The 72,089-nt window shown below is 37.6% G+C and overlaps 1 protein-coding gene and 2 pseudogenes across 1 annotated transcript; 2 read left to right on the forward strand and 1 right to left on the reverse strand.

Annotated features, from left to right (window-relative positions):
• Positions 1 to 17,598: 17,598 nt before the first annotated feature.
• Positions 17,599 to 33,626, reverse strand: LOC140518718 (serine protease inhibitor Kazal-type 2-like). The gene is made up of 4 exons (XM_072631070.1): positions 33,499 to 33,626; positions 32,433 to 32,470; positions 21,488 to 21,603; positions 17,599 to 18,149 (listed from the first exon to the last, which is right to left on the reverse strand). The coding sequence occupies exons 1-4, from the start codon at positions 33,566 to 33,568 to the stop codon at positions 18,089 to 18,091; spliced, it is 285 nt and encodes a 94-aa protein (XP_072487171.1). The 5' UTR covers positions 33,569 to 33,626; the 3' UTR covers positions 17,599 to 18,088.
• LOC140529604 (glucosamine 6-phosphate N-acetyltransferase pseudogene) lies at positions 22,506 to 27,921 on the forward strand (annotated as a pseudogene).
• A 4,651-nt stretch (positions 33,627 to 38,277) lies between the features above and the next one.
• On the forward strand, positions 38,278 to 39,459 carry LOC140526346 (acidic leucine-rich nuclear phosphoprotein 32 family member B-like; annotated as a pseudogene).
• Positions 39,460 to 72,089: the final 32,630 nt, after the last annotated feature.

The raw sequence follows: 72,089 nt of genomic DNA on the forward strand, positions 1-72,089 counted from the left end.
TTGAAAATTGAAACTTAAAATTTAAATGAAAATAAACACTTTAGAAATTTAAAATTTAAAAATTAACTTGTTGCCTTTTGCTCGTATCTGATCAGTAGTCTTGTTGATTCTATTTCATTGATGTCTCAAGTTCCTTCTCCTTCACTCCACTCATAGTATCCCCACCATAGTTCAGACTCACCATTCACTAACTTCTTTCCTTCTCCCAATTTGAACTCAAGTCTTCCTGACTTCAACCTTAGTGCTAGATTCGCTCTGTCATATAACTGCTCCTCTAAGTTTCCTTGTTAATGGGAGAGATTTGAACCTTTGCTCTGCTACCTACTTTCTTTTATTAAATTTTTTTCCCTTTCAAAAGATCTATTTATTTAACTTTCTGTTAATGACAGAATTCATTCTTAATAACCCAGGAGTGTAGGGGGGGTGGAGCCAAGAGTGTAGGGGGAGTGGAGCCAAGATGACAGACTAGAAAGACACACATATGCAGGGTCTCCCCACACAGCCCATAAAATACCTGTAGAGAGGGACTCTCAGAAAATTCTGGAGCAGCAGAAGTGGAGAACAACAGAGTGGAGGAGATTTCCAGTCCAGGGTGACAGGAAAGGCCCACGGGAAACGTCGGTTGCCCAGATCAGCCTTGGCTGCCTGGTCAGCACGACGAGACCCTGGGAAGACACCTCAAGGGCAGAATCTCCAGTCGCAGCAGTGGGTCCTCAGATCCCTCAACCCACAGATGCAAAGGTCAGTGACAGGGTTTTTATAGCTGGCCAGGAAGGGAGAAGCGCCTCCCATAGCTCCAGCCTCAGGCAGCAGCCACAGAGGGCACAGCAGGTGGCAACAGTTTTCAAGGCAGCCCAAGACTGTTGTTGGATTGCAAAAACCCCTGGGGGCACTGAGGAACTGATTCTTGTCTCCATCCTGTGTAGAGGACCTGAGGGAGAATTGTGGCCCTGCCCCCCAGAGCTTGATGAATCCCAGCACTACCTAGTGCTGGAACTGGAGGCCAAGTGGCTGTGGAGAGGAAACTCTGCTAAGATTCTAGGCACAAAAATCCCTCCCTGCACACAGAACAGTATACGCTTGATTGTCTCACCTTGGAGGAACTGAGATTTTATAGATTCCCAGAGTATACTCTGCTCTTGACAAAGGAACCAAAAGTCAAGTAACTAGTTGGGAAAATGCCCAAAAAGGGGAAAAAAAAAATAAGACCATAGAAGGTTACTTTCTTGGTGAACAGATATCTCCTTCCATCTTTTCAGATGAGGAAGAACAATGCTTACCATCAGGGAAAGTCAAGGTTTCTGTATTCCAAACATCCAAAATAAATGTTCAATGGTCTCAGGCCATGGAAGGATTTTGAAAATCAAGTAAGAGAGGTGGAGGGAAAACTGGGAAGAGAAATCAGAGAGATGCAAGAAAAGCATGAAAAGCAGGTCAACACCTTGCTAAAGGAGACCCAAAAAGATGCTGAAGAAAATAACACATTTAAAAATAGGCTAACTCAATTGGGAAAAGAGGTTCAAAAAGCCAATGAGGAGAAGAATGCTTTCAAAAGCAGAATTAGCCAAATGGAAAAGGAGGTTCAAAAGTTCACTGAAGAAAATAGTTCTTTCAAAATTAGAATGGAACAAATGGAGGCTAATGACATTATGAGAAACCAAGAAATCACAAAACAAAACCAAAAGAACAAAAAAATGGACGATAATGTGAAATATCTCATTGGAAAAACAACTGACCTGGAAAATAGATCCAGGAAAGACAATTTAAAAATTATGCGACTACCTGAAAGCCTTGATCAAAAAAAAAGAGCCTAGACCTCATCTTTCATGAAATCATCAAGGAAAACTGCCCTGATATTCTAGAACCAGCAGGTAAAACAAATATTGAAAGAATCCACAGATCACCTCCTGAAAGAGATCCAAAAAGAGAAACTCCTAGGAACACTGTGGCCAAATTTCAGAGATCCCAGGTCAAGGAGAAAATATTACAAGCAGCTAGAAAGAAACAATTCAAGTATTGTGAAAATACAATCAGGATAACACAAGATGTAGCAGCTTCTGCATTAAGGGATCAAAGGGAGTGGAATATGATATTCCAGAAGTCAAAAGAACTAGAACTAAAACCAAGAATCACCTACGCAGCAAAACTGAGTATAACAGTACAGGGGAAAAAATGGTCATTCGATGAAATAGAAGATTTTCAAGGATTCTTGATGAAAATCCCAGAGCTGAAAAGAAAATTTGACTTTCAAACACAAGAATCAAGAGAAGCATGAAAAGGTAAACAGCAAAAAGAAGTCATAACTTTAGTCATGCTAAAGTTGAACTGTTTACATTCCTACATGGAAAGACAATATTTGTAACTCTTGAAACTTTTTTCAGTATCTGGGTAGTTGGTGGGATTACATAGACACACATACACACACACACACACACACACACACACAGAGCACAGAGTAAATTGAATAGGATGGGATCATATTTTAAATAAATGAAATTAAGCAGTGGGAGAGAAATATATTGGGAGGAGAAAGGGCGAAATGGAATGGGGCAAATTATCTCTCATAAAAGAGGCAAGTAAAAGACTTCTCAGTGGAGGGAAAAAGAGGGGAGGTGAGAGAAAAAACATGAAGCTTACCCTCATCACATTTGACTAAAGGAAGGAATAAAATGCACACTCATTTTGGTATGAAAAAGAAATAACCCAGGAGTGTAGCCTTGATATAATCTTTAAGTCTTACCTCCTGTAGAGTTGCTCAGTCTCAGTACTACTACCTGAATGACCTCTCTTACATGACTGTTCCTATTTTCTTTTTTTAAATTTATTTATTTATGTTAAGTTTTCAACATTCATTTCCACAAAATTTTGAGTTCCAAATTTTCTCCCTATCTCTCCCCTCCTCCACCCCATAATGCCAAGCATTCAGATTACCCCTTCCACCAATCTGTCCTCCCTTCTAACACCCCTTCCTTCCCTTTTCCCCATCTTCTCTTTTGTCTTGTAGGACAAGATTAATTTCTATACCCTATTACCTGTATTTCTGAGTTCCCAGGTGTATGCAAAAACAGTTCTCAACGTTTGTTCCTAAAACTTTTGAGTTCCAACTTCTCTTCCTTCCTCCTTCCCCAACCATCCCCACTGACAAGGCAAATAATTCAAGACAGGCTATATATGTGTAGTTTTGCAAATGACTTCCATAATAGCCATGTTGTGTAAGACTAGCTACATTTCCCTGCATTTTATCCTGCCCCCCATTTCCTCTATTCTCTCTCTTGATCTTGTCCCTCCTCAAGAGTGTTTACTTCTAATTGCTTCCTCCTCCCATTTGCCCTCCCTTTTGTCATCTCCCCCATGCTTATCCTGTTCTCCCCTACTTTCCTGCAGTGTAAGATAGGTTTTCATACCAAATTGAATGTGCATGTTATCCTTCCTTGAGCCAAATGTGATAAAAGTAAGCTTCACCTTTTTCCTCTCACCTCCCCCCTTTTCCCTTCCATTGAAAAAGCTTTCTCTTGCCTCTTTTGTGAGAGATAATTTGTCCCATTCCATTTCTCCCTTTTTCCTCCCAATATATTCCTCTCTCACCCCTTAATTTTATTTTTTTAGATACAATCCCTTCCTATTCAACTCACTCTGTGCTCTCTGTCTCTCTGTCTCCATATGTGTGTGTGTGTGTGTGTGTGTATGCATGTGTGTGTGTGTGTGTGTGTGTGTATAATCCCACCAGCTTCCAAGATACTGAGAAAAGTTTCAAGAGTTACAAATATTATCTTTCCATGTAGGAATGTAAACAGTTCAACTTTAGTAAATCCCTTATGATTTCTTTTTCTTGTTTACCATTTCATGCTTCTCTTGATTCTTGTGTTTCAAAATCATATTTTCTTTTCAGCTCTGGGATTTTCATCAAGAATCCTTGAAAATCTTCTATTTCATCGAACGACCATTTTTTCCCCTGTAGTGTTATACTTAGTTTTGCTGAATAGGTGATTCCTGGTTTTAATCCTAGTTCCTTTGACTTCTGGAATATCATATTCCATGCCCTTTGATCCCTTAATGCAGAAGCTGCTAGATCTTGTGTTATCCTGATTGTATTTCCACAATACTTGAATTGTTTCTTTCTAGCTGCTTGCAATATTTTCTCCTTGACCTGGGAACTTGATAATTTGGCTACAATATTCTTAGGAGTTTCTCTTCTTGGATCTCTTTCAGGAGGTGATCTGTGGATTCTTTCAATATTTGTTTTACCTGCTGGTTCTAGAATATCAGGGCAGTTTTCCTTGATAATTTCATGAAAGATGAGGTCTAGGATCTTTTTTTGATCATGGTTTTCAGATAGTCTCTCAGCTGCTGCTGAGGATTCTGCCCCCGAAGCCTGCTCCATTCCTGCTCCTCCTGGTGCTGCGCCACCAAGGTTGGGCTCTATTCCTTGTCTAGTGTGACAGACCTTTCCTGTCAGCCTTCCAGGTCACCCTGGGCTGGAAATCTCCTCCTCTATATTGTTCTGTGGCTTTTACTGCTCTAGAATTTGTTGAGAGTCACTCTTTACAGGCATTTTATGGGCTGTGGGAGAAGAGTTAAAGTATGTGCGTCTTTCTACTCCTCCATCTTGGCTCTACCGCTGCTACTTACTTTTTATGCAACTTTCTACACAAAGTTAAAAAAAAGTTACTGTAATTATTTGATTTTATGTCCACCAATGGTTTCTTTATATTAATGAAATCACACATCCAGTCCCTATCTGTTTTCCCATTTTATCCTATGTCACTTTCATTTCCAAATAGATCCTTCCTCATCTCCTACTTAATATGTCATCTCTTGTGACAATGAATTAAAAAAAGAGGAGAAAAGAAGTTCACAAAAATTAATTAATACATTAACTGAACGTGACCATACATGCAATGCTCTACACCCATAGGCTTCACCTCTGCAAAGAAGTTACATGTGTTCATCTTTTCTTCAGTACCAAGCTTAGCAATTGCATAGTATTCCATTTTGTTTTGTTGTTATTCTTTCCACATTCATATTATTGTAGAAATTTTATATTTTGTTTTTCCAGTTCTGTTTATTTTACATTGCACCTGTTCTAATAAGTCTTCCTATGCTTCTCTTAATTCTTCAAATTCATTGTTTTGCTTGTCATTTTAACCCATGACCTGGAATGAAGAATTCTGTATGTAGCTGGATCATACGTATGTACTTAATATCAGAGCAAGAGGAGACCTCAATGACTATCTAGTCCAGGGGTGGGGAATCTACAGCCTTGAGGTCACATGTGACACTAGGTCTTGAAGTGCAGCCCTCTAGGACCTAGAGGGGAACACATGGCCTCCAGGCCACAGGATCCCCACTCCTGGAGTAGTCCAACCCCTTAATTTTAAACATGGGGAAACTGAAGTTCAGGGAAGTAAATGATTTGGCCAAGGTCACATAGGTGGTAATCATCAGAGTTAGGATCAGAATCCAATTCCTCCTACTACAGAGCCAGATCTCTTCCATCCCTATCATATTGCCCTTCCCTGACATCTTCTGCGCCAGGGCAGATGCATATGTCATCACTTCTGAATCTCAGTTCTTCAAAATAGACTTCTTCCTCTCCTTCTCACTGTCAAAGACAGTGCATCTAGTTAGTAGTTTAGGTAGTGCTAGGTCCCGGAGCAAAGCACTTTGGAGACATTGCCTACCATGGAGAAGAAAAAGTACATGTTGGGTTTAATTAATCAGGAGTAGAGAACTTATAGCCTCAAAGTTTCATGTGGCCCTCTAGGTCCTCAAGTGAAGCCCTTTCAATCCAAACTTCACAGAACAAATCTTTTTTTCTTTTTTTCCTGGCTGATGAGGCACAAAAAAGTAATAGCAGGTTTTATGAGTTCTTTTCCCTTTTTCTATTTTGGGGGAAGTAGAGGGAAATATCTATGTGATCAGAGAGTCAATAGACATGTAGGTATACAACCTGAAATGTATTAACAATCAGTAGGTTTCTTGATTGGCTGAGAATATGTTGAGGGAATGTAGAAAGGCCTAGTAAAACTCCATCCAGAACACTCAGTTGGATGAATTCCAAATTATTGTATGAATATTTGCAGTTGCCAGATTTGGGGAACTTCATCTCTATATTAATATAGTACCCTCTGGTCTATTTGGGATGAAACCATTTACATACATTTAAAATGTTTTGAACTCCCAATCTTGATTCTCACATTATTATATATCCCTTACTGATATATCTGAGTGTTCCTATTTTCCCTTGGGAATAAACCCTAAAAAATTCTCATTCTTATTTTCTGAGGAAAGTAGTGCAGGAATAGGGAGCAAGGAGAGTGGGTGCTAATTAATAAATCAACAAACATTTTTGAATACCTACTATGTTCCAAACATAGTGCCAGGGATGTAGATAAAATTGAAATAGAGGCAGGCAATGGGATGCAGTAGCAGTGTGGAGAAAGGGGAAAAGATAATTAATTAAGAAAAAGAAAAGTGACTTGGATATCTGAACTCAGAAAGCCAGGAATACACAGGAATTTAGCAAGGAACCAACATAATTCTTTAAAATTTGTAAATATTACCTTATTTTATGCTTATGTGTGAGTTGCTATCAGCATTTTTCAGAAGAAGAAACTGAGGCAGGCGGCAGTTAAGAAGTTTACTCAGGGTCATACGTTTTATAAATATCTTATGTTTGATCTCGGTGTCTTCTTTCAGATTCAGGTCATTCACCTTATCCACTGTGCCACCTACCTGTCCTACTTTTAGAAGGTGTCAGAACTCCTGTTGTGAAAATTCCTTCCACCACAGCTAAGTTATGACACCTTATGCCTTATATCATTGACCAGCTACTTGAAGATAAAAGACTTTAAATGTTTGTCCTTGGTCATATAGGTAGTTAATGTCAGAGATAGGATTTGAAGCCAGGTCTTCCTAACTTAAAGTTTAGTACCCTCTCCATTATGCCAGACCTCTCTCTACCTCTACTGACCTCTTTAACTTCTAGATCTTTAAAGAAGTATCTCCCACATCTACATATCCAGCAGTAGGGTCTCTCCTAAGCTCTAGCCCCACATCACAAAATGTCTACTTAAAATTGCTAACACATACACACACGCATGCATGCACAAACGTGTGAGTGTGTATGTGTGTGTGTTTATAACACCTATATGGACAGCCAGGAAGCACAGCAGATAAAGTGCTTGGCTTGGAGTCAGGAAAATCCTAGGTTCAAATCTGGCCAAATCTGGTCACATTTACAGGTGTGTGACCCTGGGCAAGTTTCTTAATTCTGTTTGCCTCAGTTCTCTCTTAAATTAATCCAGTATCTTTGCCAAAGAAAACCCCAAAACAGTGTCATGAAAAGTTGGACATGACTGAAAATAATTGAACATCTACATATCTCCCTTTGTCTCTCACTCATATAGCTGCCGTTTTTGAGAGATAGAAGACTCTGAAGACTGAAATTCTGAGAACACAAGGGAAAACAATTCTGATCAGTAGTATAAATTGGAATTGTCTGAAGAACTAATGCTGTTCGATAGGGAACTCAATTAAGATTTCAAATACACACACATATATGTATGTATGTATGCATACCCACATATGTATATGTGTATATATACACATATGCTTATATGTACACGCATATGTGGATATATGTCTATATTATGTAAAAAAGTCAAGCAGCGAAAGATCCCTGTAAGAGTTCAGTATAGCCTTGTAAAAAAAGAATGTTAATAATGCTAAAGCTTAGAATGGAAACTAAGGACAACAAACCTCCCAAAGATGTTGATTTTTAAAAGCTATATTAGGAGAAAGAGAAAGCTCAAAGAGGAGATAGAACTAATGAATAAGGTAGATATGATGTTGATAACTGAAAACAGGTAGAGGACAGAGACTCTCAATTTTTATTTTGTTCCTTTTTTTCTCCTTCCCAGGATCATGACCTTTGCTCTACAAATGGTAGAATTAAATGATAGAACAGGTACTTGCTGCAGTGTACTTGATGTCCATGATAAGTAAGGAGATGGTAAATACCTGTTCTTGAGGAATTCAAATCACCTGCCTCAGGTGAGTTAAGCCTTCAGATTTTTTTCTTTTAAGTTTTTTCCAATTACACAAGAACAAAATTTTCAACTTTGTTTTTTACAATTTTGAACTCCAAATTCTCTCTCATTCTCCCTCCTACCCCTCCCCACATTGAGAAGGAAAGCAATTTGAAAAATGTTATTAAATTCCTAGATACTAGAAAAAAACAACTGGCAACTGAACAATGGTCAATAGTACTTAAAGGGATATTATTTGGAGAATTATAGAGATACTACAAGATTGTAGAAGGGATAAATGTCATCACAATTTTCAAAAAAGGAATGAGAAAAAAACAAGTCTGCACAACCTGTGACCCACCAAAGGATTTTAGGTGGCCCGCAAAAAATGTTAACATCCTCTACATTTTTTTGCAAGCTTGGAATAGTATATGCAAACTATAGGCCAATGAGCAATGTCATTGATTCCTGGGGAAATTCTATAATGGATCACTAAAGATAAGTGAAATCACCCTCTAGAAAAGGAAGTAGTGATTACAAGCAGCCAACATGGCTTCATCACGAGCAGGTCATGCCAATTTCTTTTTTGGTAGGGTTACCAAACTGGGTATATCAGAGGAATGTTGTGAATAAGTTTTACTTGGACTTTTAGCAAAGTATTTAATACAGTGTCTCATGTTACTCTTTAGAAAAGGTGACAACGTGGACTAGTGAGAGTAATTATCTGGACTTAGAACTAGGTGAATGATCAAATTAGAAGAGGAATCACTAGTAGATGAATGTCAACTGGGCAAGAGGTCACAAGGTGAGTGTCCAGGGATTTGTGTTAGGTCCTGTGAAGCTTCACATTGTCATCTGCTACTTGGATAAAATTCTCAATGTCATGCTTACTAAAAATGAGAAGGATACAACTTGATGGGGAAGCATATAGAGATGAGACAAAGGCACCAAGAAAGTAACTTTGGGGAATGCCTAGTGTCATGGGACAAAGCTGTCTTCCTCCTAAGGGATAAGAGATAGGAGCTCCCTGGGATTAAGAGGCTAAGACCTCAGCTCAGGGATAGAAACCAGAGCATAATGATATGTAAGGTTCCTCGAGTTATACCTTAATCTCCTCTCCCCTCCCCCCCATCTATTCCCAAGGACCCCTTCCAGGCACTGGATGTTCTTTGGCATTATTTCTTAAGCAGCAGAAACTTCCCTTTATTGCTTGTGAGAGCAATGAGTTCTCAGGATAGCAATACCCTGAGGCCACACTTGTGAGGGCATTCACAGGGGCATGGCTACACATTTTTAGATAATAAGTTTCAAGGACATCAACCATCTCTTGGTTATCCATGATAGGAGGCTGGAGAGAGACAATGTGCACCGAGTCCCAAATTCAGAAAGATATTTAGAGTTTAGAGATCTGAATTCAGATAATTCCTGGTCGTGGATCTTTTGCCAGCTTCCCTGAGAGATCTGCCTTCTTTTTCTGTGTTTAATCTATTTCCCTTCTCACTCCAGTGCGTATTACTCTATACTGTCTAACCAAGTAGCAAATACCTTCCTTTACATGTCTCCCATTCTATCTATTCTAGCACCACAAAAAGTCTTTCCCCTTCTTTCTAATACTAATTCTCTTCTGAAGACATAGATGTCAAGAATCTTGAAGTTCTACAAATGGATACCCTACAGGGCTGTCCTCAGCCCAGAAAGAACTGCCTCAGTGGTCCCTGGGGAAGGTAGAAAGCGATCATCAGCAACTGGAAAACCAGTTTTCAGTTCATGCAAAGAGATTCAAAGGTAGATCCAGAAAGATTTTAGAATGAAGGCAAATTTTATTACACTTGATTTCAATTTTTGCCTCAGACACTTAAACTGTATGACTCATCCTTTCTCAGCCTGAGTTTATTCATCTTTAAAATAGGGATAATAGTAACACCTACCTCAGAGGGTTGGTGTGAAAACAAAAAGACATAATCTGTGTAAAGTGTTTTGCAAAACTTAAAACTGTTCTATAAATGTTTGCTATTATTGTCATCATCATCATCAATATTAGCAGCAGCATCTTCATCATCTATATGCTTAGTAACTCTGTGAAGGCCAAACCAAATCTATGGCCATGGTGGTAACTAGAGAAATCAAGTCATAGGATCATAGATATGGAAGTAGAAGCATTCAATCCAATATCCTTATGTTAGAAATGGGGAAACTGAGACCCAGTGAGGATAAATGGCTTGCTGAAGAATATGCATGCAGTGTCAGAAGTAGAGGTGAAATTCAGGTCATTGGTAGAACTAGAAGGAATGTTGGAAACCATCTAGTCCAAAGTTCTCATTTTGTAGGTGAGGAAATGGTCAAGGGAAGTTTAGTGATTTGCTGAAGGTCATATAAGCAATAAGCATTAAAGGTAAGATTTGAATCCAAGTTTTGACTTCAAAATCCATATTATTTTTTCACTGCCTTCTTCATTTCAGAGTTAAGTTGGCACCATTGGAGAGTCATGGTTTCATGACAGCCTCAAAGATCATGTATTTTCTGAATATCAGGATTTCCAGAGACAGTAATAGAATGTATATTTTTGTTGCTTGAGTTTTGTTTTCAACCAAGCTCCACATATGCTGTAGGCAGTACATGATGTGTGTGAAGTGAACCATTCATGATGCAAAGACAGTACTTTCCTCAGACTTAGACCCATAGAAAGATATATCGATTTTGAAGGATAGTTCATAAGCCCTTATTAATATGTTGCCTTTTACTTGGTCAAACATAGAAGACAATTCAAAATAAAAGACATTAAGTTAAATGTCATAGTAAAATAAATGAGAAGAAAGAATTCTTTAATGAATACAGGATTACATTTCTCCCAAGTGTTATAACATATAGGAACACATGAGAATACCTGAGATATTTTGCTTGCTTTTGGACACCATATTTCAGTATAAATTCAATAATTGTCTGGACTCAGAATTAGGTGAATGATTTGGATAAAAATTCAGTAAAGACATTGACAAGATGGTGAGGGGTCTTAGTATTTGTACTTGTATCCCACACAAGTGTTACAGAGTTGTTTCTACTCTCTTCTCCTTTGTCCACAACACACTATCACATACATACACATCCACACCTCAGTTTATGTTGGCACTGAAAAGCCAAAATATAATCACAAGGTATTGATGAAGTTATACTAAAGATAAAACCCTGTGTCCTGATCCATTATAGAAATATAATCTCTTTCTTTTTGAGACAAGAAGAAAACAACCAGAGTGGATAAGACAAAATATATTAACTTTTATATTTTATATAAATATAACTGCACCTATAACTAAGCCTTAATTAACTCGAGGTGATTGAAGTTAAATTGAATCAACTTACTGGTTGATTGCTAAGGGGAAGTGCACAGGGAGGGAGAGACATTGAGTTATAATGTTATGAGTTGGGACCAAACCTGTAAATCTTCAAATAGGAATTGGAATTGTACAGAAGGGGTGCTACACCATTTGTATAGAATATTTGTTTTTCCCTCATTCCCTCTAGCATTCATCATTTCTGAGAGGTCTAAGGTGGTACCTTAGAATTGTTTTAATTTGCATTTGTCTAATCAATAGCAATTTAGAGCATTTTTTTTCATATGACCATAGATAATTTTGATTTCTTCTTCTGGAAACTGCTTGCTTATATCCTTTGACCATTTATCAATTAAAGAATCCTCTTATTTTTATTTTTTAAAGAAATTTGTTTATGGTGATACTCTTTATGTCTAAATCATATACCCATTTTGACCTTATTTTGGTACATGATTTGAGATGTTGGTCTATATCTAGTTTCGTCACACTGTATCCTAGCAGTTTTTGTCAGTGAGTTCTTATCTCAGAAGCTTGGGTCTTTGAGTTTATCAAACCTAGATTAGTGTGGTCACTTATTACTGTGAATTGTGTACCTAATCTGTTGCAATGATTTGTCACTTTTTCTGAGCCAGTACCAGATTGTTTTGATGATTATCATTTTATAATACAGTTTGAAATTTGATATGGCTACGCCACCTTTCTTCACATTTTCTTTTCACTTATTCCCTTGATTTTCTTCACGTTTTGTTCTTCCAGATGACTTTGGTAGATATTTATTCTAGCTCTATAAAATAATTTTTTAAAGTAATTTGATTAGTATGGACCTGAATAATTTCATTAATTTAGGTAGAAGTATAATTTTTATTTTATTGACTTGGCTCACCTATGAACAATTAATAGTTTTCCAGATGTTTAGATCTGACTTTATTTGTGTAAGGTATTTTAAAATTGTGTTCAGAGAGTTTCTGGTTTTGTCTCGGTAGGTACACTTGCAAATGTTTTATATTGTATACAGTTATTTCCAGTGGATTTCTTTTTTCTATGTCTTGCTGCTGGACTTTCTTGGTAAGATATGGAAATGCTGGTGATTTATATGGGTTTATTTAGCAACTTTGCTAAAGTTAATTGTTTCTACTTTTTTTTAGTTGATTCTCTAAGTATACCATCATATCTTCTGCACAGAGTAATAGTTTTGTTTCCTCATGCCTATTCTAATTCCTTTCATTTTTTTTTCCTTCTCATTAGTATGGCTAACATTTCTAGTACAATAATGAATAATAATGATGATAAGGGGCATCCTAGCTTCACCCCTGATCTTACTGGGAAAACCTTTAGCTTATCCTTGTTATAGAGAATATTTGTTGATGGTTTTAGATAGACACCACTTATCATTTTAAGTAAAGTTCCATATGTGCTTTCTAGCATTTTTAATAGAAATGAGTGTAGCATTTTGTAAAAAGAAATTCTGCATCTATTGAGATAATCACATGATTTTGCTGGCTTTCTTAGTGACGTGGTCAATTAAGCTGACAGTTTTACTAATGTCAAACCAGTGCTGAATTCCTCTTAAAAATTAAACCTAATAATATGGTATGATATTTGTGATATTGCTGTAATCTCATTAGAAGTATTTTATTTAGAGTTTTTCTTTTGCATCAGCATTCATTAGGGAAATTGGTCTGTAGTTGTATTTCTTTGTTCTTGGTTTGGTTTAGTTACGTGAACATTCTCCTGAAATTAACATTTTTATTTTCCATGAGTAATCTAACTATACATATATAGGAGACATAGAATAAACCTATTTGCTAAATGGAGCCAATGAAAAGCCTGAACCAAGGTCCTACTCACTCCTAGAAACCTTTGTTGGTGTTCACTGGCTGACTTTTCTGAGCTGTGTACCTCAAACTGGCTAAAATCAGCTTTGTGGTCATCAATTCCTGTAAAATATCCTGCTTCTGTGTCCCACCAGCTGCTGTGAAATATTATTCATTCTCCACCATAAGTCCTTCTCTTTGTGGTTTTTGAGTAAAAATTGCCCCTTCCCCTCCTAGTCTGTAGAATCCATTGTAACTTTTGATGTGAAGTTCCAATATGCATGCCTAACTTTCCCTTTTGTTCTGAATCAAACAGAATTCTTTTATATTTGAGGGGTGTTTTGTGGTTTGTTTGTTTGGTTGGTTTTTTTGCATTGATATGTATCAATACCATATTTGTGTTGTAAAAGAAATTTGGTAGTATTCCTTCTTTGTCTACTTTTTGAAATGGTTTATATGGTATTAGAATTGTTCTTTAAATGTTTAGTTGATTCACTTATGAATCTATTTGTTTGTGGGAATTTTTTCTTAGGTGCTCAAATTTTTGTTTGCTCAATTTCTTTTTCTAAGACAAGGTTATCTATAAATTCTATATCTTCTCTTAATCTAGGCAATTTATACTTTAATAAATATTCATCTATTTCACTTAGATTGTTAGATTCATTGGCATGTAATACAGCAAAACAGCTTCTAATAATTACTTTAATTTCATTTTCATTGCTGGTGAATTCACACTTTCATTTTTAATGTTGGCAATTTGGTTTTCTTCTTTCTATTTTTTTTTTAAAAATCACATTAACCAATGGCTTATCAATTTTTTTGTTAAACCAGTTCCTATTTTTATTTATTAGTTCAATATTTTTCTTACTTTCAATTTTGTTAATTTCTCCTTTGATTTTCAGGATTTCCAGTTTGGTGTTTAATTTGGGATTTTTAAATTTTTTGGAAGATTTTTACTTATTTGTACAATTCATTGATCTGCTTTTCTCCATTTTATTGATGTGTTTAGAAATAGAAAATTTCCCCTAACTACTACTTTGGCTGCATCCTATGAATTTTAGTATGTTGTCTCATTGTTGTCATTCTGCTCCATGAAATTACTGTTTGCTTCCATAATATGTTCTTTGGTCCACTCGTTCTTTAGCATTAGATTATTCAGTTTCCAATTAATTTTTAATCTATGTTTTCACAATCCTTTATTGAATGTAATTTTATTGCATTAATATCTGGAAATGATGTATTTACTATATTTGGTTTTCTGAATTTTGTTGAGAGATTTTTATGCTCCAGTACATGGTCCATTTTTATGTAGGTGCCCTATCACTGAGAAAAAAGTGTATTTCTTTTGCATTTTAAACAATTTTCTCTAGATATTTATCATATTAAACTTTTCTAAAATCCTATTCATATCCTTAATTTCTGTCTTGGTTTTTGTTAGATCTATCTAGTTCTGAGAGGGGAAAGTTGAGGTCCCCCACTAGTATAAATTTACTATTTTCTCTTAGAACTCATTGGACTTTTTCCTTAAGAAGTTAGGTTCTATTCCATTTCATCTACATATGTTAATATGGACATTGCTTCATTTCCTGGAGAACCTTTTATCAAAATGTAGTTTTCCTGTTTATCTTCTTTAATCAGAACTATTTTTACTTTTGCTTTATCTGAAATCATAATGGCCACCCCTGTTTTTTGTGTTTTTTTTTTAACTTCAGGTGAAGCATAACAGATTTTATTCCAGCTCTTTACCTTTACTCTGTTGCTCTTTGTTTCAAGTGTGTTTCTTGTAAACAATGTATTTCTGGATTCTGGTTTCTAATCCATTGTACTATCCTCTTCCATTTTATGAATGAGTTCATTCCATTCACATTCACAGTTATGATTATTAACTGTGTATTTCCCTTCATTCTATTTTTCCTATTAATAGTTATAAGAATCTTCTTCCCATGTAGAAATGTAAACGGTTTAAACTTATTGAATCCCTTATGATTTCTATTTCATATTTACCTTTTATACTTCTTTTATTTGAAAGTCAAAGTTTCAATTTGGCTCTAATCTTTTCATCAGGAATGCTTGAATTGTCCCCTATTTCACTAATACCCATTTTTCCCCCTTAAGGATTATACTCAGTTTTGTTGCATAGGTGATTGTTGGTTGTAGTCCTAACTCCTTTGCCTTCTGGATAACATATTCCATGCCCATCACTCCTTTATTGTGGAAGTCAATAAATTTTGTGTGATCTTGACTATAGTTTCACACCACAGTTCTTGAATTGCTTTGGAGGAGAATTTGGGTTAGGGTAGTTGCTTATAATAAAAATAAAGTTTCACTTGCAAACTTTAAAGTTCTACCTAACAGCTAGCATTTAGGTAGAACTTTAAAGTTTGCAAGTGAAACTTTTACACAAAGTTATTTACATTGGGTAATGGAGCTGCCAATCTGCCAGCAAAGAGTCCCCTGAAATCTCTTTCCAAACAATTGTCTGACCTCCTTACCTTCTCTGGGATGAGATTTCCCAAAACTGCTGCTGTTGTTCCCCAACAGTTGCCCACTATTGTTGCTGCTGCCACACACGTGGCAGCTCTTGACTGGGCTCCACCCTCTTGCCACAGACTTCTCCTCCTGACCTCTTGGGTCAGAAAAATGTCTCCCTTCAAATTTATGTTGGCTCTGCTGCTCCAAATTTTGATTTGAGGCATTCTTTTAAAGTTTATTAGAGGGGATTGTTAGGAGAGTTCAGTTGGGTAGCTACCCCTAATTCTCTATCTTGTTTAAGCCCTATGTATAACTTCCTTTCCTCTTGATGAGTAAATAGATTAAGCACTGATTAAGTGCTTACTGAATGCTAGTACTTTTATAATGACATCAATGTTTCCTCCAGATTCTGTAAATAAATTACTAAATGTGTATGTGTACCACATTTGGTAAATAACTACTAATCCCAGATTTGATAAAAAGCTGATAAATATTTGGTAATGATGTTAATTTTAATTGGTACTTTCATTTTCTCACAAGTTTAGACCACCAATCAGAACTTATATAGAATTTGTAAATGCCTTAGCAAGAACCCCAAAATCCACCAGCAATCTTAGCTATCAGCCTTCTCCAAGTTTATGACAAGGACAAACTCCTGTGTTCCCTTCTCTTTAAAATTCAAGTATCTTGTATTTATTTGAGGGCTGTGCTATTTGACGAAGAAGGCCTATTAGAACTCAGAAGGAGACATAACTGGGCAGATAGGGAATTTCATTGTGAGAGTTAATATGAGACACTCGTATACTACCAGGAATGGGGAACCTGCAGCCTGAAGGCCACATGTGGTATTCTAGGTCCTTGTTTTGACTGAGTCCAAGTTTTACAGAATAAACCTTTTTCTTAAGCAGATTTGCTCTGTGAAGTTTGGATTCAGTCAAAGGGCTACACTTAAGAGTTTAAAAGGATAGATGTATCTTTGAGGTTGCAGGTTCCCCACCCTTGATGCTTAGACCTTTAAGAATTAGGAACTATTTTTAGAAGGGTTGTTGGTATGATTTTAATAGCTAATGCAGTTTGATTGTATGCATTGATTGCTGTCAAATTATTAGAATACCTTTAGCCCTAATAAGCCTATGTAATGATAAATCAGCTTTAAACATGCATAGTGCATTACAGTATTTTTGTCTTGGAAAAGAGAAGACCTAAGAGAAATAAGATTTCTGTCTTCAAGATATGAAAGGCTATCATGCTAATGAAGGATAAATCTTGTCTTTGATTATGCCAAATGGTCAGAATTAGGAGCAATCATTGATATACAGAAAAAAACTTCTTAACAGTTCAAGGAGTGGGCTACCTCAGGGGCAGTATTCTTCCTCTGTCCCATTTCTTTAAGTCTTTAAAATGAAGGCTAAAATGAGCTTGCCATGCATATTGGAGACAGAATACCTGTCTAGGTATGGATTGGACTAGATGAGGATTTTTCCACATCTAATATTGTCCAACATTCCCATTATAGAGAATAAAAAATGGGTATCTATTGAACTCCTTTCAAATCATCGTGAATCATTATCAAAGAACATCAGAGCTAGAACAGTCTTGGAAGATTAGGTAGCTTAATGTCTTAGAGATAATGAAATAGGCTTAGAAGGGTGAGGTATTCCCCTAAAGTCATGCAATGAGGGAGTGAAAAAGTCAGAACTTGATCCCAACTATATTGGCTCTAAGATCTTGACTATTTATGCTACACCAAGTCAGTATATATAATCGACTCAGGATTTAGCAGAGTATTATACAATGGGATATTGAAGTATAATGTGATAGGAAGTAAGATGATATCTACACACATATATAGAAAACTGGAGAACTGAGAACATTATGTGAATACTTCAGGTTCTAAGATTTGCTTTCACTAGAGACATCTGTAAAAATGAGGATCTAATCTTTCAGGATATATTTTTCATTCAACAAGATGATGAAACCGTGTTTATACTGCTATTCCTTTAGGAAATGACTTTTCTTAGGTTACACAATGATTTAATTACAGAGACAAAATTAGGTCTTAGTTCCTCTAACTCACAGGATAGCCCTCTTTCTCTCTGGTACTGCTATTCTCTCCCAAATCTCAGTAAAATCACATATGTTCCATTGTCATTTTTGCACAAGTTTATCTTCATATCCCTGGGTAGAAAATTTGATCTCCTATCAAGTCATGCTTTAGTGCAAAACTAGCATTTTAAATAAGTATATCTGGGTAGGAAGGGGAATAAACATAGATTTGGTATCTTATGGTTTAAAACACAGGAAAAATCAGAAAAAAGATTTCTTTTGAATAAAACTTAAAATAATTTGCTCAGCATGCAATCATTGATGAACAGGCAAGACCAGCTGAGGAGAAGGTATTTGTCTGCAATCAGTTCAAGAGTCGTTTCAAAACTATTTGTCTTCATTGCTTTTTAGGGCAGGGACCAAACTTCTGAAAGCGTACTCTTCCTGGATATGCATGGCTGAAGAAAGAAAAAAAAAATCCATGTAGAAGCAAAAATTCAACACTGTCTGTGGGAGCCAGGGGGAAACTTCTCAGATAGACTTACCCATATAGGAAGAGTGAACACTAAGTGAACATTAGGGACATTTCAAGAAGTTCACTTGGTCCAATATGGGCATCATGTCCCCATACAATGGAACATGGACCATGGACCATGGATATGTTTGTTAGTTACAGGAAGATTGGAAACAACTATTAGTCCAAGGGTCTTATTGTCTTGTTTTTCCCAGTTTCCAATGAACACCAGGAACCACAGTCAGCAATGTCTTTAGAAGTAGCTGTGACTCATTTGAAGCCTGGCCTTTTACCTGAAGGGTACTTCAATCATTCCCCACTATGCACACCCCTACTGAAGGTCTAGGAAGGCTGAGTGATTACATTTGAAATGTTATTAAGTAGATAATAAGACTTCAGTTTGGAATTCACATGTGAGTTCAAAGGGGAGAATTCTACTTCTTTGTGATTCATGAGTAAATGTTATGACATTGCCTAGAAATTAAGTGGGGGTGTGTATTGATAATTTATTTTTGCTTATTGTTAATATAATTTTGTTTCTTAATGGGAAGATCTTCCCCAACCATTAATGGGCCCTGTCTATTAAGGGGAGTTTGATTAGGGAAGATTTGTAGGAAGGCCCACAACTTTTTAATTTTCTAATGAGGCACTGTTTATCAAGAGCCCTCTGGCTCTGAAAAATGTATAAGTACTTTGAGGTGAGATTTTGCTCTGGGGCTTAGTTTTTGGAAGAAGCTTTGTGTGCCAGATGAGGCTCTGGGAAGCCATGAAGCAGCTCCAACCCCGCCCCCCCTCCACGCCCTCAGCTTTGAAAACCCAAATGTTGGTGCTTCTCTCTCTGGTAACTATGTATGTATGTATGTAATGGTCAGACAGTTGGATCTGTCTGTTGATCTATGATGTATGTATTGCTCATGTCAGAGAGTTGGAAGCCATGTCTGCTGATTTTGATTTCTCTCTATTTTCTCTGAACTAAATGAATGATACCTGTGCTTGATTAAAGTGATTTTTGACCCCTCAAAAGTTGCATTCTTTTTAGAAATGCAGATCTAAGAACCTGTGATAGCAGGCCCTCCTTACTTTCTTGTACAGGGTTTCTTTTCTACTTAAACAATCATGGGGGTGGGGGGGGGGGGTGGAGCTAGGTGGTGCAGTAGATAGAGTACTGGCCCTAGAGTCAGTAATTCCTGATATATCAAGTCTGACCTCAGACAACACTCACTAGACATGTGACACTGGGCAAGTCACATAACCCCAATTGCCCCACTTAAAAAAAAGACAGTCATGGAATTAGAAGATTTTGAGCTTGGATGGACTGAGAGATTGTCTACTCCATATACTATATTCAGAAGAGATTAAGTGATTTGTCCAGGGTGGCAGAGCTGGGATTTGAATACAATTTCTAAAATGCCAAACATGGAATTTTATACATGATACTAACAAGTAATTGGGGATCATTAGAGTTTATTGAGTAGATAGTGACTTAGACTTGTAATTAAGAAAATCACTTGTAATTAAGAGACCATTTAATGGGTAGACTGTAGAAGTGATATAGGCTTGCATAGACCATGGATTCATAGGTATGCTGCCAAGTACTAGGGGAATATTCTTATTGATACATCTATCTCATGATTTATTCATGCCTATATTTGAGGAATTAGTTGAGGCAGGAAGACCAAATAGTATGCTATTGCAATTGTTCATATGAAAAGTGATAAAGGCCCATATGATAGTAATGGTTGTGTAAGTGGAGAGGAGTGGACAGGTCTGAGAGATGTGGGGGAAGAGGAATCAAGATTTTCCAAATGATTAGTTATGTGGGTGAGAATGGGAAATTAAGGAGAACTGACACAGGTTTTGAACCTTGGTAAGTAGAAGGATGATATTTCATAATAGGAAAACTTGGAAGAGAAATAGATTTTGGGTAAGAAGATAAGTTCTGTTTTTGACATTTTGACTTTGAGAAGCCTATAAGAATTCAACTTTAAAGATCTCCCAGGTAGCTAATTATGTGGGACTGGAAATTGGGAGAAATATTAGAACTGGACATAGAGACCTGGAAATCATCTGCATAAAGATGATAATTGAAGCCATGGGAGTTGATAAGATCACAAAGTAAAAGGGTATAAAGTCCTCTCAGAAAGAGAGGGCTCATTACATAAGTAAAGGGGACTAAGACAATTCAGTTGGGCAGGTGAGAAGGCAATAAGAGGGTCTCCCAGAGTGTGAAATGTTACAGAGATGTCAGGAAGAATCAGTACTGAGAAAAGGCCACTAGAGTTGGTCATTAAGAAATCACTGATAACTTGAAAGGAGCAATTTCAGTTGAGTAATGAGGAGAAGAGAGGAAAGCAAGTGGAGTGAATGAGTATAGACAGCTTTCCAAGGATTTTGACTCTGAAATATCAGAGAAATATAGAATAAAAAGATTATGGGGCTGGGAGGATACAGTGGGGATTTTTTAAGCTTGGGAAAGTTTGGTGATATTAAATAGGTAGCAAAGCAGCAATCAGAAAACAAGGAAAAAGCAAAGGCTTTAGAGAGATTGATAGTGGGGGCATCTTCAAATGGAGAAGACGGAAGAGGGGTAGAATTAAAGGAACATGTGAAGGATTAGGAATTAATTAGCAAGGGTCATCCCTTTGCCAGATACTGAAGTAAAAGTGATAGTGGGGGACTGTATCAAAAAGTTGTGAGATTAGGAGAAGGGTAAAACGAGATCATAGTCTCAAGTTTTCCTGATAAAATATGAGATGAGGCACTCATCTGAGAAAGTGAAGAGAGAGAGAAAGATGATGGGACTCATCCTGGTCTGAGGCTTGGCTGGGGCTGAGTAATGATAGAACAAGGTAGTAAAGGATATGAAAATAGAGGTGAATGTAGAGTTAAATCGGCTAACTAGGCGAGTGTACTTGTATACTGTATACCTTGCAGAATTATTAAGAGAATAGCTTACCAAGAGACACTTGGTAAACCATAAAGAGCTATATAGACAGAGCTACAGTTATTGTAACTGGCAAGACCACCCTAGGGAGTTAATAACACAACACCAAATATCAGACTGGATCCAGGACTGGGAGAGTTCTGTGTACAGAAAGCATCTAGGCCCTCTAGTTATTTCAGAGGAAGCTTAATTATAATTTTAACTGTCGTTACTATAGTATTTTAAGGTTTCCAAATGAATTTTGTGATGGGGCAGCAAATGTCTGTGGATGATTCCAGGATCCTGCTAATCACCTGGCAAGTCAGAGGGAGAACCATCTTGAAACTTTCTGCACTTACCCAAATGTCTGGCAAAAATAGCAGAGATTGAGATAGGTCACAAAATCTTTACTACAAACTGGATCAAATCCGTTTGTGCAAGGTCCAGACTTCATTGTGTACTTCTCACAAAGTTTCTGTAAGAATAACAAAGACATGGTAACGTGAAATTCAAAACCAGCATCTGTAGAGTATCCTGTGCCTGGGACACCAACTTACAGCAGGACCTGATTTGTGCCAGAGCTGTGAGAGGACCCAATCTAAAGCTATATTTTGTATATAAAATTGTGCCTCTAAACCAAAATGTCTCCCTTAATGGGAATAATTTCAATTCCTTCCCCATTTCCATTCTCTCCACTTAACAAGCACAAATTAGTTTAAAGTGTCCCAGACCCTAAGGTTACTTCTAGAAGAGAAGTTACTGTTTCTGGCTTCACATTCTTCCCCATCAACGAAGGACTAATTCTGTGAAGCCTCCTCAGAAAGCACTCCAGCCACTCAGCCCCTACTGATCTTCCCTATTCTGAATATCTATAGCTCTCTGTTACAGTAACCAATAGTGTTAAAAATAACAACTGGCAAATGATAGGAAGGAGAGGGTAGGGAGTAGCTGAGCAATACTCTACCAGAAGTCAAACCCATATTTTTTCACTTAACTTTAGTTAGTGTGGCTCATTTTTTAGAACTGTCTAGACTTATTATTACCCTACTCCCATCCTAATCCTAGCCTAAAAAAAAGGCAACATGTGTAGCATATATACTACACATAGAATACTGGACTTAAGAGTCAGGAAGATCTGGCTTTGAATCCTGCCTGAAACATTTACTAATTGTATCATCACTTAATTCTCAGTTTCCTCATCTATGAAATGAAAGTATTAGGCTTAATGACTTAGAAGGTCCCTTCTAGTTTTAAATCAATGATCCCATGAATGCTAGTCTTAGTGACAGAAATTCCTGGGTTCAAGTTCCATATGTAGCATTTGTGTAATTCGGGGCAAGTCACTTAGCTTTAATGTGCCTTAGGAAATATCCTAAGATGTATCTATTAAGTCAGAAGCGGATTGTGGACCATATTGATGGAAGAAGATTCAGCATCATGACTTTCACATTTTTATGCAAAGAAAATACAGGTGTTGACAAGAAATAATCCTTGTAATCAAAACCTAGACAAGCTTTGCTAGACATCAGAAAATAGCCGGGGGTGGATTAGGGTGGGAAGGTATCCCTGCACAAGAATGCCAACTATCAAGGACTTAACAGGATAACCTGATGACCTCTGACTCACGAGTGCAGCCTGATAATTGCTAGGATGCCAGAGGCATCTCCTCAATAAAGGTAAGATTGGGCATGTGAGGGATGATGCCAGTGTATGGCAATGATTACAAAGTAAAGGTGAGAAACAACCAAGATAGGACATCTGGGACCCTTATTTCAATGGCACTTTTTTGAGCTTTATGAACTAATTTATTTTTAGTTTTTAAGATTCACTTCCACAAGGTTTTGAGTTCAAAATTTTCTCCCCATCTCTCGCCTCCCCCACCTGAAGACAACATGCATTTTGATTACCACTTCCTGCAATTTGCCCTCCTTCCTATCATCCCATCCCCTTCTCTTATCACCTTACCTCTTATTTTCCTGTAGAGCAAGATAGATTTCTATACTCCCTTGCCTGTATACCTTACTCCCCAGCTGCATGTAAACTCTCCCCTCTTCTCTCCCCACTTACCCTCATTGAGAAGGCAATTCCATATTGGTTATACATGTGTAGTCATACAAAATATTTCCATAATAGTCATGTTGTGAAAAACTAAATCCAGTTCCCTCCATCCTATGCTCCCACTGCCATTTATTCTTTTCTCTCCTTTGATCCTCTCCTTCCTCAAAAGTGTTTGCTTTTGGTTACCCACTCCCCCAATCTTCCCTCTGAGCATTCCCCATCTTTTTTATCTCCCTCCTCCCCACTTTCCTGTGGGGTAAGATAGATTTTCATACCCAACTGAGTCTGTGTTATTGCCTCCTTGAGCCAAATCTGATGAGAGTAAGGTTCACTCATTCCCTCTCACTTGTTTCTTCCCCATTACTGTAAAGCTTTATCTTGCCTCTTTTATTTTTTAATATTTATTTATTTTTAGTTTTCAACACTCATTTCTACAAAATTTTGAGTTCTAAATTTTCTCCCCCATATCTCCTGTCCCCCCACCCCAAAATGCCTTGCATTCTGATTGCCCCTTCCACAAATGTGCCCTCCCTTCTAACATCCCTCCCTTTCCTTTTCCCCATCTTCTCTCTGTCCTGTAGGGCAAAATAAATTTCTATACCCCATTACCTGTACTTCTTATTTCCCAGTTGTACACAAAAACAATTCTCAACATTTGTTCCTAAAACATTGAGTTCCAACTTCTCTTCCTTCCTCCCTCCCCACCCATCCCCACTGAGAAGACAAGCAATTCAATATAGGCTATAGATGTGTAGTTTGGCAAATGACTTTCATAATAGGCACATTGTGTAAGACTAACTACATTTCGCTCCATGCTATCCTGCCCCTCATTTCTTCTATTCACTCTTCTGACCTTGTGCCTCCCCAAGAGTGTTTACTTCTAATTGCTCCTTCCTCCATTTGCCCTCCCTTCCATCATCCCCACCCCCTACTATCTCCTTCTCCTCTACTTTCCTGTAGTGTAAGATAGATTTTCATATCAAATTGAGTGTGCATGTTATTCCTTCCTTGAGCCAAATGTGATGAGAATAAGCTTCACTTTTCCCCTCTCACCTCCCCCCTTTTCCTCCCCACTGAAAAAGCTTTCTCTTGCCTCATCTATGAGAGATAATTTGTCCCATTCCATTTCTCCCTTTCTCCTCCCAATATATTCCTCTCTTACCCCTTAATTTTATTTTTTTAGATATGATCACTTCCTATGCAACGCACCCTGTGCTTTCTGTCTCTGTCTCTCTCTCTCCCTGTCTCTCTCTCTGTCTCTATCTCTGTCTTTGTCTCTATCTGTCTGTCTGTCTCTCTCTATATATATATGTATGTATGTATGTATGTATGTATGTATGTACGTATATGTATGTATATGTGTGTGTGTATAATCCCTCCAACCACCCAGATTCTGAGAAAAGTTTCAAGAGTTACAAATATTATCTTTCCATGAAGGAATATAAACAGTTCAACTTTAGTAAGTCCCTTGTGATTTCTCTTTCCTGTTTACCTTTTCATGCTTCTCTTGAGTCTTGTGTTTGAAAGTCAGATTTTCTTTTCAGCTCTGGGATTTTCATCAAGAATGCTTGCAAGTCCTCTATTTCATTGAAAAATCTTTTTTTCCCCCTGAAGTATTATACTCAGTTTTACTGGGTAGGAGATTCTTGATTTTAATCCTAGTTTCTATGACTTTTGGAACATCATATTTCAAGTCCTTCAGTCCCTTAATGTAGAAGCTGCTATATCTTGTGTTATCCTGATTGTATTTCCACAATACTCAAATTATTTCTTTCTAGATGCTTGCAATATTTTCTCCTTGAAATGGGAACTCTGAAATTTGGCTACAATATTCTTGGAGTTTTTCTTTTTGGATCTCTTTCAGGAGGTGATTGGTGGATTCTTTCAATATTTATTTTGCCCTCTGGTTCTAGAATATCAAGGCCATTTTCCTTGATAATTTCATTAAAGATGATGTCTCTGCTCTTCTTTTGGTCATGGCTTTCAGGTAGTCCCATAATTTTTAAATGTCTCTCCTGGATCTATTTTCCAGGTCAGTTGTTTTTCCAATGAGATATTTCACATTATCTTCCATTTTTTCAATTCTTTAGGTTTTGTTTTGTAATTTCTTGGTTTCTCATAAAGTCATTAGCTTCCATCTGCTCCATTCTAATTTTGAAAGAACTGTTTTCTTCAGTGAGCTTTTGAACCTCCTTTTTCATTTAGCTTATTCTGCTTTTTAAAGTATTCTTCTCTTCATTGATTTTTTGGACTTCTTTTGCCAATTCAGTTAGCCTATTTTTAAAGGTGTTATTTTCTTCAGCATTTTTCGGGTCTCCTTTAGCAAGCTGTTAACTTGCTTTTCATGATTTTGTTGCATCACTCTCATTTCTTTTCCCAATTTTTCCTCTACCTCTCTTACTTGATTTTCAAAGTCCTTTTTGAGCTCTCATATGGCCTAGAACTGTTGCATATTTATTTTGGAGCTTTTGAATGCAGAAGTCTTGACTGTTATGTCTTCCCCTGATGTTAAACCATGTTCTTCCTCATTTGAAAGGATTGGGAAAGAATACATGTTCACCAAGAAAGTACCCTTCTATAGTCTTATTTTTTTCCCTTTTTTTGGGCATTTTCTGAACCAGTTACTTGGCTTTTGGGTCCTTTGTCAAGAGTAGGGTATACTCTGGGGACCTGTAAGTTTTCAGTTCCTCCCAGGTGGCACAATCAAGGGAGAGAAATGTACTCCTCAGGGGCCTCCAGCTCCACCATGTCCCAGGACTATGCTTAGGCCTGAGATTCAGATCAGCTGCTCAATTCCCCCAGGGGCTTAAGCTGAGGCTACAACAATGGAAGGCAGCCTCTGTCTTCTGAGGCCACTGTAGCCACTGCCTGCTGCTGCTCCTGCTACTGCTGCCTCTGCCATCTCCTGGGGCTGGGGCTAGGGGAGGACCCTGCTCTCTTCCTGCCAAGTTGGAAAAGCCCTCTCACTGACCTTTGAAGCTGCCTTTGGAGCCTCTGGGTTGAGGGATCTGTGAATCTCACTGTTGCTGCTGGGGCCATGCTGCCCAGACTGGGCTGCACTCTGCTCTGCCTTCAGCATGACAGACCTTTCCTGTCAGCCATCCAGGTCACCCTGGGCTGGAAATCTTCTCTACTTTGTTGTTCTGTGACTTCTGCTGCTCTAGAATTTGTTGAGAGTCTTTCTTTACAGGTATTTTATGGGATGTAGGCGAAGAGCTAGAGTATGTGCATCTTTCTACTCTGTCATCTTGGCTCCACCCCCTCTTGCCCCTTTTAGGTGAGATAATTTAACCTATTCTACCTCTTCCTTTCTCCTTCTCCCAATACATTCCTCTCTCATCCATTAATTTTATCTTTTAGATGTTATCCCTTCATATTCAACTCCCTCTGTGCCCTTTGTCTCTGTCTTTCTCTCTGTCTGTCTCTCTGTGTCTCTGTTTCTGTCTCTCTCACTCTCTCTCCATATATATATATATATATATATATATATATATATTCCATCTAACCCCCCTAATACTGAGAAAGGTCTCATTAGTTACAAATATCAAATTTCGATGTAGAAATGTAAATAGCTCAACTTTAATAAGTCCCTGAAGATTTCTATTTCTTGTTTACCTTTCCATGCTTCTCTTGAATCTTGTATTTGAAGGTCATATTTCCTATTCAGCTCTGGTCTTTTCATCAAGAATGCTTGAAAGTCCTCTATTGCATTGAATTTCCATTTTTTCTCCTGAAGAACTATTCTCAGTTTTGCTGGGTAGTTGATTCTTCCTTATAATCCTTGCTCCTTTGACCTCCAAAATAACATCATCCAAGCCCTTTGATCCCTTAATGCAGAAGATGCTAAATCTTGTGTTATTCTGATTGTGTTTCCATAATACTTGAATTGTTTCTTTCTTGTTACTTATACTATTTTCTTCCTGACCAGGGAACTCTAGAATTTTTCTACAGCATTCCTAAGAGATGTCCTTTTGGGGTCTCTTTCAGGAGGTGATTGGTGGATTCTTTCAATTTCTATTTTACCCTTTGGTACTAGACTATCAGGGAAGTTTTCTCTGATAATTTCTTGAAAGGTGATGTCTAGTGTTTTGATTCCTTGCAGCCAATCCTTATTGCAGTCATGAACCTGATGAAATACCTATGTTTGACCCAAGTCTGTTGAAAGAGGTGGACTGGAGCCAGAATACTGCACCATTTTCGCCAGCCATTTCCCAACTTACCCAGGAGATGATTTGGTTTTGAGGTCTCTTTGTACTGCATATCTCAGCAGGTTTTTTAAGGTACTTGGTCAGTTGACAAAAACTGGAATGATCAGCCCTGAGCAATTTATGAGATCATTAGAACACATGAGGAAATCAGGGGATTATTATGTTGCAGTTGTAGAAGATGTCACTATAGGGCAGACTGTTGCTACAGCTACTCTGGTAATAGAACATAAATTCATCCATTCATGTGCAAAGAGAGGAAGAATAGAAGATGTTGCTGTGAGTGATGAATGCAGAGGAAAACAACTGGGAAAACTGTTATTGTCAGCTCTTACTCTGCTAAGTAAAAGCTGAACTGTTACAAAATTACCCCTGAATGTCTTCCATGAAAAGCTCCTTTCCATAAAAAGTTTGGATATTCTGTGTCTGAGGAAAACTATGTCTCACAGGTTTCAAAAGTAATGATAGCAAGAATCATTTTTAGAACAAAAGCAAATAAATTGCAACTAGGCTATTCTTTTAGAAAATAAAAGTATTTTTTTTTGCTAAAAAACCAGTGACAACTCCTTTTCCACTCATAAAATATTGGACAAATTTTTTTATTCTACAGCTTTGGCATATAATTAGAAGATTAAATTAGATTGGTGGAGCATGCTGTGATAACAGACTATAAATGAATGACTTTTAACCAGAGGAATATATGTTTAACTTGAATTTTTTCCTACATTTTTTGAAATTTTGGTTTTATTTCTTACTAGTCAAAGTACAGTATATCTGTTTACTATCTTATTTACTATCTTACTTCTTATTTTAAAAAAACAGATTGTGTAAAAGAATATCCTGTAGTGTACAAAAATTAGATAATTTATTTATTTATAATAAGAAATTTACTTCTGTTTAATTGCAAACTGACTTCTTAATAAACTAGCCATTGTAACTCATTGAACACAAATATATTTGGGGGAGGTCATTATAATGTTAGCAAATATCACACGATAGCTTTATAACAAATTTAAAAGCTTCTATTTGAAATATTGTAATTTGATGAAAACCTATTGAATATATGGAGAGAGGAGAATGATGAGGTTCAAAGTAAGAAGTAGCTGTTTTATCTGTGAAATTTAATGTAGCTCATTTTATCCAACCATATCCATAATATTTGATTTCTGCTGAATCTAGATATCTGTGTTTATCTGATAGAAGTACTATGCATTGTGACAATCTCAGTGTCCTCCAATTCTGAAAAACAGATTTGTCTCATAGCTTTTCATTGATGCATACAACATCAAGTTTCAGCCACTTTTTTGCTGAATATTTTGAGGGAAAATCACATTGCTTTTGTTGCATTAAAAAATTTGATGGGGATTTTCTCAGTGATAATATGTGTTTTTAAGTGTTTGCCTTTTTATTTTTAGTACCAAACAAAAATATAAAACTACTATTCACAAAAATTGTACTCTGAAACTTCTAGGTCCTCAGATAATGATCAGTGTAATTTTCAGCTGTTTGCAAAATAAAGATCATCTGTTTTCATAAAAATAGGAAAAATGATGTCTAGCCTTTTTTTTTTCTATCATGTAGTTCAGGTAGTCCAATAATTGTTAAGTTCTCTTTCCTGGATCTATTTTCCCATTCAGTTTTTTCTTGGATGAAATATTTCACACTGTCTTCTATTTTTTCAACATACATACATATATAGATAAATATAGATAGATATATCTATATAGATAGATAATCTAGACATAGATATATACATATATGTATATAATATATACATATATATGCACATATATACATATATATACATATATATGTGTATATATATATATATATATATACATATATATATATATATATATATATATATATATATATATATATATATATATATATATATATACGTATGTATGTTTCTCATCAAGTCATTGGCTTCCATTTCCTCCACTCTAATTTTTAAGGGATTATTTTCATTAGTGAGCTTTTGGACCTCCTTTTCCATGTGGTCAATTCTGTTTTTTAAGACATTCTCCTTATTTACTTTTTGGACCTCTTTAGCCATTTATGTTAGTCTATTTTTTTAAGTTGTCATTTTCTTCACTATTTTGGGGGGGGGGGCTCTCCTTTAGCAAGCTGTTAACATGTTTTTCATGATTTTATTACATCACTCTCCTTTCTCTTACCATTTTTTCCTCTCCTTCTCTTACTTGATTTTCAAAATCCTTTTTGAGCTCTTTCATGGCCTAAAACAAATTCATATTTCTTTGAAGTCTTTGGATATAGAAGCTTTGACTTCATTGTCTTCTTCTGGGTGTATTTGATCTTCTTTGTTACCAAAGTAAGATTCTGTAGTCTGATTTTTTTTCCACTGTTTCCTAATTTCTCCAGTCAATTACTTGATATTTCAACTTTTGTTAAGGTAGGACTCTGCTTCTAGTGTGGAGGGTGTAATATCCCAAGCTTCATGAGCTTTTTGCAGCTGTTTCAGAGATGCTTCTAGGGACCTGTAAGTTTTTTATTCTTCCAAGATGGTATGGTCAAAGGAGAGGTATTTACTTTTCTTGTGGCCTGTACACTGGTCTGTGAATGAGCACAAGCACTTTTTCCTGCCTTGGAACTGTGACAAAGATTCTCTCTTCATGCTGTTACAAACTCTGCCATGCCAGCACTCTTCTTTGTCCCAGGATCTCCACTCAGGACTGTAACCCAGATACAATCATGGGTAGAGTAAGAGAATCCTGCCTCAGTGCTAGCAGAGATCCATACAACCTCCCTCTGATTAGCCACTGGATTCCTCCACAGTCTGTGAGCCAAGAGTTCTGAAAGCAGCCACTGAGGCTACCACTGCTGCCACCTTGGGGCTGTGACTGGACTGTGCTCCTCTCTCATCCAGGTCCAACCAACTTTTTCTAAGCTTCTGAGTTATCCTTGGCATTCATGGCTTGAGAAGTCTGGAAATTGCCAGAGCTGCCAGTGATTCATTCTCAGAGGTCTCTTCCAGGTTTGCCAGGGTCATGTCTGTGCTGGTATAGACAGTGTTTGTCTGCACTCCTCTTCCAGTACAGTTCAACAGCTTTCTTGTTGACCCTCTAGGCAGTCCTGGGCTTGACATCTGTTGCATGTTGTCATTTTGTGGCCTCTGTTGCTCCAGAATTTGTCTAGAGCCATTTTCTACTGGTATTTGGAGGGACTTGGGGGAGAGCTCAAGTAAGTCCCTGCTTTTATTCTGCCCTCTTCACTCTGCCCCCATCAAGGGCATTTATGGAGGGAGATAGATGAATGATGAGTAGAATATTACTTTGTAAAAATGAAGTCTGCATTATTTAGAAGTGAGATTTTTCACTCTTCTGTAAATTGTAAACTTGTCTTTTATAGCTCCTAACTGGGGAAAGTTTGGACTAATAAAACTGAAATAAGTCCAAGTCTACTCTATGTGCCTTTTCAGCCATTTTATTGTAATCATTGATTTTTTTTATCACTTAAATTTCCAAATATTCCAAATATGTTTCTCCTCACTTACTTCCCCAGAGAGCTATCCCTTTAATGACAACAATTTGGTCTTCATCTTCCACCTAAACTCAGTTTTCATTTCAGGAATTACTAAATGGGCTTACCTCTATCAGTTTGAGCAATTCACTCCCATTTTCTGGGGCCTTAGTTTCTTTTGTAAAACTCATACCACTCACTCTAAGCTCTCACTTGATACTTTGAGGAGTGTGTGTGTGTGTGTGTGTGTGTGTGTGTGTGTGTGTGTGTGTGTGTGTGTGTGTGTGAATACAGGTAATAATCATCTCTCCAGAAAAAAAAAAGTATGAATGATACGCAGATAAGTTTAATTTGTATTATTGATATTTTATCCATTACTTTCTTAAGTCTTGGCAACAACAATGTAAAAACAAACAAACAAGCAAGCAAGCCCAACTTACAGCATTTGTGATTTCTAAGGTATTAATGCTCCTGCTGAAAAATTAACAACTGGCTCTCAGGAGTGCTCCACTCATACCCCTGCTTCAAGTCATCTTTCAGCCACCTCTCCTAAAGAACCATTTGCTCTAAAGGTTACTAACTTCCTCCCTTCTCTCTACCTCCTAGCAGATGTCAGGATGACAAATGTGAGGAATCAAATAACTATTACCCAGTTATTAATAACAGTGAGTTAGACAAGAAACCACCAAATGACCCTGTGGAGTGGGGTAGTAGAAAGGAGTGACAATCATCTGTTTATCAACAGCTTTATGATAGCTTTGGGGTCTTTGTATTCCCCACAGGGTGCTACCTACCCTGCCCCTCCACATAACATACAGTTTAGGGTGCTTTTCATACCACTTGCCAAGGACATGGTTTGCAGTGCTTTTCCAAGGTGCAAAAACTCTTAGTTAGGCATTTCTCTATATCCTTAACTCATGTATAAATACTACTTCTTATTATATTGGAGCATATAATTTGTGTATGTATGTATGTATGTAGTTTGTCCTCACTAAATGCATGTAATAGATAAAGGTAACATGTGCATATAAACATGTATCCTTCAATAAATTGCAAATTCTATTCAAATCTTCATACGTACTGAATATATGAATATCTTCATACACACATTGCATATTAAATATATAAACATATATGCATATATGCACATATGTGTATTTTGTTTATTGACCAGACCTGCTATCCCATGGGTGTAGGGAGCTCCCAGTGAGAAACTTCCTCTGAGAACGAAGATTGATATTTTTCCCCCATAACTTATCGTTTCAGAGAGTTGCTTGGGAACCTGAGATCTGAAAAGACTTGCCTCCAGGGTCCCACAAGCACTATGAATCAGATGTGGGACTTGATCCCAGGTTTTCTTGACTCCAATGCTAGTTCTCTATCCCCTGAGTCACATAGCTTCTGGCTTATGCCTAGAACCAGAGCTACTTTTTTTTCTCACTAACATCTCAGTATTATTTATTTTAGTTTGAAACCCACACCATGAGGATATAAGCTCTGGATCACGAATGAAAATTAGAACTAAAGTCTGATGTACATAATAGAAAGGTAATCTTACTTTTTCATAAGAGAATCTTTCAAATTTGCTGAAAACACCTACAACCAAGATATAGAAAACTGAAGTTAATAAGTTAATCCATCATTTCAAATCAACAGACATTTATCAAGCACTTATGATGTGGAAAAATGTTTTCTAGCCTCAAGGAGCTTATATTCTTTTGGGGGAATCTATCATGTACACAGATAAGTACCTAGGAAGTAATTTCAAAAGGGAGAACTAAGGCCTTCAAAAGAAAGCTTCACATAAAAAAAAATAAAGGCTTCACAAAATTTAGATTTCATCTAATCTAAACTTTGAAGGCATGATTGTGAGCAGTAAAAAGAGGAAGAAATACATTCCAAGTATAAGGGACACTCTAAGAAAGCATAGAAACAGGGGAGGTAGCATGCTGAGTTTAGTTCACAAATGGATCTCATGTATGTAAGTCTGCTTGAAACTAGTCATTCTCATTCCCTATGGAGGTTGTCCTAGAGACTTAATTCTCTAGAACTGTGGACAAGAGAACTTCATGTTTTCAGTGGTCTAAAGGGGAACAACATGAAATGTCTGGAAAGATAGGTTGTAGTCAGACTGTATAGGTCTTCAAATGCCTGGTTGAAGACTTCATATTTTATCCTACAAACAATAGGCAGCCACTTAAAATTTTTGAATTGGACAGGGAGATCTGGATTGTCCAAGACTGAATAAAAGAATGCCTTTTCATTTTCCATGATCCTAGTAGGAATTGGAGGAGTATTTCTGATAGTGGGGGAAGGGGAAGAATGGGACCTAGGAAGGACTAAGAAGGATGCAAATTCAAAGTAGGTGTTCAGAGAACACTGCAGTTTCCCTCTAGTATGTATAGGAAACTTGAAGGTTCTTGGTTATAAACAAACTCCTCCTTCACTAGCTCATTCCACATAATGTTGAACAAAGGGCACTTTCCTTCTACAAAATTAATGGCTGCTAATCCATACAGCACTTTAGTAAGATAATTCACTATTTTATAATAAATTCAGAGCACCATATTTTAAAAAATTTCTGTTTTGAAACCCAAGATCAGAGACCCCAGAACATTGTTCACCTGAGAAAACATAAAGAATCAAGATGAAGAGCACCAAGAGAGTCTTAGTTGTTGGTGATAAAAATGCCATTTAATCTCTTCAGATTGCTCCCAATTCTCTGTAGGAAAAACAAACATTAACTCACAAATAGAAAACTTCATGTTGGTCATTTTTCTTTGATAGATTCAGTTTCTTCAAGGAAGAATGGGCTAGCATCTTAGTTTCTCCAACAACTTTCTGCTTATCTTCATCCTCTTGACCACCAAAAGTTAGTGACCTAATCCTTTAACATCTAGCACCATCTGGGAGATTGCCCCTCCCCCACCTTTCTCAGGAAAGAAGGGATCTTGTTTATGAGCTAAGCATCTGCTTTTCCCTAAGAGCCCAAACTAAGAGGGGTCATTGGGCCTGCAACTTGACGTATAGAACTGACCTTAGCCCATTTATCCCAAGTGCAGCAACAAGTAGCATAATTTGCAGATGGGTGCCCATGTCTTCCTTTCACCTTTCAAAGCCCAGATTCAAGGATCTTAGTTCATTCTTGGTGAAAATATAGCTCAGACTAGGAAGAAGGCTGTAGCTCTAAGCTGTGATTGAAGGATAGCACCTTGACTTCAAGGAACCAATGGAAAGGACCTTACAGATCCTGGTATGATGAGCAAATTGAGGTCTTGATTGATTATATGACTTGCTCAAGTTCACATAAGTAACAGAGCTGGAATTCAAACCCACATCTTCTAACGTCAAATCCAGGGTTCTTTCTAGTGTACTGTCCTGAGGCTCCTTCATTTTAGAAGTCCGACCCTGCTGCTGGGACATACTAAACAGACACTCTTCACTAAAGTATACATCATTTACTTATGTGCTGAGAAGTTGTCAGGTTGATGATTCAGTTGTTTACTTTACACCATCTAAGAATGTCAGATTCCCCCTGAAATCCTGTTTGCCCTAAGGATCTATCCTGACATCTCTTTCTAAGACTAATAACCAAATCCCACTCCCACCTTCCTGATAACAGATATCTAGAAGTTCTAGATGTATGGAGAGCCTAGAGCAGGAGACAGCCTAGCACATCACTCTTCATCCCCAGGTCCAAAGTGACTCATCTGGGATGAAAGAAGAGATAAAAGAGCTCTCATACCCCAGCAAGTGGTAACTCCTGCCTCCTCATACCCAGTCATAACTTCCCCTTTTGATTGAAGTGGGATGGGCAAGGATGTAGATTAGACTGATGACAGGTAGGGAAGAAGGCATTGAGATAACATGCTGGTCTAAAGGCTCTGGCTGGGCCTTTGGACAATGCCTCATGATTCTTCAAAGTTTCAAGAAACAAAGAGCATTGGATTTGGAGGCAGGTCACCTGTGTTCAAATCCTTATTCTAGTGGTTACTGCCTTGGACAAGTCACTTATCCCCTTTGGGCTTTGCTTCTCATCTGAAAAACTGAACCAGTTATATAACTAACAGTAGGATCTCAGGTCAAAGGGTATGGATATTTTAATAATTATTTTAACACAATTCCAAATTGTTTTACAGAATAATACCTCTATTATTCAGCAACAGTCCACCAGAATACTCATTTTTCCACCACCCCTCTAGGGTTGACTATTTGGATTCTTTTGTCAGTGATTCCAAATTTGCTGGTTGTAAGGTAAAATCTCAGAGTTGTTTTGACTTGCATTTCTCTTATTTATGATTTAGAAATTCCCTCGTGTGATTGTTAATATTCTTCAAACCTTCTGAGAGAAGAATTTTTATTCATATTCTCTTTGCAAAGCAGTATTATGGGATTTAGAGATGGAGAGAATGATCCTACCTTTCTGGAAGATTCACAGGGTAGAACAGTTGTCTTTGATTTTCTGGTTTAAGGAGACATTTCAGGTATCTTTCAGAATTAGAGAGCTATACCTGGGCCAGGTGTTTGTGATCCAGAGTAAATTGAATTTCTGAAGTGCAAAGGCATTATATGTTCTTTCTGTTGTTCCCCTCAGGCATAAGGGATTAATTGTGTTATTTTAGCAAGCTCCCTGCCTTCCTGGCCACTAGCCCAGGGGCTTAGTAGATGCTTCTTATGGTTGCCTCTCCCTGAAGAAAAGGTTTCCCTTATCTCTTACCAGAGCATTGAGTCCTCATAAGAGCAAAACCCTCAGGGCACATTTCTGAGGGCAACCACAAGGACCTGACTGTGTAATTTAATGAGGGCATTGGGAGAACACTTGTTCTATCTTGGTTGGCTATGACAAAAGCTTGAGGGAATATGAATCCTAACTTTTCTCAAGTTTAGAGACAAGTATCACGTAGATTCCTTGTTGTTCTGAATATCTCTATCTTGATGCCTGTAATAGCAATTTAAGTGGAAAGATCTTTATCATACATTAATAGGCCCATGTGACCTGTTTAAATCATCTGGAAGAGTAAGACGCATGTGATGGAAGGAGCTTGCTGAACAGGTGGAACAGGAATGGTGGAGCAGAACTGGGAGGAAGTAAGTGAGGACAGTCAAGGCAGAGAGAGAGAAGGAAAAAGGCAGGCAGGCACAGCATGGCTCAAGCTCATGAGTGTTTGCTTGTGAGAAGGTCTCAGAAGAGGGAGGAAGATTTGGGAATGACTTTGCCCCTGCAGTGATCAAGTTTATTAACTTTGGCTACCATGACAGATTTAGCTTTCTGGTTCTGGAATTTGGCATTCTGGTTTCTATATAAATGTTTTTCTTCTGCCTTCCATATGGAGAGTCTTTTATACTTTATGATTGGAACTATGCCAGCATATTTGCAGTCACCACTAGTGCTGTGAACATTGCCTTGGTGATATATTTGGCATCAAGTATAAAAATCTCTCTTTGGAGGCAGAAAGGATTTAAATGAAGAAATTAATATCCAACATTGGGATGATTTAATGTATTCTTCACTAGCAATGGAATGGGCTAAAAACCCTGGACCCTGTGAAATATAGGAAGTGAAGTTACAGGAGGGGGAACCTAGAGATTTGGAAACGTGTTTGCAAGGAATTCCAATAAGACCAGGAAAGGAGCTGGCAGGGGTAAGTAGGAGAGGCTTGATTTTATTAATAGGTTACTATATTATGTGTAAAAACAGAGATGAGCTGCTTAAGGAAAAAATTCAGATGGAAAAAGAGTTAGTTAGTTTGCATGGGAATTCTAAGCCTTCAGTTCTCATTTTAAAGGGTAGGCTTGGGGGGTCTGAGGTGAAAGAAATGACTGTTCATTTAGCTCAGAAGAAGCTGACAAAAAGAAGGTTGACAAAAGAAATGTGCATTATAACCTTTATACCTTGTTGTCACAGAGACAACTGCCAGGGGAGGGCATGGGAGAAAAACATAAAGAAGTCAGGGAAATTAATTGAAATAATGTTAGATGGAAAAGTTTCTCAGACAGAAGTACGCCCAATAGTGAGGCAGAAACAGGTGAACCAAGGACATAACAGTATGGTTAGGGAAGTAATTGAGAATTTTAATGAGTAGCAGGTCACAGATATTTTGAGTTATTTCACCCAAAGGATGAGAGAATTGTTAATAGCTTGGATGGTAAGAATCAGGGATGAAGGAGCCAGGCAAATATCTGTAAATGGCAGGAAAATGAGTAAAACAAAACAAAACCAACAAAAAACAAACAAACAAGCAAAAACCCTGATTATAGGAAGTGAATATGGTGGTAAAGAAGATCAAAACACAAACTCAGAAGAAAACAATAAAGTCAATATTGCTACAGCCAAAGCCTCAAAGAAAAATGTTCATCAATCTCAGACCAAGTGTTCCTGCAAGAGATCAAAAAGGATTTTAAAAATCAAATAAGAGAAGTAGAGTAAAAATTGAAAAAAAAAACTGAGTAATGCAAGAAGATCATGAAAAAAGAGTTAATAGCTTGGTAAAGAAGGCACACAAAAATTATTGGAAAAAAAATCTGAAAAAACAGAATAGGCCAAATGTAAAAGAACCACAAAAATTCACCAAAGAGAACACCTTAAAAAGCAGAATTGACCAAATAGAAAAAGTGGCATGAAATTTCACTGAAAAACAGAATTCCTGGGGAAGAATTCTGGGAAAATAATGGAACAGGTCAGAAAATTCTAAGCTCTCCAGATTTCCCCCACAAACAAGACAAAATAACACACAAGCATGAATAAAAAGTGGCAAAAACAAATGAGAATTGGGACCAAACAGTCATCTTCCCAGGACAACCAGAAGAGAATGGAAAAAAAATATCCTAAGATTGAAATTTGGTCCCCATGAAGTGTAAATACTTGCAGCTAGTTCTGCTGAAACAGCAAGTGGCAAGCCATGGGGATAGCTGGGTTGGGAAGTAGTCTCAGCCCCAGTCCAAGGAACTTTAACCTCCCAGTGTGGGGAGTCAGGTGTGTGAGCAGCAGAAGATTGAGAGAACCTCTGTTGATAAGGATACCACACCTAGCTCTGCTGGTGACATGTAGCCCCATGCAAGAAGAAAATAGCATATACCCCATGAGTACAGAAATTGGGGTAGGGACATTGCTGATTGTGAACACTTACAAGAAGGTGGAGTCTTTGCTTTCAGTTACAGGATAGAAGGGATAACTGAAGGAGGATCTAAGGCCAAAGGTATCATCCCTCATACCCCAGGACTAGAGGTGATTACAAAAAATAAGTTGTTACAAACGTAAAGGAGAAAGAATCCAACCATAGAAAGTTACTATGGGAATAGAAAAAACCATGGTTGATCTTCAGAGGAGGACACTGATGTAAAAAAAAAGCCTCACCCCCTTTGTGTGCCTTTGGCACCTTCCTGGTGGTCTCCCTAGCAGCAGCGGTTCTCGGGGCTCTCGGGGCTTGCTGGTTGGGCTGGGCTCAGGCTGCGGGGCCATGGACATCAAGAGGTGGGTTACACTGGAGCTGCAGAACAGGAAGCCAGGGGAGGTGAAGGATCTAGACTTGGATAACTGTTTCTCAGATGATGGGAAGACTGGGGGCCTGTCTTCAGAATTTGAAAACCTTGAGCTCCTCAGCATGGTCAATATCAACCTTGTGTCTTTGGCCAACCTACCTAAGCTTCCCCGACTTCAAAAGTTGTAGCTCAGTGATAACCATCTCTCTGGAGGCCTGGAGGTCCTAGCAGAACAAACACCCAGCCTGGTCCAACTAAACCTGAGTGGGAATAAAATCAAAGACATCAACACACTCAAGTACCTGAAAAAGCTGCTGAATCTGAAGAGCCTGGACCACTTCAAATGCGATGTGACCATGTTGATGAGCTACCAGGAGAGTGTGTCTGCGCTCTTGCTCACCTACCTCGATGGCTATGATGCCAATGACAAGGAAGCTTCAGACTCTGACCCTGAGGCTGAGGGCCTGGATAGCATTTGTGGGGAGAATGGGGAAGTGATAGGTGAAGAAGAGGAGGAGCATGAGGAGGAAGAGGTGGAGGATGAGGAGGAAGAGAAACTTGATGAGGATGTAATTGATGAGGAGGAGGAGGATGAAGATGTTGATGGAGAAGAAGATGAGGAGGAGGACAAGAAGTAGGAGGACAAGGAAGAGGATGGGGTGGAAGATGAGGAGGATGAGGAGGATGAAAATGATGATGGAGAGGAGGATGAAGAGGAAGAGGGAGAAGAACCGCAGTATGGAGAGAAAAGGAAACTAAGCTGCAGATGATGAGGGGGAGGACAGCAAGGAGGATGAGGAGGACTGAGCCAGCTACCCTGCCCTCAGTGAGTAGTGGGTTGTGGATGGACTCTGCCAGCTTGCCCTGGGCACTGCTTGGCCAGGGGATTCAGTGACCAAAGGTTCTCTTCATTTTCAGGGGTGTTTCGTGCAACAATTTGTTGGAATTCTTTCTAAATCCTTGTTTCCAAAAAAAATGTGTCCCATGCCCTGTCTGGGCCCTGAAGGGGCAGGGGCTCTGGCACTTTCTCAGGATAAACCTTGCAGCCTCCTCCCTCTTCCCTCTTATTGGTCTTTTTAAATAAATAAAAACTGGAATTAAAAAAAAAAAAAGCCTCTCCTCTTCCAAAGAGTAATGTCAGTGGTCATCTGCCCAAAAAGAATTCATATAACTTAAAAAAGACTTTACAAATCAAATGAAGGAGATTGAGGAATTTTTTAAAAAGAACAATCCAAGAAAAATGAGATTATGAAAAGAAAACCAGCCCATTACAAAAGGAGATCCAGACTCTTAAGAAGGAAAATGACTCCTTGAAAATTTTGGGCATGGTAAAATCAGTGACATTGTAAGAGACCAAGAAATAACAAAACAAAATATAAAGGATGAACAAATAGAAGAGAATGCGAAACAGTTCGTAAGAAGAAAAACTGATCTGGAGAATTAATCAAGAAAAGAAAAATATAAGAATAATTGGACTACGTGAAAGCTATAATACAAAAAGAATCTTAGTACAATAACACAAGAAATAATTAAAGAAAATTATATTGAAGTATTGGAACAAGAGAGAAAAGTGGAAATATAAAAATCCACTGAACCACCTGAAAGAGATCCTATGAGGAAACCTATAGAAATACATCCAGATTCTGAAAACCCCAGCTCAAGGGTAAAATGTGTGAGCAACAGGAAAAAAACAATTTAAATATGTTGATGCTACAATTAGGATCACACAGTACCTAGCAGCAAAGAAATTAAAGGACCACAGGTCTCGGAACACAACTTATTGAAGAGCAAAAGAACTGGAGCTATGTCAGAAAATACCATGCCTAGCAAAACTAAATATAATCCTCAATAGAAAGAAAGTGGACATCTAATGAAATGTTAGTCTTTCAGTATTTTGTTAAAAAAACACAAACAAACCTGAACTTAATGGAAGATTCAGCTTAAAAGAGTCAAGAGATACATAAGGTAGATTTCAAAGACTAATTACAAGAGACTCAATAAGGACACGCTGTTTACCTTTTATATGAGGAAATATAAAATGTATGTCAAAAATTGTCCTTAGTAATTGGGAGATCTGTAAGAAACCTTGGGGAAGACCTGAATATGATATAATTTCAAAAAATAAAATTTTGTAGGAACAGGTAAAAAGAGTAATTATCTTATACAAATGAGAAGCAAGAGGAAGAACTGACACAGAGGAATTAGATGGGGGAGAAGGGGTAGTAGTTCTAGAATCCTCTGTTTTTTGGAAAATAACATGTGAGGGATTTATTCCTAATTATCAAGGTCAAATAAACAAGCAGCCAAAGTCCACTGATTAGTATTTGGGTCCTTCCTCAAGGTCAATCAAGGATTGTTTCTTCTGCTAGACTGAGGTCAATCTTTGCAGGTTTCACGGGAGTGATACAACTGGGTCATCTTTCTCATCAACTTTGATGTTCAACCATACAGCAGGATTTGGAGAAATGCATCGCAAGGGCTGGGGACTGGGTGTCTTCTTGTAGTTGCAGATCCACACATAGTCCCCGGCCCCCAAAAGTGTACTAATGCCTCCAAAGGCAGATTTTTTTGTCAAGATTACCTCCCTCCAGACTTGAGAAAGAAAATGTTGTTGGACCTTGATTCCTCCCCTGTAAAATGAGAGTGTTGGACTTAGTGGCCTTTGAGGTTCTTTTCATCTCCAGCACAGCAGACTTCCCCTTCCCCAGGAAATTAAGATGAATCTTTTTTTCTTGTAATGTGTAACAATTCCTTTTACCCAAGAGTAGATTCAAATAATTTCTGAGTTGTCAGCTCTAAGTTCCATGCATTTTTTTCCTGGCTGTTTCCCATGCTTGGAGTGCTGTTCCTCCTCCTCTCTGCCTCCTAGTTTCCCTGGCTTTCTCTAAGTCCCTGCAAAAATCCCATCTTCTATAGGAAGACCTTAACAACAACCCTTCTTAATACCAGTCTGAAAACCTACTTTCATTGGGAATTAGTTTAAGAGGGAACAATACATTAATATCTAGAAGGGTATAAGAGTCTTTTAAATTCAGAAAGAAATAAAAAGCTCACAGAATAGGGAGGGGTGAGAGGATAAGGAGGAATTTTTAGAGGGGAGGGTGAGGGAATAGGATGAGGAGTCTTAAAGAATGGTATTTAGATTAATGAAAATGAGAGGACAAAGGAGGTATCCTTAAAAGAGGGCAGGTTAAGTTATGGGAGAGCCAAGTAATGAGTAGAAGTAAAGTAGAGGAGTCTTGAGGGACAGGAAATAAAAGATATGCACAAATATAAAATAAAGATAAGAAGTAGAATTTGTTAGGGAAAAGAGAACAGGGGTGGTATTCATGATCTTGGACAAAGTTAAGGCTAAAATAGATTTAATCAAAAGAGGAAAAAAGGAACCTACGCTATGTGTCTGACATGTTCATCAATATGGCTTTGGATTATTTAAAATAACTAGACAGTCTGGGGTTGGAATATTGCTGTAGTACAGGAAATGAAGAGGTTTTGGATTTGGAAAAACATAGATTCAGATGTATGAAGAGAGAATTTATCTACTTTCAGAGAAACAGGACAAGTAAGTATAGTATGGTCTTTCATAGATGCATATGAATATATATGTCTACATATGAGTATGATTATAGATATCTAAATATATGTATGTGTATGTAAATGTATGTATGTGTATATATGTATTCATATAACTTTGCATGTGTGTATATAAATATGTACATATGTATGTATAAATATAATGTATATATGAATATATCCGTGTTTAACTGTAGCTTTCTTTGGAGTGTTAAAAACGTGAATGTTGAAAACTATCTTTACAAGTAATTGGAAAAAATAAAATATTATTAAGTGAAGAAAGTGAACAGTGGAAAGCAAAAAAAAAAGCTTTACAAAGAAGTAAAGACGGACAGTTCTTAACACAATGTGTAATATTTATTGTAAAGGCTTTCTTGAAATGGAAGTTTATTGCTGCATATTTTGAATCCTCTCTTACATTCTGCTGTGCCCATGGCAATGCTTCCCCCCTTTTCTTATTGTGTTTTTAAGTTTTAGTACTTAAGTTTATTTAAAAAATGATAAACAGAACTTCTTAAAAAGTAGAATTTGCCAAATGGAAAAGGAAGTCCAAAAGCTTCCTGAAGAAAAAAAAATTCTTTAAAAATTATAATTGGGCGAGTGGAAGTCAATGACTCCATGAGATATCAAGAAACAATGAAACAACTTTTTTAAAAGGAAAAATAGAAGAAAATGCGAAATATTTCACTGGCAAAACAACTGACTTGGAAAATAGATACAGGAGAGATAATTAAAGAATTATTATACAACCTGGAAGACTTGATTTAAAAAACAAAAAGGCCAGACATATTTTTTTTGAAAAAATATCAAGTAAATCTGCACCAATTTTCTAGAATCAAAGGGTAAAACAGAAATTGAAAGTATTCTCCAGTCACCTCCTGATAGAGATTCCAAAATGAAAACTCCTGGGAGGTGTAGCCAAATTCCTCAAGTAGAAAATATTGTGAGCAGCCAAAAAAAAAACCAAATTCAAATATTTTGCCACAATCAGAATTAAGTAAGATTCAACAGCTTCTACAGTAAAAGATTGGAGGACGTGGGATATGATATTCTGGAGAGCAAAGGAACTAAAATTACAACCAAGAATTGCCTACACAGAAAACCTGAATAAAGCAAAATAGAAAAATTTCAAGCATCCCTGATGAAAAGACCAGAATTAAATCAATAATGCGACTTTACTCAAGAGAAGCATCAGAAGGTAAAAAGGAAAGAGAAATCATAAAGGTTCAATAACGTTAAGCTCTTTATATTTATACATGGGAAGATGATACTTGTAATTCCTAAGAACTTTCTCAGTATTAAGGCAATTAGAAGCAGTTCATTCAGAGGACATGAGTGTGAGTTTACTATGATGAGATATCTAAAAAAAATAGAATTAAAGGGGGAGAAGGAGGAAGGAAGAAGTAGAATGGAGCAAATTATTTACATAAAAGAGGTAAGAAAGAGCTTCATGGCAAAGCTCCTAATGTTAATTCCATTCCATCCATGAACTTTTAGTTACTATATTTAGCCATAAGAGAAAGCAATATGAACAACAAAGGGCAGAAAGCACTTTTTTCACGCCAGTATATAGAACAAAGGGGACTGTACAATGATTTACTGAGAGTGTGCTACATTATATGTTTCTACTATCATCAGTTATATAAGGAGAAAACTCAAGTAGGTCCTCATTGAAAAGCAAAAAGTTTAAAGGGGCATATCTTTACTTCTTAGATTATCAGGAATAATAAAGCAATTGTAAAGAATAAAAGAACATTATTCAAAGAGAAAACAAAGAAGAAATAAAGAAATACTGAATAACCCAAGATATTATGTCAGAAAGAATGTGACAGAGAAAGAAGGAAAAAAATTACTACATGATATTTAAAACTAATTAATAGACATACTGCTTTCAATAGTGAAGCAAGTTGGAATACCTCTGTAATAAGTAGTTTCTTTATTTAAAATTCTAAGCAATGATGATTGCAACTCACAGGCATGATCAAAAGAGAGATCATTCCATAATGGTAAGAGGGAAAAAAGAAAAGCAATGGTGGTTGGGAACCCCTTGATGAGGAATAGTAAAGGTTTTATATGTTGATCTGAAATCAGTAATCCACTGTCTTCTGGGGACATATGTACAAGACATGACAATGATCTTACCAATACTTATTTAATAATAAAAGCATTTCATTTGTCCAGGGGTACTGAGGCAACCTTCATCTTCTTCCTCAACTCTTTCCCCCCTCTTCTTTATTATATTATTTATTATCTTTATTACATTGGCTCCACTATTCTGGATCAACCAATTTATTCTAGACTGGGCTTTAATGACAAGAATTAGGTTCCATTTTCTCAAATATTTCAGTTCATTCAGTCCCAACTTCAATGTCATGAGAAAAATTTACTTAAAGCTTAGATTTTGGCACATGTTGAAGATCTCCCATAAAGGAGAGGGTAACAATGAATTCAGTGCGTAATATTATTTAGGCATGGAATTTGGATCTACACCTGAAGGGGTATAAAACCATGCAGACCCTTTGACCTAACAATACCACTACTATGTCTGTATCACAAAGAGATAAAAAACAAAAAGGGGAAGAACTTACATATGTAAAAATATTTGTAGCAGCTCTATGGTGGCAAAGAATTGGAAACTGAAAGGATGCTAATCAGCTGGGGAATGGCTGAACAAGTTGTGGTATATGATTGTGATGAAATACTATTGTGCTATAAGAAATGATGAGCAATATCATTTCAGGCAAGGAGATGGACATTCAATGAAATAAGGGATTTCCAGACCTTCCTGATGAAACGGTCAGAGCTCAATAAAAATCTCAGTCTTCAAACACACGTCTCAAGAGAGGCATAGAAAGGTAAACAGGGGGGAAAAAACTTGTTATTCAATATGGGCAAACTGTTTACTTCCCTATAACAGAAGATGATATTTGTTAATCTTGAAAATTGTACATTTATTATATGCTTTCAGAAAAACCTGGAAAGAAAGACTCTTAACAAATTCTAGAGCAGCAGAAGCCACAGAACAATGAAGTGGAGAGATTTTCAACCTGAAAAGCCAATGGGAAAGGTTTGTCCCACCTAGGACAACAGCAGCTCCCATAGCAGCCCACATCCATTGTTGGATCATAAAATGCCTGGGGAAACTGAGCTACTGATCCATACTTCAATGGATCAATTATGATCAGTTACTAGAAAAGTCGAGCATATCATTTCAGGCAAGGAGATGGACATTTCAATGAAATAAGGGATTTCCAGACCTTCCTGATGAAATGATCAGAGCTCAATAAAAATCTCAATCTTCAAACACAGGTCTCAAGAGAGGCATAGAAAGGTAAACAGGAGGGAAAAACTTGTTATTCAATATGGGCAAACTGTTTACTTCCCTATAACAGAAGATCATACTTGTTAATCTTAGAATTATACATTTATTATGATATATAAAAGGGATACATGTATAGATAGAGGGAACGAGTATAAGTTAAATGATGTGACGATAAAACTGTGATTTAAGGGTGCAAAGGGATTGCGATGGGAGATGTGAAAAGGAGGAGGCAGAAAAAGGTAAATTACATCACAGGAAGACGCACAAAATTATATTACAGTAGAGGAAACGAGGGGAGGGAGATGAGCATTGTTTGAGATTTACTCTCATCTGATTTGGTTCAAGGAGGGAACAACAAACTCAATTAAGTACAGAAATATACAACTAGCTCTATAGGTAGCAGGAGGGGAAGGGGCAAAGAAAAGGGAGGGGATGTTAAAAGGCAAACAAGAAGTAGCAAAGGAAAAGGGAGTAAAAGGGAGGGGGGCTGAAAGAAGGGAGGGAAGACTGAGGGAGGCAGTGATCAAAAATCTGTTGTGGAGGGGAAGGGAGAAGGGAGAACTAAAAGCATAAATGGGGAGAAAGGGGATGGAGAGAAAGACACAGATAGTAATCATACCTGTGAATGGGAAAGGGATGCACCCTCCTATAATATGTTGTTTACAAGAAACACACATGAAACAGGAGCATACACACAGGGTAAAGGTAAAAGGTTGGAGTAGAATATATTGTGCTTCAGCTGATGTAAAAAAAGCAGGGGTAGCAATTCTTATCTCGGCAAAGCAAAAGCAGAAATAGATCTAATTAAAAGAGATAAGGAAGAGTTGATGGCCAAGGTAGGGTGCAGTTGACAAGATCAGGATGGACCTTTGGGGAAACTGTTCTTTGAGACTGTGCTCATTATTATCCATAATGGCTCTCCATGCCCCCCTGGTTGTTGCTGTCTCTGAGAGACAAACAAGAGAATTACAGAAAACAAGGGATGTGTAAAATAGATGCCCTCTAGGCTAACAGTCTTAAGACAATAAGACTGATCAAATCAAAAGGACAGGAGACCAGCAGAATATCATGTAGACTTGCAGTTTCTGTCTATATATACCCTGACCCTCAGATCAATAAATGGAGTTGGTCTATCTTCTCCCACCTCCGGTGTCTTTCTTCTTTACCACATCACTGAGCAGTGTGGGGACGCAGGCCGTCCACTACAAGGAAGGAAACTATATCCTCCTAAAAGGCACCATAGACAATGAAGCAATTTTATTACTGACCATATATGCACCAAGTGGTATGGCATCCAAATTCTTAGAGAAGCAATTGAGGAAGTTACAGGAAGAAAGAGACAGCAAAACTATATGAATGGGGGACCTCAACCTCCCCCTCTCTGAACTTGATAAATCTAACCTCAAAATAAACAAGAAAGACATTAAAGAGGTGAATAGAACTCTGAATAAGGTAGATACGATAACTCTCTGGAGAAAATTGAATGGGGAAAGAAAGAAATATACATTTTTCTCAGTAATACATGGCACATATACAAAAATAGACCATGTACTAGGACATAAAAACCTCACAATCCAGTGTAGAAAGGCAGACATAGTCAATGAATCCTTCTCAGACCATAATGCAATAAAAATTATATGTAATCAAATGTCAAGGATAGATAAACCATAAATTATTTAGAAACTAAATAATCTAATCCTAAAGAAAGAGGGGTTAAACAACAAATGATATAAACAATCAACAACTTCATTCAAGAGAATGACAATAATGAGACAACCTACCAAAACCTATGAGATACAGCAAAAGCAGTTCTTAGAGGAAGTTTTATATCTTTGAATGCATACATGAATAAAATAGAGAAAGAGGAGATCAATGAATTGAAAATGCAGCTGAAAAAGCTGGAAAAAGAGCAAATGGAAAATCCCCAAATAAATATCAAATTAGAAATACTGAAAACCAAAGGAGAATTTAATAAAATTGTAATTAAGAAATATATTGAAATAATAAATAAAACTTAGAGTTGGTTTTATGAAAAAAAAACAATAAAATTTATAAACCTTTGGTCAATTTGATTAAAGAAAAGAAAGAAAAAAACCAAATTACCCATATCAAAAGTGAAAAGGGTCAACTAATATCCAAGGAGGAGGAAGTTAAAACAATAATTAGAAATTCCTTTGCCAACTGTGTGCCCATAAATTCGGCAATCTAAATGAGGATGATTATTTTTTAAAAATGCAAGTTGCCCATATTAATAGAAGAAGAAGTTGAATACTTAAATAACCCCATCTAAGAAAATGAAGTTGAACAAGCTATCAAGGAAACAGTCTCCAGGGCCAAATGGATTTACAAGTGAATTCTACCAAACATTTAAAGAACAGTTAATTCCAATACGATATAGACTATTTGGGAAAATTGGGGAAGAAGGCATCCTATCACTTTCTTTTTATAATACAAATCTGGTTTTGATACCAAAACCAGGAAAAGCCAAAACAGAGAAAGAAAATAATAAACCAATTTATTTCATGAATATAGATGCAGAAATTTTAAATAAGATATTAGCAAAAAGAATACAGCAACTTACCATGGGAATAATACATTATGATCAGGTAGAATTTCATTAGGAAAACTATTAGCATTATTGATCATATCCACAACAAAGGTAACAGAAAGCGTATGACTATCTCAAAAGACACAGAAAAAAACTTTTGACAAAATATAATATCCATTCCTATTGAAAACACTGGAGAGCCTAGGAATAAATTGAAATTTCCATAAAATAATTAGCAGTATCTACCTAAAACCACCAGCAAGCATTATAGGAAATGGGTATAAGCTAGATGCATTTCTAGTATGATCAGGGGTGAAACAAGTATGTCCATTATCACCACTGTAATTCAATATAGTACTAGAAACGTTAGCTGTAGCGAGAAGAGAAGAAAAAAATGAAGGAATTAGAATAGGCAAAGAAAAACAAAGTTATCACTCTTTGCAGATGATATGACGATATGCTTAGAGAATCCCAGAGAATCAAATAAAAAACTACTTGAAATAATAAACAACTTTGGCAAAGTTGCAGGTTACAAAATAAATCCACATAAATTATCTGCACTTTTATATATTACTAACAAAGCACAACAGCAAGGGATAGAAAGAGAAATCCTATTGAGAGGCACGATTGAAACTATAAAATATCTGGTAGTCTACCTGCCAAAACAAGCTCAGGGAATATACGAACACAATTAAAAAAACACTTCCTGCACAAATAAAGTCAGATCTAAGTAAGTCGAAAAACATCAGTTGCTCCTGGGTAGGCAGAGCCAATATAATTAAAATGACAATTCTATCCTAATTTATTTATTTATTCAGTACCATACCAATAAATCTACCAGATAATTATTTTCCAGAACTAGAAAAAATAATATAAAAATTCATCTGGAATAACAAATGGTCCAGAATATCAAGGGAGCTAATAAAAAGAAATGCTAGGGTAGGGTGGTCTAGGCTTACCAGATCTCAAATTGTATTTCAAAGCAGGAATCATCAAAGACACTTACTGGTAAGAAACAGAAGAATAGACCAGTGAAATAAGTTAGGCACTCAAGACACAGTAGTCAATGAATATAACAATCTACTGCTTGATTAACATGAGAACCCAAGCTTCTGGGATAACAACTCACTGTTTGACAAAAATTGCTGGGAAAACTGGATTACAGTGTGGCAGAAACTGGCCATAGATCAATACCTGACAATGTGGACAAGAATAATGTCCAAATGGATACATGATCTCTGTATAATGATAGATACTATAAACAAATTAGGGGAGCAAGTAATAGTGTATTTGTCAGATGTTGGAGAATAGAGAAATTTTTGACTAAACAAGAGACAGAGAACTTTATGAAGTGTGAAATGAATAATATTGATTACATTAAATTGAAAAGGTTTTGCACAAACAAATGCAATGAAACCATGATTAGAAGGGAAGCACAAAACTGAGAAAGAATTTTTGCGACTAGTGTCTGTGATAAAGGCCTCATTTCTAAAATGTATAGATAACTGAGTCAAATATACAAAAATATAAGTCATCCCCCAACTGATAAATGGTCAGAGGATATGAACAGGCAGTTTTCAGAGAAAGAAATCAAAGCTATCCATAGTCATATGAAAAAATGCTGTAAATCACTGTTGATTAGAGAGATGCAAATCAAAACAACTCTGAGATACCACATCACACCTATCAGATTGGCTAACATGACAAAACAGAAAGATGACAAATGTTGGAGAAGATGTGGGAGAGTTGGAACATTAATTCACTGTTGGTGGAACTGTGAGCTGATCCAACCATTCTGGAGAGCTATTTGGAACTATGCCCAAAGGGCTACAAAAATGTGCATACCCTTTCATCCAGCAATATCACTTCTAGGGCTGTATCCCTAAGAGATCATAAAAATTGAAAAGGGTCCCATATGTACACAAATATTTATAGTAGCACTTTTTGTGGTGGCAAAAAACTGGAAATCAAAGGGATGCCCATCAACTGAGGAATGGTTGAATGAATTGTGGTATATGAATTTAATGGAATACTATTGTGCTATAAGAAATGATAAGCAGAAAGACTTCAGGCAAGCCTAGAAAGACTTATATGGCCTGATGCACAGCAAAAGGAGCAAAACCAGGAGAACTTTGTGCACAGCAATAACCACATTGTGTGAGGATTTTTTCTGGTAGACTTAGAACTTCATTGCAATGCAAGGACTTAAAAAATTCCCAATGGTCTCTTACGGCAAAATGCCTTCCACATCCAGAGAAAGAACTATGGAATTCAATCACAGAATGTAGAAGATCATTTTCTTTTGTATTACATTTTGGTTTATTTTAGGATTTCTCTAATTCATTTTAATTCTTTTTTTGCAACATGACTAAGGTGAAAATGTATTTAATAGGTATGCATGTGTAGAAACTACATAAAATTGTATGCCATCTCAGGGAGAGATGGGAAGGGGGGGGTGAGGGAGGGGAGGGAGGGGAAAAAAATCTAAGCTATATGGAAGTGATTGTAGAACACTGAAAACAAATAAAATAATAAAAAAAAAAAACCTGGCTCTCTTGTGCAGACTTTCATGTCACTCTTAGTCAGAATCTTCCTTCAATATTATATTCTAAAATTGAGTGCCTAAACCAGGTAGAGTACCAGAAGAAACTCAGATGAAAAAACATATAAAAATTCCCCAGTGAGGTCACCAAATATACATGTTCAAAGAAATTAAGTAAAAAGTAATAAAAAGTAAGAGAAATCAAAAAAATCAAATGAAACTGAAGAATGCAAAAAGGAAAGAAAATCACAGGAGGAATCAAGGTAAAACTAAAAAATAAGGAAGAAATCATGAAGAAAATAGAGACAGAAAGAGAAAAATCTGAGACTATTGAACCAATCAGTAATAGTCACATTATAGCACTGAATAGATTTCTAGCCAGAACAGACTGACTGGAGAAAGATACAAGTACTAAAAGTCACTGAATTTTCCCAAGAATTAAAAAATATAGAATAATAAATTATAAGCCTGGATGAAACAATCTCAGAATTTCTGACCCCTCAGAAATTTTAGAAAAACTAAAAATGTGAAATCATCAAAGAAAACATTCTTGGCCTAGTGAAAACACAAAATGATGTACAAAGAAAGAATCTACAGGACCTCAACAGGAAAAATGAAAGATTTAATATTTCTAAATACATTATCTTTAAATTTTAACATTACAAGGATGAAGAAAAATGATCTCAAGCTGCTAGGTGACAGAAATGATCTACTGAGGAGTAACAAATAAAAAATCCAAAGGAAAGCAGATTTCTCAACAAGAACAAGAAAAATTATCAGCAAAATTGGAAGACAAAGTGAGGATTCTGGGAAGATGGTAGAGCAAGTCAGAAAATTCCATACTCTCAACATTTTCTCCAAGGGGAGATAAAATAGCACCTTGGGATGAACAAAGTGCAGGTAACAACAAACAAGAATAGGGGCACAACCAGGACCTTCCTGGGACAATTTGAGATTAGAAGCAAAATCCCAATACAAGCTGGATCTCTGTGAAGTATAAACATCTCCAGGCTAGGGTCCAAGTTAAGAACAAGCTGCAAGCTGCTTAATTATACAACAAGCAGCAAGCCCTGAGGTTAGGTGATTTGAGAGGCTACCTCAGACCCAGTTACAGGAACTTTTACTCCCAGGATGGTGAGGAGAGTTTGACGTTTGAGTCTAAGATGGAGGCAATCTTTGCTGATAAGGACCACAGACCCAGATGTTCTGCAAGAGTAGTCAGGGGTAATAAGGACCCAGCACACACCTGATGAGTGCAGAAACTGTGGGCCAGAAATCCCTAGCTGTGAGAACTTACAAGAACTTCAAAGTTTGGTTTTGGTTCCAGGCTAGAAGGGAGAACTGAAGTTCTGGGGAAAGAGGCACCATCTCCCCCACCATACAGCTACAGGTAGTTACAAAAATTAAGAGATTACCACCAAAAAATACATAGGCAAAGGAGAAAGAATCCAAGCATAGAAGACTTTCTTCAGAGGAGAACATTGAAGCAAAGAAACCCCCAAAGAGTAACATCAAATGGTCACCTACCCAAAAAGAATTCACAAAGACTTTCAAAATGAAAAGACAAAGTTGGAGCAAAAGCTTAAGAAAAGCAAAGAATTATCCAAGAAAAGCAAGAAGAATATGAAAGAAAAGTTAACCAACTAGAATAGGAGATCCATAATTGTAAGGAAGAAAATGACACCTTGAAAATTAGAATTGAGCAAGATGAACAGAAGCCAATCAAATCATAAGAGATCAAGAAATAATTAACCAAAATATGAATAATGAAAAATAGAAGAGAAAGTGAAACATCTTATAAGAAAAATAAGATATTTGGAGAACAAATCAAGAAGAGAAGACAAAATTCATCAGACTAACTGAAAAGTATGATCAAAAGGAGAATCTTGATACAATAATACAGAAAAGAATTTTAGAAAATCATGCTAAAGCATTAGAACAAGGCAGGAAAGTAGAAATAGAAAAAATCCATTGATCACCACTTAGAAAAGCTCTGATGAGGAAAACTCATAGGAATATCATGATCTAATTCCAAAACTCCCAACTCAATGACAAAATATTAAAATGATCAATATTAAAACAATTTAACTATGATGGTGACACAATTAGAATTACAGAAGACCTAGCAGTGGAGACCTTAAAGGAACACACATCTTGAAACACTATATATCAAAGAGCAAATGTACTAGGGCTCTGGTTCAAAATATCATATCCAGAAAAATTAAGCATAACCCTGAATGAAAAAAAAGGTAGACATTTGATAAACTGTGAAACTTTCAAGATTTTAATTCAAAAAAACTTCATATAAAATTTGACATACAAGAGCCAAGAGAAATATAAGGTACATACTAAAGACTGATTATAAGGGATTCTTAAAGACAAACTTTACTTTTTATATATGTAAAATGTATGTCTAAGATTCTTATTAATAATTGGATAGTTCATAAGAAAGGTGGAGGTAAACCTGAGTATGATATGAATTTTAAAAGTAAAACCATACAAACAAGATGAGAAGGAAAGCAGAAAACTGGGAAAGAATCTTTACCAGTAGTGGCTGTTGTAAAGGGCTCATTTCTAAAACATACAGAGAAGTGAGTCAAATTTACAAGAATACAAGACATTCCCCAATTGATAAATGACCAAAAGATGAGAACAGGCACTTTTCAGAGAAACAAATTAAAATCATCTATAGTCATATCAAACAATGCTCTATATCTCTATTGATTAGAAAGATGCAAATCAGAACAACTCTGAGGGACCATATCATACCTGTCTGGTTGGTTAACATGACAAAACAGGAAGACAAAAAAATGTTGGAGAAAATGTGAGACAGCTGGAACACTAATTCATTGCTGATTTAGCTGTGAGCTGATCCAATCACTCTGGAGAAGAATTTGGAACTATGCCCAAAGGGTTATAAAAATGGGCATACCCTTTGACCCAATGATACAGCTTCTAGGGCTATATCCCAAAGACATCATAAAAACAGGAAAAGGATCCACATGTACAAAAATATTTAGAGTAGCTCTTTTTGTTGTAGCCCAAAAATGGAAATTGAGGGAATGCCTATCAATTGGGGAATGACTGGACAAGTTGTGGTATAAGAAGGTAATGGAATACTATTTGCTATCAGAAATGATGAACAAGAGGACTTCAGAAAAACCTGGAAAATTTTATATGAACTGATGCTGAGTGAAGTGAACAGAACCAGGAAAATATTATACACAATAACAGCCACAGTATGTGAGGACTATATCTTATAAACTTAGCCCTTCACAGCATTGAAAGGACCTAAAACATTTCCATAATACAAAATACTAGACACATCCAGAGAAAGAACTATAGAGTCAGAACACAGAAAGAAGCAGACTATTTTCTCTTGCGTTATATTTTGATTTGTTTTTTCTCTTGGTTTCTCCCAATCACTGTAATTCTTCTATGAAGCATGACTAATGTGAAAATGTGTTTAATAAGAATGTATACAGGAGTGGAGCCAAGATGGCAGAGTAGATAGACACACATACACTAGCTTCGAACACACCACCCATAAAATATCTGTAAAAAAGAACTTCCAACAAATTCTGGAGCAGCAGAAGCCATAGAAAAATGGAGTGGATGATATTTTGGTTCCAGAGAGCCTGAAGACCTCTTGCAAAAGGTCCTCATGCTGCAGACCCGGAGCCCAGCCCTGCCTTGGCCACGTGGTGCCAAGAGGAGCAGATCCAAGCAGGCTTCAGGGACAGGATCTCCAGCGGCCGCACGGGTCCCTCCACCCACAGGTGACAAGGGTCGGTGAGAGAGTCTCTTTGGTGGGTCAAGAGGGGAGTGGGGTGCCCCATAACTCAGGCCCCCTCGGGAGGCAGCAGCTGAGGTAGGAGCAGACCAGGGCTCCCCAAGCAGGCAGGAGCCTGGATCCATTGTTGAAGGTCTCAGCATAAACCCCCTGAGGGAACTGAGCCCATGAGGCAGCCCTGCCCCCACCTGAGCACCTGAACTTAATCTCACACTGAATAGCAGCCCCACCCATGCCCAAAGCCCTGAGACTGGGAAGCAGCATTTGAATCTCAGACCCCAAGGGCTGGCTGGGAGGATCCAGAGGCAAAGTGGGTGTGAAGAGAATATTCAGAAGTCAAGTCACTGGCTGGGAAAATGCCCAGAAAAGGGAAAAAAATAAGGCTATAGAAGGTTACTTTCTTGGTGAACAGGTATTTCTTCCCTTCCTTTCTGATGAGGAAGAACAATGCTTACCATCAGGAAAAGACGCAGAAGTCAAGGCTTCCGTATCCCAGCCCACTCAATGGGCTCAGGGCATGCAAGAGCTCAAAAAGGATTTTGAAAATCAAGTTAGAGAGGTGGAGGAAAAACTGGGAAGAGTAATGAGAGAGATGAAAGAAGAGCATGAAAAACAGGTAAACACCCTGCTAAAGGAGACCCAAAAAAATGCTGAAGAAAATAACACATTGAAAAATAGGCTAACTCAATTGGCAAAAGAGGTTCAAAAAGCCAATGAGGAGAAGAATGCTTTCAGAAGCAGAATTAGCCAAATGGAAAAGGAGGTTCAAAAGCTCACTGAAGAAAATAGTTCTTTCAAAATTAGAATGGAACAGATGGAGGCCAATGACTTTATGAGAAACCAAGAAATCACAAAACAAAACCAAAAGAATGAAAAAATGGAAGATAATGTGAAATATCTCATTGGAAAAACAACAGACCTGGAAAATAGATCCAGGAGAGACAATTTAAAAATTATGGGACTACCTGAAAGCCATGATCATAAAAAGAGCCTAGACATCATCTTTCATGAAATTATCAAGGAAAACTGCCCTGAGATTCTAGAACCAGAGGGCAAAATCAGTATTCAAGGAATCCACAGATCACCGCCTGAAAGAGATCCAAAAAGAGAAACTCCTAGGAACATTGTGGCCAAATTCCAGAGTTCCCAGGTCAGGGAGAAAATATTGCAAGCAGCTAGAAAGAAACAATTCAAGTATTATGGAAATACAATCAGGATAACACAAGATCTAGCAGCTTCTACATTAAGGAATTGAAGGGTGTGGAATAGGATATTCCAGAAGTCAAAGGAACTAGGACTAAAACCAAGAATCACCTACCCAGAAAAACTGAGTATAATACTTCAGGGGAAAAATTGGTCTTTCAATGAAATAGAGGACTTTCAAGCATTCTTGATGAAAAGACCAAAGCTGAAAAGAAAATTTGACTTTCAAACACAAGAATGAAGAGAAGCATGAAAAGGTGAACAGCAAAGAGAAGTCATAAGGGACTTACTAAAGTTGAACTGTTTACATTCCTACATGGAAATACAATATTTGTAACTCTTGAAACTTTTCAGTATCTGGGTACTGGGTGGGATTACACGCACACACATGCACACACACACGCACACACACATAGAGACAGACTGCACAGAGTGAATTGAAGAGGATGGGATCATATCTTTAAAAAATGAAATCAAGCATTGAGAGAGAAATATATTGGGAGGAAAAAGGGCGAAATGGAATGGGGCAAATTATCTCTCATAAGAGAGGCAAGCAAAAGACTTTTTAGTGGAGGGAAAAAGAGAGGAGGTGAGAGAAAAACATGAAGTTTACCCTCATCACATTCCACTAAAGGAAGAAATAAAATGCACACTCATTTTGGTATGAAAACCTATCTTACAATACAGGAAAGTGGGGGATAAGGGGATAAGCAGGGTGGGGGGGGATGATGGAAGGGAGGGCATGGGGAGGAGGGAGCAATTTGAGGTCAACACTCATGGGGAGGGACAGGATCAAAAGAGAGAATAGATGTAATGGGGAACAGGATAGGATGGAGGGAAATATAGTTAGTCTTATACAACACGACTATTATGGAAGTCATTTGCAAAACTACACAGATATGGCCTATATTTAATTGCTTGCCTCCAAAAGGGAAGGGGTGGGGAGGGAGGGAGGAAGAGAAATTGGAACTCAAAGTTTTAGGAACAGCTGTCGAGTACTGTTCTTGCTACTAGGAAATAAGAAATACAGGTAAAGAGGTATAGAAAGTTATTTGGCCCTACAGGACAAAAGAGAAGATGGAGACAAGGGCAGAAAGGGATGAAAGAAGAGAGAGCAGATTGGTGATAGGGGCAATTAGAATGCTTGGTGTTTCAGGATGGGGTGAGAGGACAAAAGGGGAGAAAATTTGGAACCCAAAATTTTGTGAAAATGAATGTTAAAAGTTAAATTAATTAATTAATTAATTAAAAAAAAGAAACAAACAAACAACCACCTAAGTAAAAAAAAAAAAAGAGTGAAAGTAAAGAAAGGACAAATAGGAAGAATAGGAAGGAGAGAAAGATATAGATAGTAGTCATAATGAATGTGAATAGTATGAATTCTCCCATAACATGGATGCATGTAGCATAGTGGATGAAAAAAGAATATCCTACAACATGTTGCTTACAAGAAACATATTTGAGGCAGAGAGTAAAGGAAAACCTGGAAAGTCTTGTACAAACTGATGCAAAGTGAAATGAGAATAACCAGGAAAACACTGTATATAGTATCAGCAACATCCTCGGAATGACTCAGAATTTCTCAGCAACACAGTGATCAAAGACAAGTATCAAGGACTCAGGAAGGAAAATGTTATCCACATTCAGAAAAAGACCTGAAGGACTCTGAATGCAGATCAAAGCACATGCTTTTCATTTATTTTGTTCTTTCTTGTATTCTTTTTTGTTTTACTTTTGAGCTCTTTCTTCTTCCAAAACCATGATGAACGTGAAAATATGTTTTACATGACAGCATATTATAAACTACATCAAACTCTCTGCCATTTTCAGGAAAAGGTAGGAAAAAGAGAGAGGGATTAAATCTTGAATCTCAAAATCATATAAAAATGAAAGCTAAAAATGGCCTTGATGTAAAATTGAAGGGAAAATAAAATATTACTTAAAACAAAAAATAAAAATTTTAAAAAAGAATGGGAAACAAGATCTGACAGGGTGCTAGCTTTAAGAACAATCATGGAACAAAGAGAGGACTGGGCTGTAGTGGAGAAAAAGGTCCAAGAAAGAGCCCTGACTATATGAGCATTATAAAGAAGATCTCAGACTAAGAAAAATCCCAAGAAAAATTTAGCTCTTTCCCTAACTTCTTCTCCCAATACTTTTCTATCCACACTTTAAGATAATCCCATGGTTATTCCCCAAATGTTTCCAGTAAATTGAATTTTGCTTCAGACACAAAGAGCTTGGGTTTAACTGACTGTTTAGTGATTTTTCAGGCATGTCTGACTCTTTGTGACCCAGGATATGTTTTCTTGTCAAAAAAAATGAAGTGGTTTGCCATTTCCTTCTCCAGCTCATTTTGCAGATGAGGAAACTGAGGCAAATAGGGTTAAATGATTTGCCCAGGGTCACACAGCTAGTGTCTGTGGCTGGTTTTGAACTCAGATCTTCCTGACTGTAGGTCTGGTGCTCTATACACTTTACCACCTGGCTACCCAAAGGGTTAACTATGAGACATAAATGTAAGTTCAGGTGAGAACTCAACCCATGCTTAAATATTAGGAATTTTTTCCAACTAGGGCTTCGAGAGGTAGTGACTAAACTCAGAAATTTTCAAATAAAATAAACTCCTAAAAGTCAAAGAGAATGAAACCAAATGGATGTTAATTATCATAACAGGGTGCTATGTTGAGATAAACATTCCTCCCTGCCTTCCCCCATGCAGGAAGAAAAGAAGGAGAGAAATGGGGAAAGAGAAATCAAATCCTTGGAAAGGAGAAGAACTGGCACAAAACCAAGAAAACCAGTACAACTTCAGAGTTTATACAGCATGGATCCTACCAGAAAGCTATGAATCATATAAAAGCTGTTTTGAGGGGTGAGACCAATATGACAGAATAGAAGCAAAGACTTGCTAGAACTCTCTCTGCAAGACCAGCCAAATACCTGTAAAAAATTACTCCATACACGAATTCTGGAGCTGCAAAACCTACAGAATGACAGAGTAAAGCAAATCTCTAACCCCAGGCAGCCAGAAATGTCTAAGGGAAGCATCTATTGATCTACGCTGGGAGCAGAGCAAAGTCCAGCATGGGTCTTGCTAGAACAAGTAGGACCTAATGAGGACTGTGGTGGTTTCTACTGTTTACAACCTTAAAACATGCAGGAAAAATTGGAAGTTCAGTGGAAAAAACATATTAGACCTATGTGAGAGAGTAGAGTTGTCCACCACCAGCCCCAGGGAGGCACAGGGGATGGAGGAGCCCACAGCAGCTACAGTAGGGCAGAGGAGGTGGCTATTTCTGGAGCTCTAGGTTCACAGATTGTGGAGGGGGGCATCAAGCAGCTGACACTATACTCCCCCCATTCCCACTGGAAGCAGAGGACTGCCTTGAAAAATTACTCAAAAGACAAGTAAATGGCTGGGAAAATGAGTAAAAACTGGAACAAGAATCAGACTGTAGAATCTTACTTTGGTGATAAGGAAGAGAAAAATATACAAAGACAAGAAAGCAACAAAATCAAAGCTCCTACATCCAAAGCCTCCAAGAAAAATATGAATTGGTTTTAGGCCATGGAAGAGCTCAAAAAGGATTTTAAAAATCAAGTAAGAAAGGTAGCACAAAAATTTGGAAGAGAAATGAGAGTGATGAAAGAAAATCATGGAAAAACAAGTCAACTACTTGCTAAAGTGTAACCAAAAATGCTGTGGAAAATAACACCTTAAAAATTAGACTAACCCAAATGGCAAAAGAGATCAAAAAAGCCAATGAGGAGAAGAATGCCTAAAAATCATAATTAGCCAGATGGAAAAGGAGGTCTGAAAGCTCACTGAAGAAAGCAATTCCTTAAAGATTAGAATGGAGCTAATGGAAGATAATGACTTTAAGAAAAATCAAGAAATTGTAAAACAAAACCAAAGGAATGAAAAAATAGTAGACAATGTGAAAAATCTCATTAGAAGAAAACTGATCTGGAAAATAGATCCAGGAAAGACAATTTAAAAATTATTGGACTACCTGAAATCCATGACCAAAAAAAAAAAAAAGTGTACAAATCATCTTTCAAGAATCATCAAAGAAAGCTGCCCTGATATTGTAGCCATAGGGCAAAATAGATATTGAAAAAATCCACCAATCAGATTCTTAAATAGATTCCAAAAGGTAAATCCCAAGGAATATTGTAGCCAAATTCCAGAGTTCCCAGTTCAATGAGAAAATATTACAAGCAGTAAGTAAGAAACAATTCTAGTATTGTAGAAACACAATCAGGATAACACAAGACCTAGTAGCTTTTACATTAAGGGATTAGATGGCTTAGAGTAGGATATTCTAGAGATAAAATGAACTAGGATTAAAACCAAAAATCATCTACCCAGAAAAACTGAGTATAATACTTCAGGGAGAAAAAATGGTCATTCAATGAAATAGAGGAGTTTCAAGCATTAATAATGAAAAGTCCAGAACTGAATAGAAAATTTGACTTTCAGGAACAAGAATCAAGAGAAGCATGAAAAGGTAAACAGGAAAGAGAAATGACAACAGTCTTACTAATATTGAACTGTTTACATTTCTACATGGAAAGATAATATTTGTAACTCTTGAGATTTTTCTCAGTATTAAAGTAGATGGAGGGATTATATACATATAGACAGAGGGCACAGCTTGAGTTGAATAGGAAGGGATGATATCTTTAAAAAAATTAAATTAAGGGGTGAGAGAAGAATATATTGGGAGAAGGAGAAGAGGAGAAAGAGAATGGAGTAAATTATTTCTCAATAAAAGAGGCAAGAAAAAGCTTTTTCACTGGAGGGGAAGATGCGGGAGGTAAGAAGGAACAGGTAAACCTTATTTTCATTGGATTTGGATCTAGGAGGGAATAACATGCACACTCAATTAGGTATGAAGATCTATCTTGCTTGCACCACAGAAAAGTCAGTTGGGAGGGGCTAAATGGGGGGGATGAAAGAAGGGATGGCAAATGGGAGGAAGATGTAATTAGAAGTAAATACTTTTTAGGAGGGACAGAGTCAAAAAACAGAATAGAATACATTAGGGGGCAGGATAAAATGGAGGGAAATATAGTTATTCTTTCACCTCATGACTGTTATAGAAGTGTTTTGAATGACTATACATGTATAACCTTTTTGAATTTGTACATTCTCAGAGGGGATGGGTGGGGAGGGAGGGAGGGAGAGAAGTTGGAACACAAACTTTTAAAAATGAATGTTAAAACTTGTTTCAAGTGCAACTGGGAAATAAGACATACAAACATTGGATAGATTATGAATAGATAGAGAGAAATCTATCTTACCATACAAGAACATAGAGGGGAAGGGGATTAGAGAAAGGAGAAATATGATAGAAGTGAGGGCAGATTGGGGGAAAGGGGAATGAGAATCCATAATGTCTTGGGGTGGGAAGAGGGTAGAGATGGGGAGAAAATTTGGAACTCAAAATCTTCTGGAAGTGAAAGTCAAAAACTAAATATAAATTAATTTCAAAAAATTGTTTTTGTTAAAATGGGTACTTATCAAGATCATGTATCGGTGTGGGTTTGAGTGTGGCTGTGGTGTGTGGCTGTGGGTGTGGTTGTGGCTGTGAGTGGTTAAACTGTCTAAATCACCTGTCCTAGAGCATCAGAGGTTATTGGTTCCACACTTTTATCTTCTTTCAGCAGCTGCTTTAAAATGCCAGGGAACATGGAAATATAAAGATCTCTCAAAACTTGGCTGATTCTGGGTAAGGGTCTCACCCTCATTCCAGCTATAAGGTCACAGTTAGTTCCAGGACTTTCATGGAGCAAGCAAACACAGGCTGCTCACACAGTTTGGAAAAAGTTACACTGACTTTATAGATATTCAGGGTTATTTTAGTAAGAATAAGAAGACCCACACCTCCTTCCATTGGCCCTGAAGTACTGCTCTAAGGATTTTCTTCATAGATGAGCAGACAAAGGAAGCTTGAGTCATCAGCTCTTTACATAGCCTAGAAATAACCCAAAGGACATCATCTTCCAAGAGGCTCTTAATTCCAGTTTGTTAGGTGATTTCTACTTTTGGGGGAGTTTCTATAGTGAGATTCAATGTGAATGTTGCTCAAACTCTCCATTTTACAGATGGAAAAACTAAGAGCCAGAAAGAAGGGACTTGCCTAACATCTAGCTGCCTCACTAGCTCTTACTGAACAGGACAACCATCCAGGCCTCTCAACTCACAAATACAACTTTTTCCACTGTATTCTTCCTACCTCAACTTTTCAGAGCCATAATTTTCTCTTGGATAATAGCTGTTTGGAGTAGATGTTTTCAAGGTTGAGTCTGGTTTGCAGTCTTGGACTGGACATTGCAAGATCCTTCCACCTGTGACGTTATAGGTTCCATATTCTAAGTCACAGTCAGTCAATAAGCATTTATTATGATCTTATCATGTGCCATGTACTATGTTAATCACTGGGAACACAAAGACAGGGAAAAGAACATCCTTGCCCTCAAGGAGCTTCCAATCTTAAAGGGGAGACAATGAGCAGATTGCTATGTTTGAAGAAGGCACACAGAGGATAAATAAGAAATAATTAAAAGAAGGAAGGTATAGAATTAAGAGGGGTTGGGAAAGGCTTCTATAGAAGGTTTGAATTGAGATTTGAAGGAAGCTAGGGAAACCAGGTGATGGAGAGGAGAAGAGAGTAATTTGAGCATGGGAAACAGGCAGAGAAAATGCCCAGAATGAAGAGATGGAGTGCCTTGGTTTGTTGCTGTTGTTGCTGTTGTTGTTGTTGCTGTTGTTGTTTTGTGTTGACATTTTTTGGTCACCACATTTTATTTTTATTTTTTTAACTTAATTTATTTTCAAAAATCACTTCCATACTTCTTAAACTTTCTCCCCTCCCTCCACACTCCCTCACCAAGAAAGCATGCAAACTTTCATGGTTTCTACACATACATTCTTAATAAAGACATTTTCACATTAATCACGTTGCATAGAAGAATTAAAATAAATAGGAGGGGGCAGAGCCAAGATGGAGGAGTAAGAGCACAAACTCACTTAGCTCTACCACAAATTCCTTCAGATAACTCTATAAAAGAGAATCAGAACAAATTTTAGAGTGGTAAAATCTACTAGGACACAGAGTGTGGCAGATTTCTAGCCCAGAAGAGCCTGGGAAGGTCAACAGGAAGAATCTGTTACACTGGGCTGTTGGAGCACAGAGCCCACAGGCTGCACCAGTGCAGACCCTGCCATAGCAGAGTGGAGTAGGAACCACTAGGGCAGACTGAAGCAGAAGTAACAATGCAGATTCTCAAACATATCAGCCCAAGATGGAGGTCCAGCAGAACTGAGTGAGAGAAAAGAGCAGGATCCCTATTAACAGCAGCAGCCACTCCTGAGAGTATCAGCCTGCAGATTAAAATATTAAAGTCACCTACTTGAACTTTCAGGATGGTGGAATAAACTGTAAGTGCTATCACCTCCCTCTTATTCACCTTGAAAAATCCAAAGAATACTGACCCAGGAAAAATCCTGAAATACTGGGATCAACTGAAGGAATAAACACTCTCTGAACTCGAGAGGCTATAGAGATTGACATGCAGGATGCCTCTTGCTGTAGCTGAAAGGAACAAGTGCAGGACTGAAGTTATCCCAGAGAACACCACTTCAGTGAACCAGGAAGACATCTTGAGCCTCAGGGACGTGGAGCCCATAAGCACTGACACCAGGATTCCAGAAGTGCCTTAGCACAACCAGGGGATCAGGCAGACACCAGGGCAGATGGGGATTCACTAGGTGCTGGACCTGCCTGTGCTCTAGCTCAGAGAAGGAGGAGACTTCCTGTGGCCAGACTAACCCTCTCCCATACATCACACAATGAGTTTCAGGGTAACCCCAGGGAAACTCAGAAAAACTTCATCTGAACTTGGCCTTGGCACACACCAGCCAGCTCAGCACCAGGTAAGCTTCAGAACTCTACCATCAATCTGAAAGGCCACACAAAGTCTCAAGTTCTCAGAACGAGAAACATAGCACAGAGACCCCTGTACCCTAGAAGCAGAGATCCACTTTAAAATCCAGGGAGAAAGGCAATCATCATGAGCAAGAAGCAAACCAGAAAAGCAAAGGCCATAGAATCTTACTATGGGGACAAAGACCAAAATACAAATTCAGATATGGACAGCAATGAAACTGTACTCCCATCTGCAACCTCAAAACAGAATATGAACTAGTATCAAGCCCAAAGAGCATTCTTGGAAGAGTTCAAGAAGGATTTTAAAAGTCAAATTGGAGAGGTGAAAGAAAAATTGTATAATGATTTTTAAAACACAATTGACAAATTGAAAAAGAAAATTCACTGAAGAGAACATCTCCTTAAAAAGGAAAATGGGCAAATGGATAAGGAAGCAGAAAACCTAACTGGAAAAATTGGAAAAATGGAAAAGAAAGTACAAAATCTAACTGGAGAAAATCACTCCTTGAAGGGAACAATTAGACAAATGAAAAAGGAGGTGCTAGCAAGGAGGGATGGGCTGGCAAATGTTTAACAATTGGTTTGGGAAAAGGGAGGGTTGGAGAGAATACATGCACATATACCTTAACCCTAGAAAATATTAATAATAGCTAACATTTATATAGAGCTTCCTATGTGCCAGGGACTATGTTCAGTACTTTACAATCATTATTATCTCACAACAACCCAGGGAGATAAGTGCTATTATTATCCCCATTTTATTGATGATCAGACTGAGGGAAACAAGGGTTAAAAGATTTACTCAGGATTACACAGCTAGTAAGTGTCTAAGGCTGGATTTCAACTCAGGGCTTCCTGAGTCAAGGCCACAAAAAAACCAACAAAAGAATATCTCAAAGCCTGATGTATACCTATTTCAGATTTCTGTGGCGTAAATCCTCACACTGAAAATTTAACAAATGATTCTGCAATCCAGTTAGAGCTAGCTCCAGCATGTGGAGTCCTAACCTTTAGCTAAGGCAGATCCCAGAGGCTTTGTTTTCCCCAATTCAAACTCCCTGAGCAAAAGATTTCACAGACATTCTTTGTTCCCCCTTCCTTTTCCTAAAAAAAAATGCTTTTACTGATATCTTTCTTTTATATATCATCTCTATTTCCCAAATATATCTTTCCCAGCTCCCTGATGCAGAGGACCATTTCTTGTCCACAGTCACAGTCCCCTACTACCATAAAGAAGAGCACAGATACTCTCAGTGAAGCAGAGTAATGAGGATTAGGAGAGGGAGAGGGAAAGGAAAGAGACAGGGCAGGAGGCAAGGAGGCAGCGGGGATGAGGGCAGGAGGGGTAGGGTTGATAGAGTGGGGAAGAAATGAAACTGCCCATATTGCTAAGGGCTTCTTTTCTACTTCAGGCTAACTGAAGAGAAGAATAAGAGTAAAAGATATTTGCAAAGGAAGGAAGCCACACAGATGGGACCAACAATGAGGAAGTCCATGAAACACAAACAATGCAGGTGAGTTTGTAAGAATGCACACAAACACATGTAGGAGGAAGACTGAACAGAGGCCCATACCCCAAAGGGAGAGACCCAGGGGAATACCCAAGGATGAAGGAGAGAAAGTTTGAGGCCTGAGGGTCAGGATAAAAACATATTTACTCACTAGACAGGGGGAATGAGGGAGGAAGAGGTAAGTCACTCACAGCCCTAAGTACACACAGACAGAAGTGACATTGGGGCTTGGGTGGGAGCAGGGCAGGTGGAATTGGCTGGCCAAGGACAGTGACTATCTCTAGGCAAATTAAGCAGGAGGGCAGAGGACTGGTTAGGGCTTGCATGTAGCAGTTCATCATCTGACAGCATGATGTAATTCAACAAGTGGATCCCATGACTCCTACATAAGGCAGCCTGCTAGGATCCTGTGAACTCAGGACACCTACCCTCTTTTGAAGCCTTTCAGTTTAAGCGTCAGTAGAGGTAAAGAAGTTGGATCATGAGGCCTCTTGGCATAGTCCTGCTGGTCTTCCTGACTTTGTGCTTTTTGGATAAGTTCCTCCTTGGGCACAGCACCCTCTTAATCAGGCCAGTAGACCTCAGATAGCCCTTCATAGCCCAGGTTAATTCTAGCTGCACCTTCATGGAATTTTTTGCTGCATTAAGACAGCGCCCAAGCCTAGAAGCTTTCTCCACAACCATGCTGGGTGAGAGGGAATAGGAATTTTATTAATCCTGTTTTACAAAGAAGAAAACAATCACCAGACAGGTGAACTGTGAACACAGCTAGAAGCTGGGAGACCTCTCCTCTAAAGCTAGGTCTCTCTGGGATTATAGAACCCAGAATACAAATTGCTTCTCCGACGACCTGGGTGTGGGGTTTAAAGAAAAGACATGGATAGGGATGTCATTGACATAATTCCTGTACTAGACAGGAGGTTGTATGAGAATTTTGACTTACATTTTATGGGAAAGAAGTGAGACAGAGATACAGAGGCAATCACAAACTCAGAGACAGGAAGCTAGATGGGCATAGAGAAAGAACCAACTAGGTGACACTCTTGGATTCAGGAAGACCTTATTTCAAGTTCTACCTCAGACACTAAAATGGGGATAATGATAATACCTAACTCACAAGAATGTCATGAAGATATAATGAGGTGACCATTTAAAGAGCTTTGGAAACCTCAAAATATGATACAAATATTGACTATTATTTGTTACTATCACTGTTTTCATTGTTTCATTTTATCCTTAAAAGCTGATATGGTTTTATCAAACGTTGCCTTTATTGTACACAGCGGAAAATGGAGCTAAATGAATAAATCAGTCATAGAGCTGGTGACTGGGTCAGGATGTGGACCCAGATCTCATGATCCCCACACCAATACCCTGGCCCATAGTCTATTACTTATGTTGTTTGAGGACAGGTTCAAGAATGAGCTGACATGTAGTGGAAAAAGTTCTCAACTTAAGGTCTGAATACCTTCGAAGTTTGCCTCTGAAAATTAGCTCTGAGACAGTGGAAAACTCAGTTCATCTCTCTGAGCCTCGGTGTCCTGATCCGTAGCTTGGGGAAAATACTTATGACCTTATATGAGGAAAGGGCTTTTATACAAACTAAAGAGCCATTTTAATTGTTAGCTAACATCCATAGAATGTTACAGAACCACAGAATCATAAAGGCATCTTAAAAATCATCAAATCCTGCCTTCAATGAAAAAATGGGGCACAGTGCAGTTATAGATTTGTCTAGGTACTAAGTGTCTGAGGTGGAATTTGAATCCAGATCTTCTTGACTGTTAGAATGCAGGGATGCTCTCTAGCCCTATAAGTTTCGGAGAAGGCAAGGTCCTATATGGGTTGAAGGAGTATACTTAGTTTCAGTCCATCCTCCCTCCCAGGCCAAGAGTCCCTTCTGTAGATATCCCAGGAAGGAATTACTCAACCTCTCCTTGAGAAATGCCTATGACAAAAAGCTCATTGCTTCCCAATGTTGTTCATTCCATTTTGGGGACAGATTTCCTTGTTAGCCAGCTCTTACATTCAACCTGGACAGTTACCCTGTTCCTCTCTCCCTACATCATTCAGCTCTCTGAGGCCAAGCCAAACAAATCTAATTCCTTATTGTCATGGAAATATATGATCACATAGAACTAGTAGAGCTTCCTCAAGAACAGGACATGCTTAAACAACATTTCCTTTTTCAACAGGGTAATTAACCTGACAAGTTCATTATATTACTGCAATATTAGATTCTAGGGAAAATATTCACAAAGGACCTAATGGTATTCTTCTAGATAAGACAGGGAGTCACAAGCCATACAAGAGTAGAAGGAAGTGGCTTCAGCAAGGTTTTAAAAGGGCCAAAGAAAATGTCACAAGATCATACATATAGAGATGGACAAGAACTTGGAGATCATGGATGCAAAGTCTTCATTTTACAGATAAGAAAAAGAAAGGGCACATGCCTAGAGAGTCTAAATGACCTGCCACCCATCACAAAAATAGCAAAGGACAGATCCACAATGTGAAGATAGGTCCCAAGACTCCAAATCCATTATATTTCCCATTGGAACAGGCTGTATCAGTCATTGATGCTTGAATAGCAACTGACTTGATAAGAGGTCCTTAGTGGGGGGCTCTGAGGAACTGTGCTTTATCTTCACTGCTTGATAATTTATCAACAACTTTGATAGAGGCAAAGATGGCATGCTTGTCAAATTTTCAGATCACAATGAAGATGGGAGGGAGAATAAGCACACATCGAGTGACAGGATTCAAGAAGTTATTGACATGCTAGAACATTAAGTCAAATCTAATGAGATAAAATTTTAAAAAGCATAAAAATAAAATGTTATACTTGGATTCAAAAAGAACCTCACAAGTGCAAGATGAGTATGTGACTAGCCTACTACAGTTCATCTCTAAAAGATATTAGGGCATTAATGGACCAGCTCAATATGTGTTATCTGTCTAGTATAGTGGCCCAAAACAAGCTATAGAAGTTAATAGATTCTGATTACAGATCATAAAAGCTAAAGATAGAGCCATGACTGAAAGCCTGGGTCTTCTCCCACCAAATACTCTGCCTTGAAAGCATTTAAATCTTACTTCTGGTGAATAGGGAATGACAAGGGTTTTGGATTTATCTGTTCTGCTAAGGAACTGGGATTATTTTTCTCCCAGATCAACTACATTATCTGGGAACCTTTTAAAACCCCTGAGAACCAAAATAATCCAGATGGAAAGATGATTCCCTTACAATGGGAAAAAAACTATCAGCAGATCTCAGGTGATAATTACTTTAAGATTTGCAGAGATCATAGATTTCTTTCATATGGATTCTCCCAAATCCAGAGCATAATTGCTGCATCATCCTTTCCCACACCAAATAATCAACAGTTTACTAGACTTTTCATGAGTTAAGATGACCAAAATATGCATCTTCCAGGAACAGTGCTAAGTATCCTTCCAGTGATAAGCATTTTCCACAATTAGCTAGTCTGATTGTTCAGATCACCAACACACCTTCTAAGATTACAGCATTACTACCTTGAAAGGACCTCTCAAAGTTTGGACTCTCCTAATATAGCCTTCAAGAATTTCAGTTCTTATTTCATGCCACGATGAGTCAACAGAGGAAGGATGGAGTGAAGACAGCCAAGAATAATAATTCAGATTTAGATAAGAGGACTGGAGTTCAAATCTTCCTTCTGCATGTATAATCTTAGATCTCATGTTCCTCATCTTCAACATAAGCAGATTCGATTAGATGACTCTGAGGTCCTTTGTAGTTCTATGCATATAATCCTATGAATGAATGTTTTTACTTGTAAAGCATTTTATTTGCAACAGTCTGGCAAGGCAGGTATCATAAATATCATTACTATTATACAAACTGGTAAGTCTGTCAAAATGAAGTGTTCCAATTTACAACAAAAGAGGGACTGGCCGAATCACCACTGAAACCCAGTTTATCCAGCTCAAAATGCAGTAATCTTTCCAGTCTGAAATTCTAGCAAAAGGGTTCAAGAATGAGAGCACACATAGAGTCTGATTAAGATGAAATGCATTTTACAAGTCATCTAGAAAAGGAGAGGAAATACAGTCTCTCAGAATAATTTATTTTATTCATTTGGAAATAGATTTAGAGAATGTCAGAGGTAGATGGCCCTTTGAGATGATGAAACACACTGTCTATTACATAGAGATGATGGATGTAAGATATGAAATAATATATATTCACACATACGTATACATATCAGTATGTATGTTTATACATATATTTGTTCTTGTGTATAATCATTAGGAGAATGTTTTGCTTGAATATTCATAAGTATCATATTTTTACGTAGTTTTTTTTTTCAATTATGGGATGTGAAGAAGAAACACTAGATTTCTATTCTTTATTTTTTTAGAAGCAAAGTGGGCGGGGAAATGCTATATATGTGATATATTGCCTGCACTTTCAGAAGTCATTGTATCATAAAAACAGAAATTGATCCCCAAAAAAGGGACAAGGAAAGGAGATGTCACTTCACATTTTTGTGTAGGATAGACTTACTCCACTCACTCTCTAAAATTTTAACCAGTGATTTAATTATGACTATTTATGATAAGGCAAAAAAGCAGACTGTATAAATATATAGATCAAATTAATGGTTTAAGAAAGAACATCTAAGATGGCTCTAAGTTTGTAAATTTAGTTGCTGAGGCAAGGTAAGGTGGTGGCCTTGATAGAAACAGGGTCCGTTGGAGAGAGGGTAGGTTTGAGGGAGAATGTGATGAGTTTTCATTTTGCACATGTTGAGATTGAGGATGCCTATGGGATGTTCAGGATGAGGTGTCCAATGGACAATTCATAATGTAGAAATGCAGCTCGGGAAAGACAGGACGGCTGGTTTTACAGGTTTCTAAGTCATCTGCAAGGAGATGACGTTGAAACAGTGAGAACTGATCAAGTCACTCCGAGAGAGAATGTTGAGAGAGAAGAGAGCCCAAGTTACAGTCCTTGGGTATGACCATGCAAAGGGTTCACAGGATATGTATAATGAAAGAACAAAGCAAATTATGATGGAGCTGTCAAACAGGAAGAAGGAAAACTGAAAGAGAGCAATGCCATGGAAACCCAGAGAGGACAGAATGCCTAAGATAGTGAAATGGTCCACAAGATTGAAAGTTTCAGAAAGAAATCAAGATGGATCAACAGTGAGAAAAGAATATAGAAATTATTGGCCAGGAGCTCTGAGAGAGTGGTGATTATCCAACCACACCTAGCACATTCTCATTTTTATGACTACTCAGTTTCTTTTGCTTGAAATACCCTGCCTTCCTGTCTATGGCTACCTGTCAAAACAACACTTCCAAACTCATATTCATCCAATGAAATAGTGTATTGCCAGATATTTATTTGTATTTGTAGCTTTTGTCATGGAAAGGTCTCTTGTCTTATTTGTCTTTGTACCTCACTCCACCTTCTCCAACATTATAGCATCTCAATAAATTTTTACTAAATTAAAAGGAAAAGAGTATAGAATATATATATTAGAGTTGAAAGTGACCTTCAAAAATGCAACATGAAGTGACAGAACTGTAAGGGAACCCTTAGATTATCTAGTTTAACTGAAAGGAAAGTGAAGTGTAATGACAGAAAGAGACCAGTCCAAGGTCACACAGTGATTGAGTAGCACAGGAAGGACTAAGTCTCAGGTGTCCTGATCCCTGGAGTCAAGAATTTGTAAGTGAAATACTGGATAGAAAAATACCTGAGTCTTTGTTCAGTTAACTGAACTTTTGTCTAATTCTGTCCATTCCAGGGGATTGGGCTTTGTAGGAAGACCAGTGTGACAACATCCAGCAAGCTGAGGGGTGGGTGGAGAGGCTGAGGCTGTAATCCAGACTCATCTGGTTCCCTTATTCTCCCTCTCCCATACCCAAAGTATCTGTCTAACAGAGAAGACAAACCTAACCCTTTGAAAATTTGTTTCCTAGATACTGCACAAGCTGAAGAGGAAGGCCGAGAAGTAAGAAGAGCTTCTACTTTATCATTTTAATATATTTCCCATGCCATGCTGAAGGGACCATTGATTCCTGCAGTCCGTTCAGCATTCAGCACCCAATGGCCTTCAGTACAAGAATTTCACCATGCTTTTACCAAGATCCAAAGTTATTTCCTCTTTCTGGGCCTCAGCTTCCTTCAGAGTTAAATGAAGAGACGGGACAAAGTGATCCCTGATGCTCCATGTGTCCTATGTTCTGAGGTCCCTTCCAGCTCTGACATTTTGTGTTCTGCGATTGACAATCCACGTCCTATGTTCTGGGCTCTTTTCCAGTTCTCTCTGCCGTATACTATGTTCTGACCTGACATTTTGTGTTCTGAGCTCCCTTCCAGCTCTGACATTGAGTGGTCTGTGCATGACATTCCATATTCTATATTGTCCCTTCCAGCTCTGATTCACTGTGTTCTATGCTCTAACATTCTGTGTCCCATGTTCTAAACAGGCTTCTAGCTCTAACATTCTGTGTTCTTGTTCTGTAGTCGCTTAACGGTTCTCAGTGTTCTACACAATTTGTTCTGAACTCTCTATTAGTTCTCTTCTTGTCAAATTCAATGACATTCTGTCTAATGAAGCAAACTTCAGTGATTGTTTTCTTTCTCTTATCAATGATCATTTCAGTGTCTTTTATGATTCTGAAAATCTGCTTGTTGATAAAAAAAAATTAAACAAACAGATGGGAAAGAATCACTGAAAGGAATAGGACCCAGAGCATTTCCTGGAGGCATTGTTCTGTGTCAGTTGTAAGTAATGAGCACCAGACTTCTCTCCACTGACCTGTTCTTTGGGCCTCAGTTTCCTTTTCTGTGAAAATAGATGAAATAACCTTTGCTTTCACTTCCTTGGAAGACTGTTGTGAGGTTTAAATAAGAGAATATGTGCCAATCACATTACAAAGTGTAAAGTACTACTGAAATGGGGACTTTGAGTGGAAGCTACCCCATGAACACCCCCACCCATAGCATGTCACACCCTCACCTATGGGTAGAGAAGCCTTTGCAAAGATACAGAGATTCTAGAAAAATGAACGTAGAGCCTAAGGAACAGCAGGTAGACCAGTTGAGAGATATTGCTCAACAGGAAATATCCCATAGGCAAGGAACTATATTGACCTAACCATGGCAGTCACCTATTGTCAGAGAAGATCCAGAACAGATTCTTCATGGCAATCTTGTGTGAGTACATGAGCTTTCCTAAAGGAATCCATAAGCCCAGCAGAGGTATTCAAACAAGGCTGGATGATTA

Source organism: Notamacropus eugenii, chromosome 1 (assembly GCF_028372415.1).
Source record: "Notamacropus eugenii isolate mMacEug1 chromosome 1, mMacEug1.pri_v2, whole genome shotgun sequence".
Lineage (NCBI taxonomy): Eukaryota > Metazoa > Chordata > Mammalia > Diprotodontia > Macropodidae > Notamacropus > Notamacropus eugenii.

Coding starts and splice junctions, on each gene's coding strand:
- LOC140518718 (XM_072631070.1), bottom strand. CDS start 33,568: ATGGCATTTTTATCACCAACAACTAAGACTCTCTTGGTGCTCTTCATC. Junction 21,604..32,432: donor AAAGATTCTCTTATGAAAAA/GTAAGATTACCT, acceptor TTATTCTTACAG/AAACTTTGTGAGAAGTACAC. Junction 18,150..21,487: donor TATTTTTGCCAGACATTTGG/GTAAGTGCAGAA, acceptor TTCTTTCTTCAG/CCATGCATATCCAGGAAGAG.